Source organism: Kogia breviceps, chromosome 4 (genome assembly GCF_026419965.1).
Source record: "Kogia breviceps isolate mKogBre1 chromosome 4, mKogBre1 haplotype 1, whole genome shotgun sequence".
Taxonomy (NCBI): domain Eukaryota; kingdom Metazoa; phylum Chordata; class Mammalia; order Artiodactyla; family Physeteridae; genus Kogia; species Kogia breviceps.
Genome location: NC_081313.1, coordinates 127,460,635 through 127,532,723, shown reverse-complemented (window position 1 = coordinate 127,532,723; position 72,089 = coordinate 127,460,635).

The window sequence follows — 72,089 nt, the reverse complement described above, 5'->3', positions numbered from 1 at the left end:
CCTTGGTATGCATCCTGGACTTTATGGTATGAACATACAAAAGGAGATGGTCTTTGGCCAAATCGCTCCAGGGACCTGCTCAGTTACTGGGAGTCCCTGGTTGTTCCCTAAAGCTAGGAAAAGCAACCCTGGAGGGGAAATTGGTGCCTTTGAGGGAGAAGCCGAGCAGCCAACCAACCAGCTGATGCTGATAAGGTGTGACTAAGCCGAGAAGCCAACCAACCAGCTGATGCCGATAAGGCGTGACGAAGCAAATTCCCTGCTTTAGGGGTATATATACGGCTATGCTTTGTTATTAAACTTGCCTTGCAAGCGTCAGTTGCTTGTGCCCTTCTGATCCCATACCTTGGTGCGTTCAGTTCCCTACCCCCTCTCGTCGGTTGTTGCTACACTTTGAGGACCCGCCGCGGCTGGCGGCAAAGTCCCACTTAACCTAGAGGGTATGCACTTCTCCACAACCCCTTCAGCATGAATTGTTGGTAGTCTTGTTGCTGATGGTTCTTCTGACTGGTGTGAGCCGATACCTCTGTGGTTGGATTTGCATGCGTCTCATAAAGCCTTGAAATTGAGCTTTCAGGGATGCCCTTTTTTTCTTCAAACTGTGTGTGTAGCTTACCTCATCACATTCTTTTCTTGAACTATGTGCCGCCTTTTGAAATATTTTGGCCACTACCTCCCTCAAGACATTTTGAGGGCAGGTTTCATTGACAGCCCTCCAGGACTTGTGCACACGAAGTGACCATTCGCACGGGTTTTCAAGCTGCCGTTGCAGGTAACGGCCACAGGGCTGCAGCATTTCTGCGTTTCCCACTCTGGTAACTAGTGAAACAGGCCTTCCTGCCAGTGGTGTTCCTTGGTTATCAATGACGGTGGGATGTGTCTGGAGAAACCCCCCAAAGCTGATGTCTCCTTACTTATATCTGTTTTTAAAATGGAATTTCTACTTTTCACTGGAGTACTCTTCCATTGTGTCCATGGACCACTGCTCCTTTCTGCATTCCTCTGTGGCTGGGCATTTTCATTGCTTCCAAGTGTTGGCTATGGTAAACATTGCTGGATTGCAGGATTGCCAGCCCGTGTCTTTTTTGATTCTCATCCTCTCAGGTGATAGACCCAGCAGTGGCTATGCTTGATTGAACGGTCGCTCAATGTTGACCCTTTCCAGGCAACTCCACTGTGTTTTCCTTAGGGGCTCTTACCACGTCCCACTTAGAACCGAGGGTACGCATTTCTTCACCACCCCGTCAGCATTTCTTGTTTGCAGAAGTTTTGCTGCTGGCCATGCTGAGTCGTGTGACATGATAGGTTTTTGTAACGTGTATTTTCGTGTCTAATAATTCCTAAGGTTCAGCATTTTTCCACGCCTTTTTTTTATTCTGTTAAACAAAAACAGAAAAAAAAACCCCGTGAGTACAATAAACCTCTCGAAATTGTCTTCTTGGAAGGTTGCCCTCTTTGGACTTTTTTGGTCGATTTTCGACCCCAGGATTTTGTTTTGGAGGGCAGGTGTCATTTACAAGCCTGCAATGGGTGTGAATATTGAGTGACCATTAGCACTGACTTTAAAGCTGCTGCTGTGGGAAACGGCCACAAGGCGTCAGCATTGCTACATTCCCACATCTGGTTACTAGGGCAGCAGAGCGTTCTGGAAGTCCTGTTCCCAGGTTGTCAATTAGAATGGAATGTGCCAGGAAAAAACCCCAGAAGTGTATGTCACATTACTTCTTGTTCGCTCTTTTAATTTGATTAAATCGGGGTAATGATTAGAATACTGTTGGTCCTATATGTACAGAATCTGGTTCATTTGTACGTTTTATATATATATATATATATATTCTTGTACAGATCCTCTTCCCATGTAAATTATTGCAGAGTGTTCTGGTGACCTCCCTTGCTATATGGTCGGTCTGTTTGATATATATATTTAATACGTATTTGTACACATATGGTGACACTAATCTTAATTTATCCATTCCCCCCACCTTTCATTTTACATCAGCTTAGTTTGCTTTCTAAGTCTGTGAGTGTCTTTCTTTGTGGAAATATGTTCATTTGTGTCAGCTGTTAGATAACGCCTATAGGTGATGTCATACGGTATGCCTTTTGCTTTCCGACTTAACTGATGTTCTGTGATGATCTCTAGGCTCATCTCGGGTGCCTCAAAGAGCAGTGTTTCCTTGTTTTCCATGGCTAATAGTCCACTGTGTCCACGGACCAGCTCTTCTTATCCATTCATCTGTTGATGGACATTTGGGTTGCTTCGGTGTCTTGGCTACTGTGAAAACTCGTGGAGTGCAGCTCTTGCAGCCTGTCTTCTCAGGTGAGAGGCTCGGCTGTGGGTGTTCTGGATGGAAGGGTGGCTCAATTTTTAATTGAAAACGCAGCTCCTTTCTGTTCTCATTATTGGCTGTTACAACTAGACATGTCCTCCACAGACAGAGGGAACAGAGTTCTCTAAAACCCCTTCAGCATTTATTGTTTGTAGTCTTTTGGCTGACGGTAGTTAACTTGGGTGAGCTGAAAGCTTTTTGTAGGTTAGAGGAGTCTGATGATTCCTGATGTTGAGCTTTTCTCCATTTTCCTTTTTTTGATAAAGAGTGAGTAAAACTTACCTCTATCATACTATCTCTTTGACACATTTGCCTGCTTTGAATTTTTTTGGCCACGGCCGAGCTCAGGACATTTTTTTTTTTTTTGAGGGCAGGTGTCTTTTAGAGGCCTGAGTCCTTATGAATGTTAAGTGAACCATAGCTATGCGTTTGAAGCCGCTCTTGCGGGAAACGGCCACAAGGCGGCAGCATTTCTCCATTTCCAACTCTGGGTTTTCCTGCAACAGAGGCTTCCTGGAAATTGTGTTAGTAGGCTGCAAATGAGAGTGCAGTGTGTCAGGGCAAACCCCCAAGAGCTTATATCTCCTTACTTCTTGTGTGTTTTTTAAAATTTAATTGTTATCTAGTATCACAGCCAATTGGATAAAAATGTGGTGTGTGTTCTAGGTGTACTGCTTCTGGTTCATCATATGTATGTATCAATCTATTCATCTTTGGATCCTTTCCCGTGTAGGTTATTACAGAGTGTTGAGTCGACCTCTCCTGGTATTCCTTAGGTATTTTGTGATTATATATTTCATATGTATCAGTACATGTCTGTAAACCCCCATATCCAAATTCATACATTCCTTACACCTTTCCACTTGGTTAAGCATAGTTGGTTTTCTGCATCTATGCACGGCCTTCTCTTGGAAATGACTTCATGGGTATCAATGTTGAAGTAACAGCTATAAGTGATGTCATAGGATATTTCTATTTCGGTTTCTTTCGTACTTCCTTTTGGGTGGGTATCTCTAGATCCTTCTACGGTGGTGCCAGCGGCACTGTTGCATGCTCTTCCGTGGCTCATGTTCCATTGTGCACATGGGCCCCCTTCTTCTTGGTGCATTGTTCTGTTGATGGACATTTGGGTTTCTTCCAAGTCTTGGCGATGGTACATGTTGCTGCAGTGCAGGATGGCCAGCCTGTGTCTTTTTGATTTTGGTCTACTCGGGAGATAGGCCCATCAGTGGGCCTACCCGATTACAGGTTAGCTCAATTTTTACCTTTCAGTGCACCTCCACGGTGTTCTCACTACTAGCTGTTCCCAGGTTATGTCCCAGCGGCCGCTAGAGGGCACAGAGTTCTCTAAAACACCTTGAGCATTTATTCTTTGTAGACTCTGTGGCTGATGATCATTCTGACGACGGTGGGTGAACGTTTCTGTCGACTGGATTTGCATGGCTTTATTAATTCCTGATGTTGAGCATTTTTCCATGCCCTTTTATTTATCACAAGAGAAAGAAAGAAAGAGAAGACAAAATGTGCGCAAAATATGCCTCTTGAAATTGTCGTTTTGAAGTGTGCACATCTTTTGAGTTTTTTTCCTCGATTGACGACCCAAGAATCGTTTTTGAGGGCAGGTGTCATTTATAGGCCTGCAATGATTTTGAATATCAAGTGACCATTAGCACTGGGTTTAAAGCTGCTGTTTTGAGAAACGGCCACAAGGCGGCAGCAGGTCTCCTTTACCAAACCTGGTTACTCGGGCAACAGAGCCTCCGTGGAAGTCGTATTCTCGGTTGTCAATTAGAATGGACTGTGCCAGGAAAAAGCCCCTTATGTTTGTGCCTCATGACTGACTTGTTCGATTTTTAATTCAATGTTTATTGTTTCTCACAGCAAGTTTGATTACAATGTTTTGCTTGTTGTAGGTGTGAAAGATGTGGCTCTTTTACACATAAACACGTATCTAGTCTTCTTTGGATCCTTTTCCCATGTAGCTTATGACACAATGTTGAGTACTCTTCTCTTGGTATTCCGTAGGCCTTTGGTGATTTTGTATTTCATCTGTGTTTGTATCTCTCTCTCAAACCCAATTACCTAATGTACACAATTCTCACACCTGTCCATGGGTGAACCATAAATCTGTTTATTGCATCTGTGATTGCCTTTCTCTGTGGAAATATCTTCAGTGATATCAATTTTTAGGGAACACCTATAAGTGATATTGTAGGCTATGTATCTTTCGCTCTGTGACTTACTGCAAGGTGCGTGATGAACTCTAGCCTCACCGATGGTGCTGTTGATGGCATTGTTTCCTTTTGTTCCTTGGCTAATATTCCATCTGTTCAGGTCCCTGTCCTTCTTTGTCCACTCATCTGTTGATGGACTTTCTGCTTGCTTCCATGTCCTGGCTATTGTAATACTCCTGCAATGCAGATTTGCCTGCCTGTGTCTTTCCACTTCTGTCTTCTTTCTTAGGTTATAGGCCCACGAGTGGGCCTGCTGGATCATATCGTAACTCAGTGTTTACCTTGTAAAGGCACCTCCATTCTGTTCCCATTAGTGCCTCTTACCAGGTGAAGTCCTGTGGCGAGAATTGCCCTCTGAGCAAGGCGCCACTAAGACCCTCCTAAGCCTCAGGGCCCGACTGTACTCTCCTTGGTATGCATCCTGGACTTTATGGTATGAACATACAAAAGGAGATGGCCTTTGGCCAAATCGCTCCAGGGACCTGCTCAGTTACTGGGAGTCCCTGGTTGTTCCCTAAAGCTAGGAAAAGCAACCCTGGAGGGGAAATTGGTACCTTTGAGGGAGAAGCCGAGCAGCCAACCAAACAGCTGATGCTGATAAGGTGTGACTAAGCCGAGAAGCCAACCTACCAGCTGATGCCGATAAGGCGTGACGAAGCAAAGTCCCTGCTTTAGGGGTATATATACGGCTAGGCTTTGTTATTAAACTTGCCTTGCAAGCGTCAGTTGCTTGTGCCCTTCTGATCCCATACGTTGGTGCGTTCAGTTCCCTACCCCCTCTCGTCGGTTGTTGCTACACTTTGAGGACCCGCCGCGGCTGGCGGCAAAGTCCCACTTAACCTAGAGGGTATGTATGCACTTCTCCACAACCCCTTCAGCATGAATTGTTGGTAGTTTTGTTGCTGATGGTTCTTCTGACTGGTGTGAGCCCATAACTCTGTGGTTGGATTTGAATGCGTCTCATAAAGCCTTGAAATTGAGCTTTCAGGGATGTCCTTTTTTCTTCAAACTGTGTGTGTAGCTTACCTCATCACATTCTTTTCTTGAAGTATGTGCCGCCTTTTGAAATATTTTGGCCACTACCTCCCTCAAGACATTTTGAGGGCAGGTTTCATTGACAGCCCTCCAGGACTTGTGCACATGAAGTGACCATTAGCACGGGTTTTCAAGCTGCCGTTGCACGTAACGGCCAGAGGGCTGCAGCATTTCTGCGTTTCCCACTCTGGTAACTAGTGAAGCAGACCTTCCTGCCAGTGGTGTTCCTCGGTTATCAATGACGGTGGGATGTGTCTGGAGAAAACCCCCAAAGCTGATGTCTCCTTACTTATATCTGTTTTTAAAATGGAATTTCTACTTTTCACTGGAGTACTCTTCCATTGTGTCCATGGACCACTGCTCCTTTCTGCATTCCTCTGTGGCTGGGCATTTTCATTGCTTCCAAGTGTTGGCTATGGTAAACATTGCTGGATTGCAGGATTGCCAGCCCGTGTCTTTTTGATTCTCATCCTCTCAGGTGATAGACCCAGCAGTGGCTATGCTTGATTGAACGGTCGCTCAATGTTGACCCTTTCCAGGCAACTCCACTGTGTTTTCCTTAGGGGCTCTTACCACGTCCCACTTAGAACCGAGGGTACGCATTTCTTCACCACCCCGTCAGCATTTCTTGTTTGCAGAAGTTTTGCTGCTGGCCATGCTGAGTCGTGTGACATGATAGGTTTTTGTAACGTGTATTTTTGTGTCTAATAATTCCTAAGGTTCAGCATTTTTCCACGCCTTTTTTTATTCTGTTAAACAAAAACAGAAAAAAAAAAGCCGTGAGTACAATAAACCTCTCGAAATTGTCTTCTTGGAAGGTTGCCCTCTTTGGACTTTTTTGGTCGATTTTCGACCCCAGGATTTTGTTTTGGAGGGCAGGTGTCATTTACAAGCCTGCAATGGGTGTGAATATTGAGTGACCATTAGCACTGACTTTAAAGCTGCTGCTGTGGGAAACGGCCACAAGGCGTCAGCATTGCTACATTCCCACATCTGGTTACTAGGGCAGCAGAGCGTTCTGGAAGTCCTGTTCCCAGGTTGTCAATTAGAATGGAATGTGCCAGGAAAAAACCCCAGAAGTGTATGTCACATTACTTCTTGTTCGCTCTTTTAATTTGTTTAAATCGGGGTAATGATTAGAATACTGTTGGTCCTATATGTACAGAATCTGGTTCATTTGTACGTTTTATATATATATATATATATATATTCTTGTACAGATCCTCTTCCCATGTAAATTATTGCAGAGTGTTCTGGTGACCTCCCTTGCTATATGGTCGGTCTGTTTGATATATATATTTAATACGTATTTGTACACATATGGTGACACTAATCTTAATTTATCCATTCCCCCCACCTTTCATTTTACATCAGCTTAGTTTGCTTTCTAAGTCTGTGAGTGTCTTTCTTTGTGGAAATATGTTCATTTGTGTCAGCTGTTAGATAACGCCTATAGGTGATGTCATACGGTATGCCTTTTGCTTTCCGACTTAACTGATGTTCTGTGATGATCTCTAGGCTCATCTCGGGTGCCTCAAAGAGCAGTGTTTCCTTGTTTTCCATGGCTAATAGTCCACTGTGTCCACGGACCAGCTCTTCTTATCCATTCATCTGTTGATGGACATTTGGGTTGCTTCGGTGTCTTGGCTACTGTGAAAACTCGTGGAGTGCAGCTCTTGCAGCCTGTCTTCTCAGGTGAGAGGCTCGGCTGTGGGTGTTCTGGATGGAAGGGTGGCTCAATTTTTAATTGAAAACGCAGCTCCTTTCTGTTCTCATTATTGGCTGTTACAACTAGACATGTCCTCCACAGACAGAGGGAACAGAGTTCTCTAAAACCCCTTCAGCATTTATTGTTTGTAGTCTTTTGGCTGACGGTAGTTAACTTGGGTGAGCTGAAAGCTTTTTGTAGGTTAGAGGAGTCTGATGATTCCTGATGTTGAGCTTTTCTCCATTTTCCTTTTTTTGATAAAGAGTGAGTAAAACTTACCTCTATCATACTATCTCTTTGACACATTTGCCTGCTTTGAATTTTTTTGGCCACGGCCGAGCTCAGGACATTTTTTTTTTTTTGAGGGCAGGTGTCTTTTAGAGGCCTGAGTCCTTATGAATGTTAAGTGAACCATAGCTATGCGTTTGAAGCCGCTCTTGCGGGAAACGGCCACAAGGCGGCAGCATTTCTCCATTTCCAACTCTGGGTTTTCCTGCAACAGAGGCTTCCTGGAAATTGTGTTAGTAGGCTGCAAATGAGAGTGCAGTGTGTCAGGGCAAACCCCCAAGAGCTTATATCTCCTTACTTCTTGTGTGTTTTTTAAAATTTAATTGTTATCTAGTATCACAGCCAATTGGATAAAAATGTGGTGTGTGTTCTAGGTGTACTGCTTCTGGTTCATCATATGTATGTATCAATCTATTCATCTTTGGATCCTTTCCCGTGTAGGTTATTACAGAGTGTTGAGTCGACCTCTCCTGGTATTCCTTAGGTATTTTGTGATTATATATTTCATATGTATCAGTACATGTCTGTAAACCCCCATATCCAAATTCATACATTCCTTACACCTTTCCACTTGGTTAAGCATAGTTGGTTTTCTGCATCTATGCACGGCCTTCTCTTGGAAATGACTTCATGGGTATCAATGTTGAAGTAACAGCTATAAGTGATGTCATAGGATATTTCTATTTCGGTTTCTTTCGTACTTCCTTTTGGGTGGGTATCTCTAGATCCTTCTACGGTGGTGCCAGCGGCACTGTTGCATGCTCTTCCGTGGCTCATGTTCCATTGTGCACATGGGCCCCCTTCTTCTTGGTGCATTGTTCTGTTGATGGACATTTGGGTTTCTTCCAAGTCTTGGCGATGGTACATGTTGCTGCAGTGCAGGATGGCCAGCCTGTGTCTTTTTGATTTTGGTCTACTCGGGAGATAGGCCCATCAGTGGGCCTACCCGATTACAGGTTAGCTCAATTTTTACCTTTCAGTGCACCTCCACGGTGTTCTCACTACTAGCTGTTCCCAGGTTATGTCCCAGCGGCCGCTAGAGGGCACAGAGTTCTCTAAAACACCTTGAGCATTTATTCTTTGTAGACTCTGTGGCTGATGATCATTCTGACGACGGTGGGTGAACGTTTCTGTCGACTGGATTTGCATGGCTTTATTAATTCCTGATGTTGAGCATTTTTCCATGCCCTTTTATTTATCACAAGAGAAAGAAAGAAAGAGAAGACAAAATGTGCGCAAAATATGCCTCTTGAAATTGTCGTTTTGAAGTGTGCACATCTTTTGAGTTTTTTTCCTCGATTGACGACCCAAGAATCGTTTTTGAGGGCAGGTGTCATTTATAGGCCTGCAATGATTTTGAATATCAAGTGACCATTAGCACTGGGTTTAAAGCTGCTGTTTTGAGAAACGGCCACAAGGCGGCAGCAGGTCTCCTTTACCAAACCTGGTTACTCGGGCAACAGAGCCTCCGTGGAAGTCGTATTCTCGGTTGTCAATTAGAATGGACTGTGCCAGGAAAAAGCCCCTTATGTTTGTGCCTCACGACTGACTTGTTCGTTTTTTAATTCAATGTTTATTGTTTCTCACAGCAAGTTTGATTACAATGTTTTGCTTGTTGTAGGTGTGAAAGATGTGGCTCTTTTACACATAAACACGTATCTAGTCTTCTTTGGATCCTTTTCCCATGTAGCTTATGACACAATGTTGAGTACTCTTCTCTTGGTATTCCGTAGGCCTTTGGTGATTTTGTATTTCACCTGTGTTTGTATCTCTCTCTTAAACCCAATTTCCTAATGTACACAATTCTCACACCTGTCCATGGGTGAACCATAAATCTGTTTATTGCATCTGTGATTGCCTTTCTCTGTGGAAATATCTTCAGTGATATCAATTTTCAGGGAACACCTATAAGTGATATCGTAGGCTATGTATCTTTCGCTCTGTGACTTACTGCAAGGTGCGTGATGAACTCTAGCCTCACCGATGGTGCTGTTGATGGCATTGTTTCCTTTTGTTCCTTGGCTAATATTCCATCTGCTCAGGTCCCTGTTCTTCTTTGTCCACTCATCTGTTGATGGACTTTCTGCTTGCTTCCATGTCCTGGCTATTGTAATACTCCTGCAATGCAGATTTGCCTGCCTGTGTCTTTCCACTTCTGTCTTCGTTCTTAGGTTATAGGCCCAGGAGTGGGCCTGCTGGATCATATCGTAACTCAGTGTTTACCTTGTAAAGGCACCTCCATTCTGTTCCCATTAGTGCCTCTTACCAGGTGAAGTCCTGTGGCGAGCATTGCCCTCTGAGGAAGGCGCCACTAAGACCCTCCTAAGCCTCAGGGCCCGACTGTACTCTCCTTGGTATGCATCCTGGACTTTATGGTATGAACATACAAAAGGAGATGGTCTTTGGCCAAATCGCTCCAGGGACCTGCTCAGTTACTGGGAGTCCCTGGTTGTTCCCTAAAGCTAGGAAAAGCAACCCTGGAGGGGAAATTGGTGCCTTTGAGGGAGAAGCCGAGCAGCCAACCAACCAGCTGATGCTGATAAGGTGTGACTAAGCCGAGAATCCAACCAACCAGCTGATGCCGATAAGGCGTGACGAAGCAAATTCCCTGCTTTAGGGGTATATATACGGCTATGCTTTGTTATTAAACTTGCCTTGCAAGCGTCAGTTGCTTGTGCCCTTCTGATCCCATACCTTGGTGCGTTCAGTTCCCTACCCCCTCTCGTCGGTTGTTGCTACACTTTGAGGACCCGCCGCGGCTGGCGGCAAAGTCCCACTTAACCTAGAGGGTATGCACTTCTCCACAACCCCTTCAGCATGAATTGTTGGTAGTCTTGTTGCTGATGGTTCTTCTGACTGGTGTGAGCCGATACCTCTGTGGTTGGATTTGCATGCGTCTCATAAAGCCTTGAAATTGAGCTTTCAGGGATGCCCTTTTTTTCTTCAAACTGTGTGTGTAGCTTACCTCATCACATTCTTTTCTTGAACTATGTGCCGCCTTTTGAAATATTTTGGCCACTACCTCCCTCAAGACATTTTGAGGGCAGGTTTCATTGACAGCCCTCCAGGACTTGTGCACACGAAGTGACCATTCGCACGGGTTTTCAAGCTGCCGTTGCAGGTAACGGCCACAGGGCTGCAGCATTTCTGCGTTTCCCACTCTGGTAACTAGTGAAACAGGCCTTCCTGCCAGTGGTGTTCCTTGGTTATCAATGACGGTGGGATGTGTCTGGAGAAACCCCCCAAAGCTGATGTCTCCTTACTTATATCTGTTTTTAAAATGGAATTTCTACTTTTCACTGGAGTACTCTTCCATTGTGTCCATGGACCACTGCTCCTTTCTGCATTCCTCTGTGGCTGGGCATTTTCATTTCTTCCAAGTGTTGGCTATGGTAAACATTGCTGGATTGCAGGATTGCCAGCCCGTGTCTTTTTTGATTCTCATCCTCTCAGGTGATAGACCCAGCAGTGGCTATGCTTGATTGAACGGTCGCTCAATGTTGACCCTTTCCAGGCAACTCCACTGTGTTTTCCTTAGGGGCTCTTACCACGTCCCACTTAGAACCGAGGGTACGCATTTCTTCACCACCCCGTCAGCATTTCTTGTTTGCAGAAGTTTTGCTGCTGGCCATGCTGAGTCGTGTGACATGATAGGTTTTTGTAACGTGTATTTTCGTGTCTAATAATTCCTAAGGTTCAGCATTTTTCCACGCCTTTTTTTTATTCTGTTAAACAAAAACAGAAAAAAAAACCCCGTGAGTACAATAAACCTCTCGAAATTGTCTTCTTGGAAGGTTGCCCTCTTTGGACTTTTTTGGTCGATTTTCGACCCCAGGATTTTGTTTTGGAGGGCAGGTGTCATTTACAAGCCTGCAATGGGTGTGAATATTGAGTGACCATTAGCACTGACTTTAAAGCTGCTGCTGTGGGAAACGGCCACAAGGCGTCAGCATTGCTACATTCCCACATCTGGTTACTAGGGCAGCAGAGCGTTCTGGAAGTCCTGTTCCCAGGTTGTCAATTAGAATGGAATGTGCCAGGAAAAAACCCCAGAAGTGTATGTCACATTACTTCTTGTTCGCTCTTTTAATTTGATTAAATCGGGGTAATGATTAGAATACTGTTGGTCCTATATGTACAGAATCTGGTTCATTTGTACGTTTTATATATATATATATATATTCTTGTACAGATCCTCTTCCCATGTAAATTATTGCAGAGTGTTCTGGTGACCTCCCTTGCTATATGGTCGGTCTGTTTGATATATATATTTAATACGTATTTGTACACATATGGTGACACTAATCTTAATTTATCCATTCCCCCCACCTTTCATTTTACATCAGCTTAGTTTGCTTTCTAAGTCTGTGAGTGTCTTTCTTTGTGGAAATATGTTCATTTGTGTCAGCTGTTAGATAACGCCTATAGGTGATGTCATACGGTATGCCTTTTGCTTTCCGACTTAACTGATGTTCTGTGATGATCTCTAGGCTCATCTCGGGTGCCTCAAAGAGCAGTGTTTCCTTGTTTTCCATGGCTAATAGTCCACTGTGTCCACGGACCAGCTCTTCTTATCCATTCATCTGTTGATGGACATTTGGGTTGCTTCGGTGTCTTGGCTACTGTGAAAACTCGTGGAGTGCAGCTCTTGCAGCCTGTCTTCTCAGGTGAGAGGCTCAGCTGTGGGTGTTCTGGATGGAAGGGTGGCTCAATTTTTAATTGAAAACGCAGCTCCTTTCTGTTCTCATTATTGGCTGTTACAACTAGACATGTCCTCCACAGACAGAGGGAACAGAGTTCTCTAAAACCCCTTCAGCATTTATTGTTTGTAGTCTTTTGGCTGACGGTAGTTAACTTGGGTGAGCTGAAAGCTTTTTGTAGGTTAGAGGAGTCTGATGATTCCTGATGTTGAGCTTTTCTCCATTTTCCTTTTTTTGATAAAGAGTGAGTAAAACTTACCTCTATCATACTATCTCTTTGACACATTTGCCTGCTTTGAATTTTTTTGGCCACGGCCGAGCTCAGGACATTTTTTTTTTTTTTGAGGGCAGGTGTCTTTTAGAGGCCTGAGTCCTTATGAATGTTAAGTGAACCATAGCTATGCGTTTGAAGCCGCTCTTGCGGGAAACGGCCACAAGGCGGCAGCATTTCTCCATTTCCAACTCTGGGTTTTCCTGCAACAGAGGCTTCCTGGAAATTGTGTTAGTAGGCTGCAAATGAGAGTGCAGTGTGTCAGGGCAAACCCCCAAGAGCTTATATCTCCTTACTTCTTGTGTGTTTTTTAAAATTTAATTGTTATCTAGTATCACAGCCAATTGGATAAAAATGTGGTGTGTGTTCTAGGTGTACTGCTTCTGGTTCATCATATGTATGTATCAATCTATTCATCTTTGGATCCTTTCCCGTGTAGGTTATTACAGAGTGTTGAGTCGACCTCTCCTGGTATTCCTTAGGTATTTTGTGATTATATATTTCATATGTATCAGTACATGTCTGTAAACCCCCATATCCAAATTCATACATTCCTTACACCTTTCCACTTGGTTAAGCATAGTTGGTTTTCTGCATCTATGCACGGCCTTCTCTTGGAAATGACTTCATGGGTATCAATGTTGAAGTAACAGCTATAAGTGATGTCATAGGATATTTCTATTTCGGTTTCTTTCGTACTTCCTTTTGGGTGGGTATCTCTAGATCCTTCTACGGTGGTGCCAGCGGCACTGTTGCATGCTCTTCCGTGGCTCATGTTCCATTGTGCACATGGGCCCCCTTCTTCTTGGTGCATTGTTCTGTTGATGGACATTTGGGTTTCTTCCAAGTCTTGGCGATGGTACATGTTGCTGCAGTGCAGGATGGCCAGCCTGTGTCTTTTTGATTTTGGTCTACTCGGGAGATAGGCCCATCAGTGGGCCTACCCGATTACAGGTTAGCTCAATTTTTACCTTTCAGTGCACCTCCACGGTGTTCTCACTACTAGCTGTTCCCAGGTTATGTCCCAGCGGCCGCTAGAGGGCACAGAGTTCTCTAAAACACCTTGAGCATTTATTCTTTGTAGACTCTGTGGCTGATGATCATTCTGACGACGGTGGGTGAACGTTTCTGTCGACTGGATTTGCATGGCTTTATTAATTCCTGATGTTGAGCATTTTTCCATGCCCTTTTATTTATCACAAGAGAAAGAAAGAAAGAGAAGACAAAATGTGCGCAAAATATGCCTCTTGAAATTGTCGTTTTGAAGTGTGCACATCTTTTGAGTTTTTTTCCTCGATTGACGACCCAAGAATCGTTTTTGAGGGCAGGTGTCATTTATAGGCCTGCAATGATTTTGAATATCAAGTGACCATTAGCACTGGGTTTAAAGCTGCTGTTTTGAGAAACGGCCACAAGGCGGCAGCAGGTCTCCTTTACCAAACCTGGTTACTCGGGCAACAGAGCCTCCGTGGAAGTCGTATTCTCGGTTGTCAATTAGAATGGACTGTGCCAGGAAAAAGCCCCTTATGTTTGTGCCTCATGACTGACTTGTTCGTTTTTTAATTCAATGTTTATTGTTTCTCACAGCAAGTTTGATTACAATGTTTTGCTTGTTGTAGGTGTGAAAGATGTGGCTCTTTTACACATAAACACGTATCTAGTCTTCTTTGGATCCTTTTCCCATGTAGCTTATGACACAATGTTGAGTACTCTTCTCTTGGTATTCCGTAGGCCTTTGGTGATTTTGTATTTCATCTGTGTTTGTATCTCTCTCTCAAACCCAATTACCTAATGTACACAATTCTCACACCTGTCCATGGGTGAACCATAAATCTGTTTATTGCATCTGTGATTGCCTTTCTCTGTGGAAATATCTTCAGTGATATCAATTTTTAGGGAACACCTATAAGTGATATTGTAGGCTATGTATCTTTCGCTCTGTGACTTACTGCAAGGTGCGTGATGAACTCTAGCCTCACCGATGGTGCTGTTGATGGCATTGTTTCCTTTTGTTCCTTGGCTAATATTCCATCTGTTCAGGTCCCTGTCCTTCTTTGTCCACTCATCTGTTGATGGACTTTCTGCTTGCTTCCATGTCCTGGCTATTGTAATACTCCTGCAATGCAGATTTGCCTGCCTGTGTCTTTCCACTTCTGTCTTCTTTCTTAGGTTATAGGCCCACGAGTGGGCCTGCTGGATCATATCGTAACTCAGTGTTTACCTTGTAAAGGCACCTCCATTCTGTTCCCATTAGTGCCTCTTACCAGGTGAAGTCCTGTGGCGAGCATTGCCCTCTGAGCAAGGCGCCACTAAGACCCTCCTAAGCCTCAGGGCCCGACTGTACTCTCCTTGGTATGCATCCTGGACTTTATGGTATGAACATACAAAAGGAGATGGCCTTTGGCCAAATCGCTCCAGGGACCTGCTCAGTTACTGGGAGTCCCTGGTTGTTCCCTAAAGCTAGGAAAAGCAACCCTGGAGGGGAAATTGGTACCTTTGAGGGAGAAGCCGAGCAGCCAACCAAACAGCTGATGCTGATAAGGTGTGACTAAGCCGAGAAGCCAACCTACCAGCTGATGCCGATAAGGCGTGACGAAGCAAAGTCCCTGCTTTAGGGGTATATATACGGCTAGGCTTTGTTATTAAACTTGCCTTGCAAGCGTCAGTTGCTTGTGCCCTTCTGATCCCATACGTTGGTGCGTTCAGTTCCCTACCCCCTCTCGTCGGTTGTTGCTACACTTTGAGGACCCGCCGCGGCTGGCGGCAAAGTCCCACTTAACCTAGAGGGTATGTATGCACTTCTCCACAACCCCTTCAGCATGAATTGTTGGTAGTTTTGTTGCTGATGGTTCTTCTGACTGGTGTGAGCCCATAACTCTGTGGTTGGATTTGAATGCGTCTCATAAAGCCTTGAAATTGAGCTTTCAGGGATGTCCTTTTTTCTTCAAACTGTGTGTGTAGCTTACCTCATCACATTCTTTTCTTGAAGTATGTGCCACCTTTTGAAATATTTTGGCCACTACCTCCCTCAAGACATTTTGAGGGCAGGTTTCATTGACAGCCCTCCAGGACTTGTGCACATGAAGTGACCATTAGCACGGGTTTTCAAGCTGCCGTTGCACGTAACGGCCAGAGGGCTGCAGCATTTCTGCGTTTCCCACTCTGGTAACTAGTGAAGCAGACCTTCCTGCCAGTGGTGTTCCTCGGTTATCAATGACGGTGGGATGTGTCTGGAGAAAACCCCCAAAGCTGATGTCTCCTTACTTATATCTGTTTTTAAAATGGAATTTCTACTTTTCACTGGAGTACTCTTCCATTGTGTCCATGGACCACTGCTCCTTTCTGCATTCCTCTGTGGCTGGGCATTTTCATTGCTTCCAAGTGTTGGCTATGGTAAACATTGCTGGATTGCAGGATTGCCAGCCCGTGTCTTTTTGATTCTCATCCTCTCAGGTGATAGACCCAGCAGTGGCTATGCTTGATTGAACGGTCGCTCAATGTTGACCCTTTCCAGGCAACTCCACTGTGTTTTCCTTAGGGGCTCTTACCACGTCCCACTTAGAACCGAGGGTACGCATTTCTTCACCACCCCGTCAGCATTTCTTGTTTGCAGAAGTTTTGCTGCTGGCCATGCTGAGTCGTGTGACATGATAGGTTTTTGTAACGTGTATTTTTGTGTCTAATAATTCCTAAGGTTCAGCATTTTTCCACGCCTTTTTTTATTCTGTTAAACAAAAACAGAAAAAAAAAAGCCGTGAGTACAATAAACCTCTCGAAATTGTCTTCTTGGAAGGTTGCCCTCTTTGGACTTTTTTGGTCGATTTTCGACCCCAGGATTTTGTTTTGGAGGGCAGGTGTCATTTACAAGCCTGCAATGGGTGTGAATATTGAGTGACCATTAGCACTGACTTTAAAGCTGCTGCTGTGGGAAACGGCCACAAGGCGTCAGCATTGCTACATTCCCACATCTGGTTACTAGGGCAGCAGAGCGTTCTGGAAGTCCTGTTCCCAGGTTGTCAATTAGAATGGAATGTGCCAGGAAAAAACCCCAGAAGTGTATGTCACATTACTTCTTGTTCGCTCTTTTAATTTGTTTAAATCGGGGTAATGATTAGAATACTGTTGGTCCTATATGTACAGAATCTGGTTCATTTGTACGTTTTATATATATATATATATATATATTCTTGTACAGATCCTCTTCCCATGTAAATTATTGCAGAGTGTTCTGGTGACCTCCCTTGCTATATGGTCGGTCTGTTTGATATATATATTTAATACGTATTTGTACACATATGGTGACACTAATCTTAATTTATCCATTCCCCCCACCTTTCATTTTACATCAGCTTAGTTTGCTTTCTAAGTCTGTGAGTGTCTTTCTTTGTGGAAATATGTTCATTTGTGTCAGCTGTTAGATAACGCCTATAGGTGATGTCATACGGTATGCCTTTTGCTTTCCGACTTAACTGATGTTCTGTGATGATCTCTAGGCTCATCTCGGGTGCCTCAAAGAGCAGTGTTTCCTTGTTTTCCATGGCTAATAGTCCACTGTGTCCACGGACCAGCTCTTCTTATCCATTCATCTGTTGATGGACATTTGGGTTGCTTCGGTGTCTTGGCTACTGTGAAAACTCGTGGAGTGCAGCTCTTGCAGCCTGTCTTCTCAGGTGAGAGGCTCGGCTGTGGGTGTTCTGGATGGAAGGGTGGCTCAATTTTTAATTGAAAACGCAGCTCCTTTCTGTTCTCATTATTGGCTGTTACAACTAGACATGTCCTCCACAGACAGAGGGAACAGAGTTCTCTAAAACCCCTTCAGCATTTATTGTTTGTAGTCTTTTGGCTGACGGTAGTTAACTTGGGTGAGCTGAAAGCTTTTTGTAGGTTAGAGGAGTCTGATGATTCCTGATGTTGAGCTTTTCTCCATTTTCCTTTTTTTGATAAAGAGTGAGTAAAACTTACCTCTATCATACTATCTCTTTGACACATTTGCCTGCTTTGAATTTTTTTGGCCACGGCCGAGCTCAGGACATTTTTTTTTTTTTTTGAGGGCAGGTGTCTTTTAGAGGCCTGAGTCCTTATGAATGTTAAGTGAACCATAGCTATGCGTTTGAAGCCGCTCTTGCGGGAAACGGCCACAAGGCGGCAGCATTTCTCCATTTCCAACTCTGGGTTTTCCTGCAACAGAGGCTTCCTGGAAATTGTGTTAGTAGGCTGCAAATGAGAGTGCAGTGTGTCAGGGCAAACCCCCAAGAGCTTATATCTCCTTACTTCTTGTGTGTTTTTTAAAATTTAATTGTTATCTAGTATCACAGCCAATTGGATAAAAATGTGGTGTGTGTTCTAGGTGTACTGCATCTGGTTCATCATATGTATGTATCAATCTATTCATCTTTGGATCCTTTCCCGTGTAGGTTATTACAGAGTGTTGAGTCGACCTCTCCTGGTATTCCTTAGGTATTTTGTGATTATATATTTCATATGTATCAGTACATGTCTGTAAACCCCCATATCCAAATTCATACATTCCTTACACCTTTCCACTTGGTTAAGCATAGTTGGTTTTCTGCATCTATGCACGGCCTTCTCTTGGAAATGACTTCATGGGTATCAATGTTGAAGTAACAGCTATAAGTGATGTCATAGGATATTTCTATTTCGGTTTCTTTCGTACTTCCTTTTGGGTGGGTATCTCTAGATCCTTCTACGGTGGTGCCAGCGGCACTGTTGCATGCTCTTCCGTGGCTCATGTTCCATTGTGCACATGGGCCCCCTTCTTCTTGGTGCATTGTTCTGTTGATGGACATTTGGGTTTCTTCCAAGTCTTGGCGATGGTACATGTTGCTGCAGTGCAGGATGGCCAGCCTGTGTCTTTTTGATTTTGGTCTACTCGGGAGATAGGCCCATCAGTGGGCCTACCCGATTACAGGTTAGCTCAATTTTTACCTTTCAGTGCACCTCCACGGTGTTCTCACTACTAGCTGTTCCCAGGTTATGTCCCAGCGGCCGCTAGAGGGCACAGAGTTCTCTAAAACACCTTGAGCATTTATTCTTTGTAGACTCTGTGGCTGATGATCATTCTGACGACGGTGGGTGAACGTTTCTGTCGACTGGATTTGCATGGCTTTATTAATTCCTGATGTTGAGCATTTTTCCATGCCCTTTTATTTATCACAAGAGAAAGAAAGAAAGAGAAGACAAAATGTGCGCAAAATATGCCTCTTGAAATTGTCGTTTTGAAGTGTGCACATCTTTTGAGTTTTTTTCCTCGATTGACGACCCAAGAATCGTTTTTGAGGGCAGGTGTCATTTATAGGCCTGCAATGATTTTGAATATCAAGTGACCATTAGCACTGGGTTTAAAGCTGCTGTTTTGAGAAACGGCCACAAGGCGGCAGCAGGTCTCCTTTACCAAACCTGGTTACTCGGGCAACAGAGCCTCCGTGGAAGTCGTATTCTCGGTTGTCAATTAGAATGGACTGTGCCAGGAAAAAGCCCCTTATGTTTGTGCCTCACGACTGACTTGTTCGTTTTTTAATTCAATGTTTATTGTTTCTCACAGCAAGTTTGATTACAATGTTTTGCTTGTTGTAGGTGTGAAAGATGTGGCTCTTTTACACATAAACACGTATCTAGTCTTCTTTGGATCCTTTTCCCATGTAGCTTATGACACAATGTTGAGTACTCTTCTCTTGGTATTCCGTAGGCCTTTGGTGATTTTGTATTTCACCTGTGTTTGTATCTCTCTCTTAAACCCAATTTCCTAATGTACACAATTCTCACACCTGTCCATGGGTGAACCATAAATCTGTTTATTGCATCTGTGATTGCCTTTCTCTGTGGAAATATCTTCAGTGATATCAATTTTCAGGGAACACCTATAAGTGATATCGTAGGCTATGTATCTTTCGCTCTGTGACTTACTGCAAGGTGCGTGATGAACTCTAGCCTCACCGATGGTGCTGTTGATGGCATTGTTTCCTTTTGTTCCTTGGCTAATATTCCATCTGCTCAGGTCCCTGTTCTTCTTTGTCCACTCATCTGTTGATGGACTTTCTGCTTGCTTCCATGTCCTGGCTATTGTAATACTCCTGCAATGCAGATTTGCCTGCCTGTGTCTTTCCACTTCTGTCTTCTTTCTTAGGTTATAGGCCCAGGAGTGGGCCTGCTGGATCATATCGTAACTCAGTGTTTACCTTGTAAAGGCACCTCCATTCTGTTCCCATTAGTGCCTCTTACCAGGTGAAGTCCTGTGGCGAGCATTGCCCTCTGAGGAAGGCGCCACTAAGACCCTCCTAAGCCTCAGGGCCCGACTGTACTCTCCTTGGTATGCATCCTGGACTTTATGGTATGAACATACAAAAGGAGATGGTCTTTGGCCAAATCGCTCCAGGGACCTGCTCAGTTACTGGGAGTCCCTGGTTGTTCCCTAAAGCTAGGAAAAGCAACCCTGGAGGGGAAATTGGTGCCTTTGAGGGAGAAGCCGAGCAGCCAACCAACCAGCTGATGCTGATAAGGTGTGACTAAGCCGAGAATCCAACCAACCAGCTGATGCCGATAAGGCGTGACGAAGCAAATTCCCTGCTTTAGGGGTATATATACGGCTATGCTTTGTTATTAAACTTGCCTTGCAAGCGTCAGTTGCTTGTGCCCTTCTGATCCCATACCTTGGTGCGTTCAGTTCCCTACCCCCTCTCGTCGGTTGTTGCTACACTTTGAGGACCCGCCGCGGCTGGCGGCAAAGTCCCACTTAACCTAGAGGGTATGCACTTCTCCACAACCCCTTCAGCATGAATTGTTGGTAGTCTTGTTGCTGATGGTTCTTCTGACTGGTGTGAGCCGATACGTCTGTGGTTGGATTTGCATGCGTCTCATAAAGCCTTGAAATTGAGCTTTCAGGGATGCCCTTTTTTTCTTCAAACTGTGTGTGTAGCTTACCTCATCACATTCTTTTCTTGAACTATGTGCCGCCTTTTGAAATATTTTGGCCACTACCTCCCTCAAGACATTTTGAGGGCAGGTTTCATTGACAGCCCTCCAGGACTTGTGCACACGAAGTGACCATTCGCACGGGTTTTCAAGCTGCCGTTGCAGGTAACGGCCACAGGGCTGCAGCATTTCTGCGTTTCCCACTCTGGTAACTAGTGAAACAGGCCTTCCTGCCAGTGGTGTTCCTTGGTTATCAATGACGGTGGGATGTGTCTGGAGAAACCCCCCAAAGCTGATGTCTCCTTACTTATATCTGTTTTTAAAATGGAATTTCTACTTTTCACTGGAGTACTCTTCCATTGTGTCCATGGACCACTGCTCCTTTCTGCATTCCTCTGTGGCTGGGCATTTTCATTGCTTCCAAGTGTTGGCTATGGTAAACATTGCTGGATTGCAGGATTGCCAGCCCGTGTCTTTTTTGATTCTCATCCTCTCAGGTGATAGACCCAGCAGTGGCTATGCTTGATTGAACGGTCGCTCAATGTTGACCCTTTCCAGGCAACTCCACTGTGTTTTCCTTAGGGGCTCTTACCACGTCCCACTTAGAACCGAGGGTACGCATTTCTTCACCACCCCGTCAGCATTTCTTGTTTGCAGAAGTTTCGCTGCTGGCCATGCTGAGTCGTGTGACATGATAGGTTTTTGTAACGTGTATTTTCGTGTCTAATAATTCCTAAGGTTCAGCATTTTTCCACGCCTTTTTTTATTCTGTTAAACAAAAACAGAAAAAAAAAACCCCGTGAGTACAATAAACCTCTCGAAATTGTCTTCTTGGAAGGTTGCCCTCTTTGGACTTTTTTGGTCTATTTTCGACCCCAGGATTTTGTTTTGGAGGGCAGGTGTCATTTACAAGCCTGCAGTGGGTGTGAATATTGAGTGACCATTAGCACTGACTTTAAAGCTGCTGCTGTGGGAAACGGCCACAAGGCGTCAGCATTGCTACATTCCCACATCTGGTTACTAGGGCAGCAGAGCGTTCTAGAAGTCCTGTTCCCAGGTTGTCAATTAGAATGGAATGTGCCAGGAAAAAACCCCAGAAGTGTATGTCACATTACTTCTTGTTCGCTCTTTTAATTTGTTTAAATCGGGGTAATGATTAGAATACTGTTGGTCCTATATGTACAGAATCTGGTTCATTTGTACGTTTTATATATATATATATATATATATTCTTGTACAGATCCTCTTCCCATGTAAATTATTGCAGAGTGTTCTGGTGACCTCCCTTGCTATATGGTCGGTCTGTTTGATATATATATTTAATACGTATTTGTACACATATGGTGACACTAATCTTAATTTATCCATTCCCCCCACCTTTCATTTTACATCAGCTTAGTTTGCTTTCTAAGTCTGTGAGTGTCTTTCTTTGTGGAAATATGTTCATTTGTGTCAGCTGTTAGATAACGCCTATAGGTGATGTCATACGGTATGCCTTTTGCTTTCCGACTTAACTGATGTTCTGTGATGATCTCTAGGCTCATCTCGGGTGCCTCAAAGAGCAGTGTTTCCTTGTTTTCCATGGCTAATAGTCCACTGTGTCCACGGACCAGCTCTTCTTATCCATTCATCTGTTGATGGACATTTGGGTTGCTTCGGTGTCTTGGCTACTGTGAAAACTCGTGGAGTGCAGCTCTTGCAGCCTGTCTTCTCAGGTGAGAGGCTCAGCTGTGGGTGTTCTGGATGGAAGGGTGGCTCAATTTTTAATTGAAAACGCAGCTCCTTTCTGTTCTCATTATTGGCTGTTACAACTAGACATGTCCTCCACAGACAGAGGGAACAGAGTTCTCTAAAACCCCTTCAGCATTTATTGTTTGTAGTCTTTTGGCTGACGGTAGTTAACTTGGGTGAGCTGAAAGCTTTTTGTAGGTTAGAGGAGTCTGATGATTCCTGATGTTGAGCTTTTCTCCATTTTCCTTTTTTTGATAAAGAGTGAGTAAAACTTACCTCTATCATACTATCTCTTTGACACATTTGCCTGCTTTGAATTTTTTTGGCCACGGCCGAGCTCAGGACATTTTTTTTTTTTTGAGGGCAGGTGTCTTTTAGAGGCCTGAGTCCTTATGAATGTTAAGTGAACCATAGCTATGCGTTTGAAGCCGCTCTTGCGGGAAACGGCCACAAGGCGGCAGCATTTCTCCATTTCCAACTCTGGGTTTTCCTGCAACAGAGGCTTCCTGGAAATTGTGTTAGTAGGCTGCAAATGAGAGTGCAGTGTGTCAGGGCAAACCCCCAAGAGCTTATATCTCCTTACTTCTTGTGTGTTTTTTAAAATTTAATTGTTATCTAGTATCACAGCCAATTGGATAAAAATGTGGTGTGTGTTCTAGGTGTACTGCATCTGGTTCATCATATGTATGTATCAATCTATTCATCTTTGGATCCTTTCCCGTGTAGGTTATTACAGAGTGTTGAGTCGACCTCTCCTGGTATTCCTTAGGTATTTTGTGATTATATATTTCATATGTATCAGTACATGTCTGTAAACCCCCATATCCAAATTCATACATTCCTTACACCTTTCCACTTGGTTAAGCATAGTTGGTTTTCTGCATCTATGCACGGCCTTCTCTTGGAAATGACTTCATGGGTATCAATGTTGAAGTAACAGCTATAAGTGATGTCATAGGATATTTCTATTTCGGTTTCTTTCGTACTTCCTTTTGGGTGGGTATCTCTAGATCCTTCTACGGTGGTGCCAGCGGCACTGTTGCATGCTCTTCCGTGGCTCATGTTCCATTGTGCACATGGGCCCCCTTCTTCTTGGTGCATTGTTCTGTTGATGGACATTTGGGTTTCTTCCAAGTCTTGGCGATGGTACATGTTGCTGCAGTGCAGGATGGCCAGCCTGTGTCTTTTTGATTTTGGTCTACTCGGGAGATAGGCCCATCAGTGGGCCTACCCGATTACAGGTTAGCTCAATTTTTACCTTTCAGTGCACCTCCACGGTGTTCTCACTACTAGCTGTTCCCAGGTTATGTCCCAGCGGCCGCTAGAGGGCACAGAGTTCTCTAAAACACCTTGAGCATTTATTCTTTGTAGACTCTGTGGCTGATGATCATTCTGACGACGGTGGGTGAACGTTTCTGTCGACTGGATTTGCATGGCTTTATTAATTCCTGATGTTGAGCATTTTTCCATGCCCTTTTATTTATCACAAGAGAAAGAAAGAAAGAGAAGACAAAATGTGCGCAAAATATGCCTCTTGAAATTGTCGTTTTGAAGTGTGCACATCTTTTGAGTTTTTTTCCTCGATTGACGACCCAAGAATCGTTTTTGAGGGCAGGTGTCATTTATAGGCCTGCAATGATTTTGAATATCAAGTGACCATTAGCACTGGGTTTAAAGCTGCTGTTTTGAGAAACGGCCACAAGGCGGCAGCAGGTCTCCTTTACCAAACCTGGTTACTCGGGCAACAGAGCCTCCGTGGAAGTCGTATTCTCGGTTGTCAATTAGAATGGACTGTGCCAGGAAAAAGCCCCTTATGTTTGTGCCTCACGACTGACTTGTTCGTTTTTTAATTCAATGTTTATTGTTTCTCACAGCAAGTTTGATTACAATGTTTTGCTTGTTGTAGGTGTGAAAGATGTGGCTCTTTTACACATAAACACGTATCTAGTCTTCTTTGGATCCTTTTCCCATGTAGCTTATGACACAATGTTGAGTACTCTTCTCTTGGTATTCCGTAGGCCTTTGGTGATTTTGTATTTCACCTGTGTTTGTATCTCTCTCTTAAACCCAATTTCCTAATGTACACAATTCTCACACCTGTCCATGGGTGAACCATAAATCTGTTTATTGCATCTGTGATTGCCTTTCTCTGTGGAAATATCTTCAGTGATATCAATTTTCAGGGAACACCTATAAGTGATATCGTAGGCTATGTATCTTTCGCTCTGTGACTTACTGCAAGGTGCGTGATGAACTCTAGCCTCACCGATGGTGCTGTTGATGGCATTGTTTCCTTTTGTTCCTTGGCTAATATTCCATCTGCTCAGGTCCCTGTTCTTCTTTGTCCACTCATCTGTTGATGGACTTTCTGCTTGCTTCCATGTCCTGGCTATTGTAATACTCCTGCAATGCAGATTTGCCTGCCTGTGTCTTTCCACTTCTGTCTTCTTTCTTAGGTTATAGGCCCAGGAGTGGGCCTGCTGGATCATATCGTAACTCAGTGTTTACCTTGTAAAGGCACCTCCATTCTGTTCCCATTAGTGCCTCTTACCAGGTGAAGTCCTGTGGCGAGCATTGCCCTCTGAGGAAGGCGCCACTGAGACCCTCCTAAGCCTCAGGGCCCGACTGTACTCTCCTTGGTATGCATCCTGGACTTTATGGTATGAACATACAAAAGGAGATGGTCTTTGGCCAAATCGCTCCAGGGACCTGCTCAGTTACTGGGAGTCCCTGGTTGTTCCCTAAAGCTAGGAAAAGCAACCCTGGAGGGGAAATTGGTGCCTTTGAGGGAGAAGCCGAGCAGCCAACCAACCAGCTGATGCTGATAAGGTGTGACTAAGCCGAGAAGCCAACCAACCAGCTGATGCCGATAAGGCGTGACGAAGCAAATTCCCTGCTTTAGGGGTATATATACGGCTATGCTTTGTTATTAAACTTGCCTTGCAAGCGTCAGTTGCTTGTGCCCTTCTGATCCCATACCTTGGTGCGTTCAGTTCCCTACCCCCTCTCGTCGGTTGTTGCTACACTTTGAGGACCCGCCGCGGCTGGCGGCAAAGTCCCACTTAACCTAGAGGGTATGCACTTCTCCACAACCCCTTCAGCATGAATTGTTGGTAGTCTTGTTGCTGATGGTTCTTCTGACTGGTGTGAGCCGATACCTCTGTGGTTGGATTTGCATGCGTCTCATAAAGCCTTGAAATTGAGCTTTCAGGGATGCCCTTTTTTTCTTCAAACTGTGTGTGTAGCTTACCTCATCACATTCTTTTCTTGAACTATGTGCCGCCTTTTGAAATATTTTGGCCACTACCTCCCTCAAGACATTTTGAGGGCAGGTTTCGTTGACAGCCCTCCAGGACTTGTGCACACGAAGTGACCATTCGCACGGGTTTTCAAGCTGCCGTTGCACGTAACGGCCACAGGGCTGCAGCATTTCTGCGTTTCCCACTCTGGTAACTAGTGAAACAGGCCTTCCTGCCAGTGGTGTTCCTTGGTTATCAATGACGGTGGGATGTGTCTGGAGAAACCCCCCAAAGCTGATGTCTCCTTACTTATATCTGTTTTTAAAATGGAATTTCTACTTTTCACTGGAGTACTCTTCCATTGTGTCCATGGACCACTGCTCCTTTCTGCATTCCTCTGTGGCTGGGCATTTTCATTGCTTCCAAGTGTTGGCTATGGTAAACATTGCTGGATTGCAGGATTGCCAGCCCGTGTCTTTTTTGATTCTCATCCTCTCAGGTGATAGACCCAGCAGTGGCTATGCTTGATTGAACGGTCGCTCAATGTTGACCCTTTCCAGGCAACTCCACTGTGTTTTCCTTAGGGGCTCTTACCACGTCCCACTTAGAACCGAGGGTACGCATTTCTTCACCACCCCGTCAGCATTTCTTGTTTGCAGAAGTTTTGCTGCTGGCCATGCTGAGTCGTGTGACATGATAGGTTTTTGTAACGTGTATTTTCGTGTCTAATAATTCCTAAGGTTCAGCATTTTTCCACGCCTTTTTTTATTCTGTTAAACAAAAACAGAAAAAAAAACCCCGTGAGTACAATAAACCTCTCGAAATTGTCTTCTTGGAAGGTTGCCCTCTTTGGACTTTTTTGGTCGATTTTCGACCCCAGGATTTTGTTTTGGAGGGCAGGTGTCATTTACAAGCCTGCAATGGGTGTGAATATTGAGTGACCATTAGCACTGACTTTAAAGCTGCTGCTGTGGGAAACGGCCACAAGGCGTCAGCATTGCTACATTCCCACATCTGGTTACTAGGGCAGCAGAGCGTTCTGGAAGTCCTGTTCCCAGGTTGTCAATTAGAATGGAATGTGCCAGGAAAAAACCCCAGAAGTGTATGTCACATTACTTCTTGTTCGCTCTTTTAATTTGATTAAATCGGGGTAATGATTAGAATACTGTTGGTCCTATATGTACAGAATCTGGTTCATTTGTACGTTTTATATATATATATATATATATTCTTGTACAGATCCTCTTCCCATGTAAATTATTGCAGAGTGTTCTGGTGACCTCCCTTGCTATATGGTCGGTCTGTTTGATATATATATTTAATACGTATTTGTACACATATGGTGACACTAATCTTAATTTATCCATTCCCCCCACCTTTCATTTTACATCAGCTTAGTTTGCTTTCTAAGTCTGTGAGTGTCTTTCTTTGTGGAAATATGTTCATTTGTGTCAGCTGTTAGATAACGCCTATAGGTGATGTCATACGGTATGCCTTTTGCTTTCCGACTTAACTGATGTTCTGTGATGATCTCTAGGCTCATCTCGGGTGCCTCAAAGAGCAGTGTTTCCTTGTTTTCCATGGCTAATAGTCCACTGTGTCCACGGACCAGCTCTTCTTATCCATTCATCTGTTGATGGACATTTGGGTTGCTTCGGTGTCTTGGCTACTGTGAAAACTCGTGGAGTGCAGCTCTTGCAGCCTGTCTTCTCAGGTGAGAGGCTCAGCTGTGGGTGTTCTGGATGGAAGGGTGGCTCAATTTTTAATTGAAAACGCAGCTCCTTTCTGTTCTCATTATTGGCTGTTACAACTAGACATGTCCTCCACAGACAGAGGGAACAGAGTTCTCTAAAACCCCTTCAGCATTTATTGTTTGTAGTCTTTTGGCTGACGGTAGTTAACTTGGGTGAGCTGAAAGCTTTTTGTAGGTTAGAGGAGTCTGATGATTCCTGATGTTGAGCTTTTCTCCATTTTCCTTTTTTTGATAAAGAGTGAGTAAAACTTACCTCTATCATACTATCTCTTTGACCCATTTGCCTGCTTTGAATTTTTTTGGCCACGGCCGAGCTCAGGACATTTTTTTTTTTTTGAGGGCAGGTGTCTTTTAGAGGCCTGAGTCCTTATGAATGTTAAGTGAACCATAGCTATGCGTTTGAAGCCGCTCTTGCGGGAAACGGCCACAAGGCGGCAGCATTTCTCCATTTCCAACTCTGGGTTTTCCTGCAACAGAGGCTTCCTGGAAATTGTGTTAGTAGGCTGCAAATGAGAGTGCAGTGTGTCAGGGCAAACCCCCAAGAGCTTATATCTCCTTACTTCTTGTGTGTTTTTTAAAATTTAATTGTTATCTAGTATCACAGCCAATTGGATAAAAATGTGGTGTGTGTTCTAGGTGTACTGCATCTGGTTCATCATATGTATGTATCAATCTATTCATCTTTGGATCCTTTCCCGTGTAGGTTATTACAGAGTGTTGAGTCGACCTCTCCTGGTATTCCTTAGGTATTTTGTGATTATATATTTCATATGTATCAGTACATGTCTGTAAACCCCCATATCCAAATTCATACATTCCTTACACCTTTCCACTTGGTTAAGCATAGTTGGTTTTCTGCATCTATGCACGGCCTTCTCTTGGAAATGACTTCATGGGTATCAATGTTGAAGTAACAGCTATAAGTGATGTCATAGGATATTTCTATTTCGGTTTCTTTCGTACTTCCTTTTGGGTGGGTATCTCTAGATCCTTCTACGGTGGTGCCAGCGGCACTGTTGCATGCTCTTCCGTGGCTCATGTTCCATTGTGCACATGGGCCCCCTTCTTCTTGGTGCATTGTTCTGTTGATGGACATTTGGGTTTCTTCCAAGTCTTGGCGATGGTACATGTTGCTGCAGTGCAGGATGGCCAGCCTGTGTCTTTTTGATTTTGGTCTACTCGGGAGATAGGCCCATCAGTGGGCCTTCCCGATTACAGGTTAGCTCAATTTTTACCTTTCAGTGCACCTCCACGGTGTTCTCACTACTAGCTGTTCCCAGGTTATGTCCCAGCGGCCGCTAGAGGGCACAGAGTTCTCTAAAACACCTTGAGCATTTATTCTTTGTAGACTCTGTGGCTGATGATCATTCTGACGACGGTGGGTGAACGTTTCTGTCGACTGGATTTGCATGGCTTTATTAATTCCTGATGTTGAGCATTTTTCCATGCCCTTTTATTTATCACAAGAGAAAGAAAGAAAGAGAAGACAAAATGTGCGCAAAATATGCCTCTTGAAATTGTCGTTTTGAAGTGTGCACATCTTTTGAGTTTTTTTCCTCGATTGACGACCCAAGAATCGTTTTTGAGGGCAGGTGTCATTTATAGGCCTGCAATGATTTTGAATATCAAGTGACCATTAGCACTGGGTTTAAAGCTGCTGTTTTGAGAAACGGCCACAAGGCGGCAGCAGGTCTCCTTTACCAAACCTGGTTACTCGGGCAACAGAGCCTCCGTGGAAGTCGTATTCTCGGTTGTCAATTAGAATGGACTGTGCCAGGAAAAAGCCCCTTATGTTTGTGCCTCACGACTGACTTGTTCGTTTTTTAATTCAATGTTTATTGTTTCTCACAGCAAGTTTGATTACAATGTTTTGCTTGTTGTAGGTGTGAAAGATGTGGCTCTTTTACACATAAACACGTATCTAGTCTTCTTTGGATCCTTTTCCCATGTAGCTTATGACACAATGTTGAGTACTCTTCTCTTGGTATTCCGTAGGCCTTTGGTGATTTTGTATTTCACCTGTGTTTGTATCTCTCTCTTAAACCCAATTTCCTAATGTACACAATTCTCACACCTGTCCATGGGTGAACCATAAATCTGTTTATTGCATCTGTGATTGCCTTTCTCTGTGGAAATATCTTCAGTGATATCAATTTTCAGGGAACACCTATAAGTGATATCGTAGGCTATGTATCTTTCGCTCTGTGACTTACTGCAAGGTGCGTGATGAACTCTAGCCTCACCGATGGTGCTGTTGATGGCATTGTTTCCTTTTGTTCCTTGGCTAATATTCCATCTGCTCAGGTCCCTGTTCTTCTTTGTCCACTCATCTGTTGATGGACTTTCTGCTTGCTTCCATGTCCTGGCTATTGTAATACTCCTGCAATGCAGATTTGCCTGCCTGTGTCTTTCCACTTCTGTCTTCTTTCTTAGGTTATAGGCCCAGGAGTGGGCCTGCTGGATCATATCGTAACTCAGTGTTTACCTTGTAAAGGCACCTCCATTCTGTTCCCATTAGTGCCTCTTACCAGGTGAAGTCCTGTGGCGAGCATTGCCCTCTGAGGAAGGCGCCACTAAGACCCTCCTAAGCCTCAGGGCCCGACTGTACTCTCCTTGGTATGCATCCTGGACTTTATGGTATGAACATACAAAAGGAGATGGTCTTTGGCCAAATCGCTCCAGGGACCTGCTCAGTTACTGGGAGTCCCTGGTTGTTCCCTAAAGCTAGGAAAAGCAACCCTGGAGGGGAAATTGGTGCCTTTGAGGGAGAAGCCGAGCAGCCAACCAACCAGCTGATGCTGATAAGGTGTGACTAAGCCGAGAATCCAACCAACCAGCTGATGCCGATAAGGCGTGACGAAGCAAATTCCCTGCTTTAGGGGTATATATACGGCTATGCTTTGTTATTAAACTTGCCTTGCAAGCGTCAGTTGCTTGTGCCCTTCTGATCCCATACCTTGGTGCGTTCAGTTCCCTACCCCCTCTCGTCGGTTGTTGCTACACTTTGAGGACCCGCCGCGGCTGGCGGCAAAGTCCCACTTAACCTAGAGGGTATGCACTTCTCCACAACCCCTTCAGCATGAATTGTTGGTAGTCTTGTTGCTGATGGTTCTTCTGACTGGTGTGAGCCGATACCTCTGTGGTTGGATTTGCATGCGTCTCATAAAGCCTTGAAATTGAGCTTTCAGGGATGCCCTTTTTTTCTTCAAACTGTGTGTGTAGCTTACCTCATCACATTCTTTTCTTGAACTATGTGCCGCCTTTTGAAATATTTTGGCCACTACCTCCCTCAAGACATTTTGAGGGCAGGTTTCATTGACAGCCCTCCAGGACTTGTGCACACGAAGTGACCATTCGCACGGGTTTTCAAGCTGCCGTTGCACGTAACGGCCACAGGGCTGCAGCATTTCTGCGTTTCCCACTCTGGTAACTAGTGAAACAGGCCTTCCTGCCAGTGGTGTTCCTTGGTTATCAATGACGGTGGGATGTGTCTGGAGAAACCCCCCAAAGCTGATGTCTCCTTACTTATATCTGTTTTTAAAATGGAATTTCTACTTTTCACTGGAGTACTCTTCCATTGTGTCCATGGACCACTGCTCCTTTCTGCATTCCTCTGTGGCTGGGCATTTTCATTGCTTCCAAGTGTTGGCTATGGTAAACATTGCTGGATTGCAGGATTGCCAGCCCGTGTCTTTTTTGATTCTCATCCTCTCAGGTGATAGACCCAGCAGTGGCTATGCTTGATTGAACGGTCGCTCAATGTTGACCCTTTCCAGGCAACTCCACTGTGTTTTCCTTAGGGGCTCTTACCACGTCCCACTTAGAACCGAGGGTACGCATTTCTTCACCACCCCGTCAGCATTTCTTGTTTGCAGAAGTTTTGCTGCTGGCCATGCTGAGTCGTGTGACATGATAGGTTTTTGTAACGTGTATTTTCGTGTCTAATAATTCCTAAGGTTCAGCATTTTTCCACGCCTTTTTTTATTCTGTTAAACAAAAACAGAAAAAAAAACCCCGTGAGTACAATAAACCTCTCGAAATTGTCTTCTTGGAAGGTTGCCCTCTTTCGACTTTTTTGGTCGATTTTCGACCCCAGGATTTTGTTTTGGAGGGCAGGTGTCATTTACAAGCCTGCAATGGGTGTGAATATTGAGTGACCATTAGCACTGACTTTAAAGCTGCTGCTGTGGGAAACGGCCACAAGGCGTCAGCATTGCTACATTCCCACATCTGGTTACTAGGGCAGCAGAGTGTTCTGGAAGTCCTGTTCCCAGGTTGTCAATTAGAATGGAATGTGCCAGGAAAAAACCCCAGAAGTGTATGTCACATTACTTCTTGTTCGCTCTTTTAATTTGATTAAATCGGGGTAATGATTAGAATACTGTTGGTCCTATATGTACAGAATCTGGTTCATTTGTACGTTTTATATATATATATTCTTGTACAGATCCTCTTCCCATGTAAATTATTGCAGAGTGTTCTGGTGACCTCCCTTGCTATATGGTCGGTCTGTTTGATATATATATTTAATACGTATTTGTACACATATGGTGACACTAATCTTAATTTATCCATTCCCCCCACCTTTCATTTTACATCAGCTTAGTTTGCTTTCCAAGTCTGTGAGTGTCTTTCTTTGTGGAAATATGTTCATTTGTGTCAGCTGTTAGATAACGCCTATAGGTGATGTCATACGGTATGCCTTTTGCTTTCCGACTTAACTGATGTTCTGTGATGATCTCTAGGCTCATCTCGGGTGCCTCAAAGAGCAGTGTTTCCTTGTTTTCCATGGCTAATAGTCCACTGTGTCCACGGACCAGCTCTTCTTATCCATTCATCTGTTGATGGACATTTGGGTTGCTTCGGTGTCTTGGCTACTGTGAAAACTCGTGGAGTGCAGCTCTTGCAGCCTGTCTTCTCAGGTGAGAGGCTCAGCTGTGGGTGTTCTGGATGGAAGGGTGGCTCAATTTTTAATTGAAAACGCAGCTCCTTTCTGTTCTCATTATTGGCTGTTACAACTAGACATGTCCTCCACAGACAGAGGGAACAGAGTTCTCTAAAACCCCTTCAGCATTTATTGTTTGTAGTCTTTTGGCTGACGGTAGTTAACTTGGGTGAGCTGAAAGCTTTTTGTAGGTTAGAGGAGTCTGATGATTCCTGATGTTGAGCTTTTCTCCATTTTCCTTTTTTTGATAAAGAGTGAGTAAAACTTACCTCTATCATACTATCTCTTTGACACATTTGCCTGCTTTGAATTTTTTTGGCCACGGCCGAGCTCAGGACATTTTTTTTTTTTTTGAGGGCAGGTGTCTTTTAGAGGCCTGAGTCCTTATGAATGTTAAGTGAACCATAGCTATGCGTTTGAAGCCGCTCTTGCGGGAAACGGCCACAAGGCGGCAGCATTTCTCCATTTCCAACTCTGGGTTTTCCTGCAACAGAGGCTTCCTGGAAATTGTGTTAGTAGGCTGCAAATGAGAGTGCAGTGTGTCAGGGCAAACCCCCAAGAGCTTATATCTCCTTACTTCTTGTGTGTTTTTTAAAATTTAATTGTTATCTAGTATCACAGCCAATTGGATAAAAATGTGGTGTGTGTTCTAGGTGTACTGCATCTGGTTCATCATATGTATGTATCAATCTATTCATCTTTGGATCCTTTCCCGTGTAGGTTATTACAGAGTGTTGAGTCGACCTCTCCTGGTATTCCTTAGGTATTTTGTGATTATATATTTCATATGTATCAGTACATGTCTGTAAACCCCCATATCCAAATTCATACATTCCTTACACCTTTCCACTTGGTTAAGCATAGTTGGTTTTCTGCATCTATGCACGGCCTTCTCTTGGAAATGACTTCATGGGTATCAATGTTGAAGTAACAGCTATAAGTGATGTCATAGGATATTTCTATTTCGGTTTCTTTCGTACTTCCTTTTGGGTGGGTATCTCTAGATCCTTCTACGGTGGTGCCAGCGGCACTGTTGCATGCTCTTCCGTGGCTCATGTTCCATTGTGCACATGGGCCCCCTTCTTCTTGGTGCATTGTTCTGTTGATGGACATTTGGGTTTCTTCCAAGTCTTGGCGATGGTACATGTTGCTGCAGTGCAGGATGGCCAGCCTGTGTCTTTTTGATTTTGGTCTACTCGGGAGATAGGCCCATCAGTGGGCCTACCCGATTACAGGTTAGCTCAATTTTTACCTTTCAGTGCACCTCCACGGTGTTCTCACTACTAGCTGTTCCCAGGTTATGTCCCAGCGGCCGCTAGAGGGCACAGAGTTCTCTAAAACACCTTGAGCATTTATTCTTTGTAGACTCTGTGGCTGATGATCATTCTGACGACGGTGGGTGAACGTTTCTGTCGACTGGATTTGCATGGCTTTATTAATTCCTGATGTTGAGCATTTTTCCATGCCCTTTTATTTATCACAAGAGAAAGAAAGAAAGAGAAGACAAAATGTGCGCAAAATATGCCTCTTGAAATTGTCGTTTTGAAGTGTGCACATCTTTTGAGTTTTTTTCCTCGATTGACGACCCAAGAATCGTTTTTGAGGGCAGGTGTCATTTATAGGCCTGCAATGATTTTGAATATCAAGTGACCATTAGCACTGGGTTTAAAGCTGCTGTTTTGAGAAACGGCCACAAGGCGGCAGCAGGTCTCCTTTACCAAACCTGGTTACTCGGGCAACAGAGCCTCCGTGGAAGTCGTATTCTCGGTTGTCAATTAGAATGGACTGTGCCAGGAAAAAGCCCCTTATGTTTGTGCCTCACGACTGACTTGTTCGTTTTTTAATTCAATGTTTATTGTTTCTCACAGCAAGTTTGATTACAATGTTTTGCTTGTTGTAGGTGTGAAAGATGTGGCTCTTTTACACATAAACACGTATCTAGTCTTCTTTGGATCCTTTTCCCATGTAGCTTATGACACAATGTTGAGTACTCTTCTCTTGGTATTCCGTAGGCCTTTGGTGATTTTGTATTTCACCTGTGTTTGTATCTCTCTCTTAAACCCAATTTCCTAATGTACACAATTCTCACACCTGTCCATGGGTGAACCATAAATCTGTTTATTGCATCTGTGATTGCCTTTCTCTGTGGAAATATCTTCAGTGATATCAATTTTCAGGGAACACCTATAAGTGATATCGTAGGCTATGTATCTTTCGCTCTGTGACTTACTGCAAGGTGCGTGATGAACTCTAGCCTCACCGATGGTGCTGTTGATGGCATTGTTTCCTTTTGTTCCTTGGCTAATATTCCATCTGCTCAGGTCCCTGTTCTTCTTTGTCCACTCATCTGTTGATGGACTTTCTGCTTGCTTCCATGTCCTGGCTATTGTAATACTCCTGCAATGCAGATTTGCCTGCCTGTGTCTTTCCACTTCTGTCTTCTTTCTTAGGTTATAGGCCCAGGAGTGGGCCTGCTGGATCATATCGTAACTCAGTGTTTACCTTGTAAAGGCACCTCCATTCTGTTCCCATTAGTGCCTCTTACCAGGTGAAGTCCTGTGGCGAGCATTGCCCTCTGAGGAAGGCGCCACTAAGACCCTCCTAAGCCTCAGGGCCCGACTGTACTCTCCTTGGTATGCATCCTGGACTTTATGGTATGAACATACAAAAGGAGATGGTCTTTGGCCAAATCGCTCCAGGGACCTGCTCAGTTACTGGGAGTCCCTGGTTGTTCCCTAAAGCTAGGAAAAGCAACCCTGGAGGGGAAATTGGTGCCTTTGAGGGAGAAGCCGAGCAGCCAACCAACCAGCTGATGCTGATAAGGTGTGACTAAGCCGAGAATCCAACCAACCAGCTGATGCCGATAAGGCGTGACGAAGCAAATTCCCTGCTTTAGGGGTATATATACGGCTATGCTTTGTTATTAAACTTGCCTTGCAAGCGTCAGTTGCTTGTGCCCTTCTGATCCCATACCTTGGTGCGTTCAGTTCCCTACCCCCTCTCGTCGGTTGTTGCTACACTTTGAGGACCCGCCGCGGCTGGCGGCAAAGTCCCACTTAACCTAGAGGGTATGCACTTCTCCACAACCCCTTCAGCATGAATTGTTGGTAGTCTTGTTGCTGATGGTTCTTCTGACTGGTGTGAGCCGATACGTCTGTGGTTGGATTTGCATGCGTCTCATAAAGCCTTGAAATTGAGCTTTCAGGGATGCCCTTTTTTTCTTCAAACTGTGTGTGTAGCTTACCTCATCACATTCTTTTCTTGAACTATGTGCCGCCTTTTGAAATATTTTGGCCACTACCTCCCTCAAGACATTTTGAGGGCAGGTTTCATTGACAGCCCTCCAGGACTTGTGCACACGAAGTGACCATTCGCACGGGTTTTCAAGCTGCCGTTGCACGTAACGGCCACAGGGCTGCAGCATTTCTGCGTTTCCCACTCTGGTAACTAGTGAAACAGGCCTTCCTGCCAGTGGTGTTCCTTGGTTATCAATGACGGTGGGATGTGTCTGGAGAAACCCCCCAAAGCTGATGTCTCCTTACTTATATCTGTTTTTAAAATGGAATTTCTACTTTTCACTGGAGTACTCTTCCATTGTGTCCATGGACCACTGCTCCTTTCTGCATTCCTCTGTGGCTGGGCATTTTCATTGCTTCCAAGTGTTGGCTATGGTAAACATTGCTGGATTGCAGGATTGCCAGCCCGTGTCTTTTTTGATTCTCATCCTCTCAGGTGATAGACCCAGCAGTGGCTATGCTTGATTGAACGGTCGCTCAATGTTGACCCTTTCCAGGCAACTCCACTGTGTTTTCCTTAGGGGCTCTTACCACGTCCCACTTAGAACCGAGGGTACGCATTTCTTCACCACCCCGTCAGCATTTCTTGTTTGCAGAAGTTTTGCTGCTGGCCATGCTGAGTCGTGTGACATGATAGGTTTTTGTAACGTGTATTTTCGTGTCTAATAATTCCTAAGGTTCAGCATTTTTCCACGCCTTTTTTTATTCTGTTAAACAAAAACAGAAAAAAAAACCCCGTGAGTACAATAAACCTCTCGAAATTGTCTTCTTGGAAGGTTGCCCTCTTTCGACTTTTTTGGTCGATTTTCGACCCCAGGATTTTGTTTTGGAGGGCAGGTGTCATTTACAAGCCTGCAATGGGTGTGAATATTGAGTGACCATTAGCACTGACTTTAAAGCTGCTGCTGTGGGAAACGGCCACAAGGCGTCAGCATTGCTACATTCCCACATCTGGTTACTAGGGCAGCAGAGTGTTCTGGAAGTCCTGTTCCCAGGTTGTCAATTAGAATGGAATGTGCCAGGAAAAAACCCCAGAAGTGTATGTCACATTACTTCTTGTTCGCTCTTTTAATTTGATTAAATCGGGGTAATGATTAGAATACTGTTGGTCCTATATGTACAGAATCTGGTTCATTTGTACGTTTTATATATATATATTCTTGTACAGATCCTCTTCCCATGTAAATTATTGCAGAGTGTTCTGGTGACCTCCCTTGCTATATGGTCGGTCTGTTTGATATATATATTTAATACGTATTTGTACACATATGGTGACACTAATCTTAATTTATCCATTCCCCCCACCTTTCATTTTACATCAGCTTAGTTTGCTTTCCAAGTCTGTGAGTGTCTTTCTTTGTGGAAATATGTTCATTTGTGTCAGCTGTTAGATAACGCCTATAGGTGATGTCATACGGTATGCCTTTTGCTTTCCGACTTAACTGATGTTCTGTGATGATCTCTAGGCTCATCTCGGGTGCCTCAAAGAGCAGTGTTTCCTTGTTTTCCATGGCTAATAGTCCACTGTGTCCACGGACCAGCTCTTCTTATCCATTCATCTGTTGATGGACATTTGGGTTGCTTCGGTGTCTTGGCTACTGTGAAAACTCGTGGAGTGCAGCTCTTGCAGCCTGTCTTCTCAGGTGAGAGGCTCAGCTGTGGGTGTTCTGGATGGAAGGGTGGCTCAATTTTTAATTGAAAACGCAGCTCCTTTCTGTTCTCATTATTGGCTGTTACAACTAGACATGTCCTCCACAGACAGAGGGAACAGAGTTCTCTAAAACCCCTTCAGCATTTATTGTTTGTAGTCTTTTGGCTGACGGTAGTTAACTTGGGTGAGCTGAAAGCTTTTTGTAGGTTAGAGGAGTCTGATGATTCCTGATGTTGAGCTTTTCTCCATTTTCCTTTTTTTGATAAAGAGTGAGTAAAACTTACCTCTATCATACTATCTCTTTGACACATTTGCCTGCTTTGAATTTTTTTGGCCACGGCCGAGCTCAGGACATTTTTTTTTTTTTTGAGGGCAGGTGTCTTTTAGAGGCCTGAGTCCTTATGAATGTTAAGTGAACCATAGCTATGCGTTTGAAGCCGCTCTTGCGGGAAACGGCCACAAGGCGGCAGCATTTCTCCATTTCCAACTCTGGGTTTTCCTGCAACAGAGGCTTCCTGGAAATTGTGTTAGTAGGCTGCAAATGAGAGTGCAGTGTGTCAGGGCAAACCCCCAAGAGCTTATATCTCCTTACTTCTTGTGTGTTTTTTAAAATTTAATTGTTATCTAGTATCACAGCCAATTGGATAAAAATGTGGTGTGTGTTCTAGGTGTACTGCATCTGGTTCATCATATGTATGTATCAATCTATTCATCTTTGGATCCTTTCCCGTGTAGGTTATTACAGAGTGTTGAGTCGACCTCTCCTGGTATTCCTTAGGTATTTTGTGATTATATATTTCATATGTATCAGTACATGTCTGTAAACCCCCATATCCAAATTCATACATTCCTTACACCTTTCCACTTGGTTAAGCATAGTTGGTTTTCTGCATCTATGCACGGCCTTCTCTTGGAAATGACTTCATGGGTATCAATGTTGAAGTAACAGCTATAAGTGATGTCATAGGATATTTCTATTTCGGTTTCTTTCGTACTTCCTTTTGGGTGGGTATCTCTAGATCCTTCTACGGTGGTGCCAGCGGCACTGTTGCATGCTCTTCCGTGGCTCATGTTCCATTGTGCACATGGGCCCCCTTCTTCTTGGTGCATTGTTCTGTTGATGGACATTTGGGTTTCTTCCAAGTCTTGGCGATGGTACATGTTGCTGCAGTGCAGGATGGCCAGCCTGTGTCTTTTTGATTTTGGTCTACTCGGGAGATAGGCCCATCAGTGGGCCTACCCGATTACAGGTTAGCTCAATTTTTACCTTTCAGTGCACCTCCACGGTGTTCTCACTACTAGCTGTTCCCAGGTTATGTCCCAGCGGCCGCTAGAGGGCACAGAGTTCTCTAAAACACCTTGAGCATTTATTCTTTGTAGACTCTGTGGCTGATGATCATTCTGACGACGGTGGGTGAACGTTTCTGTCGACTGGATTTGCATGGCTTTATTAATTCCTGATGTTGAGCATTTTTCCATGCCCTTTTATTTATCACAAGAGAAAGAAAGAAAGAGAAGACAAAATGTGCGCAAAATATGCCTCTTGAAATTGTCGTTTTGAAGTGTGCACATCTTTTGAGTTTTTTTCCTCGATTGACGACCCAAGAATCGTTTTTGAGGGCAGGTGTCATTTATAGGCCTGCAATGATTTTGAATATCAAGTGACCATTAGCACTGGGTTTAAAGCTGCTGTTTTGAGAAACGGCCACAAGGCGGCAGCAGGTCTCCTTTACCAAACCTGGTTACTCGGGCAACAGAGCCTCCGTGGAAGTCGTATTCTCGGTTGTCAATTAGAATGGACTGTGCCAGGAAAAAGCCCCTTATGTTTGTGCCTCACGACTGACTTGTTCGTTTTTTAATTCAATGTTTATTGTTTCTCACAGCAAGTTTGATTACAATGTTTTGCTTGTTGTAGGTGTGAAAGATGTGGCTCTTTTACACATAAACACGTATCTAGTCTTCTTTGGATCCTTTTCCCATGTAGCTTATGACACAATGTTGAGTACTCTTCTCTTGGTATTCCGTAGGCCTTTGGTGATTTTGTATTTCACCTGTGTTTGTATCTCTCTCTTAAACCCAATTTCCTAATGTACACAATTCTCACACCTGTCCATGGGTGAACCATAAATCTGTTTATTGCATCTGTGATTGCCTTTCTCTGTGGAAATATCTTCAGTGATATCAATTTTCAGGGAACACCTATAAGTGATATCGTAGGCTATGTATCTTTCGCTCTGTGACTTACTGCAAGGTGCGTGATGAACTCTAGCCTCACCGATGGTGCTGTTGATGGCATTGTTTCCTTTTGTTCCTTGGCTAATATTCCATCTGCTCAGGTCCCTGTTCTTCTTTGTCCACTCATCTGTTGATGGACTTTCTGCTTGCTTCCATGTCCTGGCTATTGTAATACTCCTGCAATGCAGATTTGCCTGCCTGTGTCTTTCCACTTCTGTCTTCGTTCTTAGGTTATAGGCCCAGGAGTGGGCCTGCTGGATCATATCGTAACTCAGTGTTTACCTTGTAAAGGCACCTCCATTCTGTTCCCATTAGTGCCTCTTACCAGGTGAAGTCCTGTGGCGAGCATTGCCCTCTGAGGAAGGCGCCACTAAGACCCTCCTAAGCCTCAGGGCCCGACTGTACTCTCCTTGGTATGCATCCTGGACTTTATGGTATGAACATACAAAAGGAGATGGTCTTTGGCCAAATCGCTCCGGGGACCTGCTCAGTTACTGGGAGTCCCTGGTTGTTCCCTAAAGCTAGGAAAAGCAACCCTGGAGGGGAAATTGGTGCCTTTGAGGGAGAAGCCGAGCAGCCAACCAACCAGCTGATGCTGATAAGGTGTGACTAAGCCGAGAATCCAACCAACCAGCTGATGCCGATAAGGCGTGACGAAGCAAATTCCCTGCTTTAGGGGTATATATACGGCTATGCTTTGTTATTAAACTTGCCTTGCAAGCGTCAGTTGCTTGTGCCCTTCTGATCCCATACCTTGGTGCGTTCAGTTCCCTACCCCCTCTCGTCGGTTGTTGCTACACTTTGAGGACCCGCCGCGGCTGGCGGCAAAGTCCCACTTAACCTAGAGGGTATGCACTTCTCCACAACCCCTTCAGCATGAATTGTTGGTAGTCTTGTTGCTGATGGTTCTTCTGACTGGTGTGAGCCGATACCTCTGTGGTTGGATTTGCATGCGTCTCATAAAGCCTTGAAATTGAGCTTTCAGGGATGCCCTTTTTTTCTTCAAACTGTGTGTGTAGCTTACCTCATCACATTCTTTTCTTGAACTATGTGCCGCCTTTTGAAATATTTTGGCCACTACCTCCCTCAAGACATTTTGAGGGCAGGTTTCATTGACAGCCCTCCAGGACTTGTGCACACGAAGTGACCATTCGCACGGGTTTTCAAGCTGCCGTTGCAGGTAACGGCCACAGGGCTGCAGCATTTCTGCGTTTCCCACTCTGGTAACTAGTGAAACAGGCCTTCCTGCCAGTGGTGTTCCTTGGTTATCAATGACGGTGGGATGTGTCTGGAGAAACCCCCCAAAGCTGATGTCTCCTTACTTATATCTGTTTTTAAAATGGAATTTCTACTTTTCACTGGAGTACTCTTCCATTGTGTCCATGGACCACTGCTCCTTTCTGCATTCCTCTGTGGCTGGGCATTTTCATTTCTTCCAAGTGTTGGCTATGGTAAACATTGCTGGATTGCAGGATTGCCAGCCCGTGTCTTTTTTGATTCTCATCCTCTCAGGTGATAGACCCAGCAGTGGCTATGCTTGATTGAACGGTCGCTCAATGTTGACCCTTTCCAGGCAACTCCACTGTGTTTTCCTTAGGGGCTCTTACCACGTCCCACTTAGAACCGAGGGTACGCATTTCTTCACCACCCCGTCAGCATTTCTTGTTTGCAGAAGTTTTGCTGCTGGCCATGCTGAGTCGTGTGACATGATAGGTTTTTGTAACGTGTATTTTCGTGTCTAATAATTCCTAAGGTTCAGCATTTTTCCACGCCTTTTTTTTATTCTGTTAAACAAAAACAGAAAAAAAAACCCCGTGAGTACAATAAACCTCTCGAAATTGTCTTCTTGGAAGGTTGCCCTCTTTGGACTTTTTTGGTCGATTTTCGACCCCAGGATTTTGTTTTGGAGGGCAGGTGTCATTTACAAGCCTGCAATGGGTGTGAATATTGAGTGACCATTAGCACTGACTTTAAAGCTGCTGCTGTGGGAAACGGCCACAAGGCGTCAGCATTGCTACATTCCCACATCTGGTTACTAGGGCAGCAGAGCGTTCTGGAAGTCCTGTTCCCAGGTTGTCAATTAGAATGGAATGTGCCAGGAAAAAACCCCAGAAGTGTATGTCACATTACTTCTTGTTCGCTCTTTTAATTTGTTTAAATCGGGGTAATGATTAGAATACTGTTGGTCCTATATGTACAGAATCTGGTTCATTTGTACGTTTTATATATATATATATATATATATATTCTTGTACAGATCCTCTTCCCATGTAAATTATTGCAGAGTGTTCTGGTGACCTCCCTTGCTATATGGTCGGTCTGTTTGATATATATATTTAATACGTATTTGTACACATATGGTGACACTAATCTTAATTTATCCATTCCCCCCACCTTTCATTTTACATCAGCTTAGTTTGCTTTCTAAGTCTGTGAGTGTCTTTCTTTGTGGAAATATGTTCATTTGTGTCAGCTGTTAGATAACGCCTATAGGTGATGTCATACGGTATGCCTTTTGCTTTCCGACTTAACTGATGTTCTGTGATGATCTCTAGGCTCATCTCGGGTGCCTCAAAGAGCAGTGTTTCCTTGTTTTCCATGGCTAATAGTCCACTGTGTCCACGGACCAGCTCTTCTTATCCATTCATCTGTTGATGGACATTTGGGTTGCTTCGGTGTCTTGGCTACTGTGAAAACTCGTGGAGTGCAGCTCTTGCAGCCTGTCTTCTCAGGTGAGAGGCTCGGCTGTGGGTGTTCTGGATGGAAGGGTGGCTCAATTTTTAATTGAAAACGCAGCTCCTTTCTGTTCTCATTATTGGCTGTTACAACTAGACATGTCCTCCACAGACAGAGGGAACAGAGTTCTCTAAAACCCCTTCAGCATTTATTGTTTGTAGTCTTTTGGCTGACGGTAGTTAACTTGGGTGAGCTGAAAGCTTTTTGTAGGTTAGAGGAGTCTGATGATTCCTGATGTTGAGCTTTTCTCCATTTTCCTTTTTTTGATAAAGAGTGAGTAAAACTTACCTCTATCATACTATCTCTTTGACCCATTTGCCTGCTTTGAATTTTTTTGGCCACGGCCGAGCTCAGGACATTTTTTTTTTTTTGAGGGCAGGTGTCTTTTAGAGGCCTGAGTCCTTATGAATGTTAAGTGAACCATAGCTATGCGTTTGAAGCCGCTCTTGCGGGAAACGGCCACAAGGCGGCAGCATTTCTCCATTTCCAACTCTGGGTTTTCCTGCAACAGAGGCTTCCTGGAAATTGTGTTAGTAGGCTGCAAATGAGAGTGCAGTGTGTCAGGGCAAACCCCCAAGAGCTTATATCTCCTTACTTCTTGTGTGTTTTTTAAAATTTAATTGTTATCTAGTATCACAGCCAATTGGATAAAAATGTGGTGTGTGTTCTAGGTGTACTGCATCTGGTTCATCATATGTATGTATCAATCTATTCATCTTTGGATCCTTTCCCGTGTAGGTTATTACAGAGTGTTGAGTCGACCTCTCCTGGTATTCCTTAGGTATTTTGTGATTATATATTTCATATGTATCAGTACATGTCTGTAAACCCCCATATCCAAATTCATACATTCCTTACACCTTTCCACTTGGTTAAGCATAGTTGGTTTTCTGCATCTATGCACGGCCTTCTCTTGGAAATGACTTCATGGGTATCAATGTTGAAGTAACAGCTATAAGTGATGTCATAGGATATTTCTATTTCGGTTTCTTTCGTACTTCCTTTTGGGTGGGTATCTCTAGATCCTTCTACGGTGGTGCCAGCGGCACTGTTGCATGCTCTTCCGTGGCTCATGTTCCATTGTGCACATGGGCCCCCTTCTTCTTGGTGCATTGTTCTGTTGATGGACATTTGGGTTTCTTCCAAGTCTTGGCGATGGTACATGTTGCTGCAGTGCAGGATGGCCAGCCTGTGTCTTTTTGATTTTGGTCTACTCGGGAGATAGGCCCATCAGTGGGCCTACCCGATTACAGGTTAGCTCAATTTTTACCTTTCAGTGCACCTCCACGGTGTTCTCACTACTAGCTGTTCCCAGGTTATGTCCCAGCGGCCGCTAGAGGGCACAGAGTTCTCTAAAACACCTTGAGCATTTATTCTTTGTAGACTCTGTGGCTGATGATCATTCTGACGACGGTGGGTGAACGTTTCTGTCGACTGGATTTGCATGGCTTTATTAATTCCTGATGTTGAGCATTTTTCCATGCCCTTTTATTTATCACAAGAGAAAGAAAGAAAGAGAAGACAAAATGTGCGCAAAATATGCCTCTTGAAATTGTCGTTTTGAAGTGTGCACATCTTTTGAGTTTTTTTCCTCGATTGACGACCCAAGAATCGTTTTTGAGGGCAGGTGTCATTTATAGGCCTGCAATGATTTTGAATATCAAGTGACCATTAGCACTGGGTTTAAAGCTGCTGTTTTGAGAAACGGCCACAAGGCGGCAGCAGGTCTCCTTTACCAAACCTGGTTACTCGGGCAACAGAGCCTCCGTGGAAGTCGTATTCTCGGTTGTCAATTAGAATGGACTGTGCCAGGAAAAAGCCCCTTATGTTTGTGCCTCACGACTGACTTGTTCGTTTTTTAATTCAATGTTTATTGTTTCTCACAGCAAGTTTGATTACAATGTTTTGCTTGTTGTAGGTGTGAAAGATGTGGCTCTTTTACACATAAACACGTATCTAGTCTTCTTTGGATCCTTTTCCCATGTAGCTTATGACACAATGTTGAGTACTCTTCTCTTGGTATTCCGTAGGCCTTTGGTGATTTTGTATTTCACCTGTGTTTGTATCTCTCTCTTAAACCCAATTTCCTAATGTACACAATTCTCACACCTGTCCATGGGTGAACCATAAATCTGTTTATTGCATCTGTGATTGCCTTTCTCTGTGGAAATATCTTCAGTGATATCAATTTTCAGGGAACACCTATAAGTGATATCGTAGGCTATGTATCTTTCGCTCTGTGACTTACTGCAAGGTGCGTGATGAACTCTAGCCTCACCGATGGTGCTGTTGATGGCATTGTTTCCTTTTGTTCCTTGGCTAATATTCCATCTGCTCAGGTCCCTGTTCTTCTTTGTCCACTCATCTGTTGATGGACTTTCTGCTTGCTTCCATGTCCTGGCTATTGTAATACTCCTGCAATGCAGATTTGCCTGCCTGTGTCTTTCCACTTCTGTCTTCGTTCTTAGGTTATAGGCCCAGGAGTGGGCCTGCTGGATCATATCGTAACTCAGTGTTTACCTTGTAAAGGCACCTCCATTCTGTTCCCATTAGTGCCTCTTACCAGGTGAAGTCCTGTGGCGAGCATTGCCCTCTGAGGAAGGCGCCACTAAGACCCTCCTAAGCCTCAGGGCCCGACTGTACTCTCCTTGGTATGCATCCTGGACTTTATGGTATGAACATACAAAAGGAGATGGTCTTTGGCCAAATCGCTCCAGGGACCTGCTCAGTTACTGGGAGTCCCTGGTTGTTCCCTAAAGCTAGGAAAAGCAACCCTGGAGGGGAAATTGGTGCCTTTGAGGGAGAAGCCGAGCAGCCAACCAACCAGCTGATGCTGATAAGGTGTGACTAAGCCGAGAATCCAACCAACCAGCTGATGCCGATAAGGCGTGACGAAGCAAATTCCCTGCTTTAGGGGTATATATACGGCTATGCTTTGTTATTAAACTTGCCTTGCAAGCGTCAGTTGCTTGTGCCCTTCTGATCCCATACCTTGGTGCGTTCAGTTCCCTACCCCCTCTCGTCGGTTGTTGCTACACTTTGAGGACCCGCCGCGGCTGGCGGCAAAGTCCCACTTAACCTAGAGGGTATGCACTTCTCCACAACCCCTTCAGCATGAATTGTTGGTAGTCTTGTTGCTGATGGTTCTTCTGACTGGTGTGAGCCGATACGTCTGTGGTTGGATTTGCATGCGTCTCATAAAGCCTTGAAATTGAGCTTTCAGGGATGCCCTTTTTTTCTTCAAACTGTGTGTGTAGCTTACCTCATCACATTCTTTTCTTGAACTATGTGCCGCCTTTTGAAATATTTTGGCCACTACCTCCCTCAAGACATTTTGAGGGCAGGTTTCATTGACAGCCCTCCAGGACTTGTGCACACGAAGTGACCATTCGCACGGGTTTTCAAGCTGCCGTTGCAGGTAACGGCCACAGGGCTGCAGCATTTCTGCGTTTCCCACTCTGGTAACTAGTGAAACAGGCCTTCCTGCCAGTGGTGTTCCTTGGTTATCAATGACGGTGGGATGTGTCTGGAGAAACCCCCCAAAGCTGATGTCTCCTTACTTATATCTGTTTTTAAAATGGAATTTCTACTTTTCACTGGAGTACTCTTCCATTGTGTCCATGGACCACTGCTCCTTTCTGCATTCCTCTGTGGCTGGGCATTTTCATTTCTTCCAAGTGTTGGCTATGGTAAACATTGCTGGATTGCAGGATTGCCAGCCCGTGTCTTTTTTGATTCTCATCCTCTCAGGTGATAGACCCAGCAGTGGCTATGCTTGATTGAACGGTCGCTCAATGTTGACCCTTTCCAGGCAACTCCACTGTGTTTTCCTTAGGGGCTCTTACCACGTCCCACTTAGAACCGAGGGTACGCATTTCTTCACCACCCCGTCAGCATTTCTTGTTTGCAGAAGTTTTGCTGCTGGCCATGCTGAGTCGTGTGACATGATAGGTTTTTGTAACGTGTATTTTCGTGTCTAATAATTCCTAAGGTTCAGCATTTTTCCACGCCTTTTTTTTATTCTGTTAAACAAAAACAGAAAAAAAAACCCCGTGAGTACAATAAACCTCTCGAAATTGTCTTCTTGGAAGGTTGCCCTCTTTGGACTTTTTTGGTCGATTTTCGACCCCAGGATTTTGTTTTGGAGGGCAGGTGTCATTTACAAGCCTGCAATGGGTGTGAATATTGAGTGACCATTAGCACTGACTTTAAAGCTGCTGCTGTGGGAAACGGCCACAAGGCGTCAGCATTGCTACATTCCCACATCTGGTTACTAGGGCAGCAGAGCGTTCTGGAAGTCCTGTTCCCAGGTTGTCAATTAGAATGGAATGTGCCAGGAAAAAACCCCAGAAGTGTATGTCACATTACTTCTTGTTCGCTCTTTTAATTTGATTAAATCGGGGTAATGATTAGAATACTGTTGGTCCTATATGTACAGAATCTGGTTCATTTGTACGTTTTATATATATATATATATATTCTTGTACAGATCCTCTTCCCATGTAAATTATTGCAGAGTGTTCTGGTGACCTCCCTTGCTATATGGTCGGTCTGTTTGATATATATATTTAATACGTATTTGTACACATATGGTGACACTAATCTTAATTTATCCATTCCCCCCACCTTTCATTTTACATCAGCTTAGTTTGCTTTCTAAGTCTGTGAGTGTCTTTCTTTGTGGAAATATGTTCATTTGTGTCAGCTGTTAGATAACGCCTATAGGTGATGTCATACGGTATGCCTTTTGCTTTCCGACTTAACTGATGTTCTGTGATGATCTCTAGGCTCATCTCGGGTGCCTCAAAGAGCAGTGTTTCCTTGTTTTCCATGGCTAATAGTCCACTGTGTCCACGGACCAGCTCTTCTTATCCATTCATCTGTTGATGGACATTTGGGTTGCTTCGGTGTCTTGGCTACTGTGAAAACTCGTGGAGTGCAGCTCTTGCAGCCTGTCTTCTCAGGTGAGAGGCTCAGCTGTGGGTGTTCTGGATGGAAGGGTGGCTCAATTTTTAATTGAAAACGCAGCTCCTTTCTGTTCTCATTATTGGCTGTTACAACTAGACATGTCCTCCACAGACAGAGGGAACAGAGTTCTCTAAAACCCCTTCAGCATTTATTGTTTGTAGTCTTTTGGCTGACGGTAGTTAACTTGGGTGAGCTGAAAGCTTTTTGTAGGTTAGAGGAGTCTGATGATTCCTGATGTTGAGCTTTTCTCCATTTTCCTTTTTTTGATAAAGAGTGAGTAAAACTTACCTCTATCATACTATCTCTTTGACCCATTTGCCTGCTTTGAATTTTTTTGGCCACGGCCGAGCTCAGGACATTTTTTTTTTTTTTGAGGGCAGGTGTCTTTTAGAGGCCTGAGTCCTTATGAATGTTAAGTGAACCATAGCTATGCGTTTGAAGCCGCTCTTGCGGGAAACGGCCACAAGGCGGCAGCATTTCTCCATTTCCAACTCTGGGTTTTCCTGCAACAGAGGCTTCCTGGAAATTGTGTTAGTAGGCTGCAAATGAGAGTGCAGTGTGTCAGGGCAAACCCCCAAGAGCTTATATCTCCTTACTTCTTGTGTGTTTTTTAAAATTTAATTGTTATCTAGTATCACAGCCAATTGGATAAAAATGTGGTGTGTGTTCTAGGTGTACTGCTTCTGGTTCATCATATGTATGTATCAATCTATTCATCTTTGGATCCTTTCCCGTGTAGGTTATTACAGAGTGTTGAGTCGACCTCTCCTGGTATTCCTTAGGTATTTTGTGATTATATATTTCATATGTATCAGTACATGTCTGTAAACCCCCATATCCAAATTCATACATTCCTTACACCTTTCCACTTGGTTAAGCATAGTTGGTTTTCTGCATCTATGCACGGCCTTCTCTTGGAAATGACTTCATGGGTATCAATGTTGAAGTAACAGCTATAAGTGATGTCATAGGATATTTCTATTTCGGTTTCTTTCGTACTTCCTTTTGGGTGGGTATCTCTAGATCCTTCTACGGTGGTGCCAGCGGCACTGTTGCATGCTCTTCCGTGGCTCATGTTCCATTGTGCACATGGGCCCCCTTCTTCTTGGTGCATTGTTCTGTTGATGGACATTTGGGTTTCTTCCAAGTCTTGGCGATGGTACATGTTGCTGCAGTGCAGGATGGCCAGCCTGTGTCTTTTTGATTTTGGTCTACTCGGGAGATAGGCCCATCAGTGGGCCTACCCGATTACAGGTTAGCTCAATTTTTACCTTTCAGTGCACCTCCACGGTGTTCTCACTACTAGCTGTTCCCAGGTTATGTCCCAGCGGCCGCTAGAGGGCACAGAGTTCTCTAAAACACCTTGAGCATTTATTCTTTGTAGACTCTGTGGCTGATGATCATTCTGACGACGGTGGGTGAACGTTTCTGTCGACTGGATTTGCATGGCTTTATTAATTCCTGATGTTGAGCATTTTTCCATGCCCTTTTATTTATCACAAGAGAAAGAAAGAAAGAGAAGACAAAATGTGCGCAAAATATGCCTCTTGAAATTGTCGTTTTGAAGTGTGCACATCTTTTGAGTTTTTTTCCTCGATTGACGACCCAAGAATCGTTTTTGAGGGCAGGTGTCATTTATAGGCCTGCAATGATTTTGAATATCAAGTGACCATTAGCACTGGGTTTAAAGCTGCTGTTTTGAGAAACGGCCACAAGGCGGCAGCAGGTCTCCTTTACCAAACCTGGTTACTCGGGCAACAGAGCCTCCGTGGAAGTCGTATTCTCGGTTGTCAATTAGAATGGACTGTGCCAGGAAAAAGCCCCTTATGTTTGTGCCTCACGACTGACTTGTTCGTTTTTTAATTCAATGTTTATTGTTTCTCACAGCAAGTTTGATTACAATGTTTTGCTTGTTGTAGGTGTGAAAGATGTGGCTCTTTTACACATAAACACGTATCTAGTCTTCTTTGGATCCTTTTCCCATGTAGCTTATGACACAATGTTGAGTACTCTTCTCTTGGTATTCCGTAGGCCTTTGGTGATTTTGTATTTCATCTGTGTTTGTATCTCTCTCTCAAACCCAATTACCTAATGTACACAATTCTCACACCTGTCCATGGGTGAACCATAAATCTGTTTATTGCATCTGTGATTGCCTTTCTCTGTGGAAATATCTTCAGTGATATCAATTTTTAGGGAACACCTATAAGTGATATCGTAGGCTATGTATCTTTCGCTCTGTGACTTACTGCAAGGTGCGTGATGAACTCTAGCCTCACCGATGGTGCTGTTGATGGCATTGTTTCCTTTTGTTCCTTGGCTAATATTCCATCTGTTCAGGTCCCTGTCCTTCTTTGTCCACTCATCTGTTGATGGACTTTCTGCTTGCTTCCATGTCCTGGCTATTGTAATACTCCTGCAATGCAGATTTGCCTGCCTGTGTCTTTCCACTTCTGTCTTCTTTCTTAGGTTATAGGCCCACGAGTGGGCCTGCTGGATCATATCGTAACTCAGTGTTTACCTTGTAAAGGCACCTCCATTCTGTTCCCATTAGTGCCTCTTACCAGGTGAAGTCCTGTGGCGAGCATTGCCCTCTGAGCAAGGCGCCACTAAGACCCTCCTAAGCCTCAGGGCCCGACTGTACTCTCCTTGGTATGCATCCTGGACTTTATGGTATGAACATACAAAAGGAGATGGCCTTTGGCCAAATCGCTCCAGGGACCTGCTCAGTTACTGGGAGTCCCTGGTTGTTCCCTAAAGCTAGGAAAAGCAACCCTGGAGGGGAAATTGGTACCTTTGAGGGAGAAGCCGAGCAGCCAACCAAACAGCTGATGCTGATAAGGTGTGACTAAGCCGAGAAGCCAACCTACCAGCTGATGCCGATAAGGCGTGACGAAGCAAAGTCCCTGCTTTAGGGGTATATATACGGCTAGGCTTTGTTATTAAACTTGCCTTGCAAGCGTCAGTTGCTTGTGCCCTTCTGATCCCATACGTTGGTGCGTTCAGTTCCCTACCCCCTCTCGTCGGTTGTTGCTACACTTTGAGGACCCGCCGCGGCTGGCGGCAAAGTCCCACTTAACCTAGAGGGTATGTATGCACTTCTCCACAACCCCTTCAGCATGAATTGTTGGTAGTTTTGTTGCTGATGGTTCTTCTGACTGGTGTGAGCCCATAACTCTGTGGTTGGATTTGAATGCGTCTCATAAAGCCTTGAAATTGAGCTTTCAGGGATGTCCTTTTTTCTTCAAACTGTGTGTGTAGCTTACCTCATCACATTCTTTTCTTGAAGTATGTGCCACCTTTTGAAATATTTTGGCCACTACCTCCCTCAAGACATTTTGAGGGCAGGTTTCATTGACAGCCCTCCAGGACTTGTGCACATGAAGTGACCATTAGCACGGGTTTTCAAGCTGCCGTTGCACGTAACGGCCAGAGGGCTGCAGCATTTCTGCGTTTCCCACTCTGGTAACTAGTGAAGCAGACCTTCCTGCCAGTGGTGTTCCTCGGTTATCAATGACGGTGGGATGTGTCTGGAGAAAACCCCCAAAGCTGATGTCTCCTTACTTATATCTGTTTTTAAAATGGAATTTCTACTTTTCACTGGAGTACTCTTCCATTGTGTCCATGGACCACTGCTCCTTTCTGCATTCCTCTGTGGCTGGGCATTTTCATTGCTTCCAAGTGTTGGCTATGGTAAACATTGCTGGATTGCAGGATTGCCAGCCCGTGTCTTTTTGATTCTCATCCTCTCAGGTGATAGACCCAGCAGTGGCTATGCTTGATTGAACGGTCGCTCAATGTTGACCCTTTCCAGGCAACTCCACTGTGTTTTCCTTAGGGGCTCTTACCACGTCCCACTTAGAACCGAGGGTACGCATTTCTTCACCACCCCGTCAGCATTTCTTGTTTGCAGAAGTTTTGCTGCTGGCCATGCTGAGTCGTGTGACATGATAGGTTTTTGTAACGTGTATTTTCGTGTCTAATAATTCCTAAGGTTCAGCATTTTTCCACGCCTTTTTTTATTCTGTTAAACAAAAACAGAAAAAAAAAAGCCGTGAGTACAATAAACCTCTCGAAATTGTCTTCTTGGAAGGTTGCCCTCTTTGGACTTTTTTGGTCGATTTTCGACCCCAGGATTTTGTTTTGGAGGGCAGGTGTCATTTACAAGCCTGCAATGGGTGTGAATATTGAGTGACCATTAGCACTGACTTTAAAGCTGCTGCTGTGGGAAACGGCCACAAGGCGTCAGCATTGCTACATTCCCACATCTGGTTACTAGGGCAGCAGAGCGTTCTGGAAGTCCTGTTCCCAGGTTGTCAATTAGAATGGAATGTGCCAGGAAAAAACCCCAGAAGTGTATGTCACATTACTTCTTGTTCGCTCTTTTAATTTGTTTAAATCGGGGTAATGATTAGAATACTGTTGGTCCTATATGTACAGAATCTGGTTCATTTGTACGTTTTATATATATATATATATATATATTCTTGTACAGATCCTCTTCCCATGTAAATTATTGCAGAGTGTTCTGGTGACCTCCCTTGCTATATGGTCGGTCTGTTTGATATATATATTTAATACGTATTTGTACACATATGGTGACACTAATCTTAATTTATCCATTCCCCCCACCTTTCATTTTACATCAGCTTAGTTTGCTTTCTAAGTCTGTGAGTGTCTTTCTTTGTGGAAATATGTTCATTTGTGTCAGCTGTTAGATAACGCCTATAGGTGATGTCATACGGTATGCCTTTTGCTTTCCGACTTAACTGATGTTCTGTGATGATCTCTAGGCTCATCTCGGGTGCCTCAAAGAGCAGTGTTTCCTTGTTTTCCATGGCTAATAGTCCACTGTGTCCACGGACCAGCTCTTCTTATCCATTCATCTGTTGATGGACATTTGGGTTGCTTCGGTGTCTTGGCTACTGTGAAAACTCGTGGAGTGCAGCTCTTGCAGCCTGTCTTCTCAGGTGAGAGGCTCGGCTGTGGGTGTTCTGGATGGAAGGGTGGCTCAATTTTTAATTGAAAACGCAGCTCCTTTCTGTTCTCATTATTGGCTGTTACAACTAGACATGTCCTCCACAGACAGAGGGAACAGAGTTCTCTAAAACCCCTTCAGCATTTATTGTTTGTAGTCTTTTGGCTGACGGTAGTTAACTTGGGTGAGCTGAAAGCTTTTTGTAGGTTAGAGGAGTCTGATGATTCCTGATGTTGAGCTTTTCTCCATTTTCCTTTTTTTGATAAAGAGTGAGTAAAACTTACCTCTATCATACTATCTCTTTGACACATTTGCCTGCTTTGAATTTTTTTGGCCACGGCCGAGCTCAGGACATTTTTTTTTTTTTTGAGGGCAGGTGTCTTTTAGAGGCCTGAGTCCTTATGAATGTTAAGTGAACCATAGCTATGCGTTTGAAGCCGCTCTTGCGGGAAACGGCCACAAGGCGGCAGCATTTCTCCATTTCCAACTCTGGGTTTTCCTGCAACAGAGGCTTCCTGGAAATTGTGTTAGTAGGCTGCAAATGAGAGTGCAGTGTGTCAGGGCAAACCCCCAAGAGCTTATATCTCCTTACTTCTTGTGTGTTTTTTAAAATTTAATTGTTATCTAGTATCACAGCCAATTGGATAAAAATGTGGTGTGTGTTCTAGGTGTACTGCATCTGGTTCATCATATGTATGTATCAATCTATTCATCTTTGGATCCTTTCCCGTGTAGGTTATTACAGAGTGTTGAGTCGACCTCTCCTGGTATTCCTTAGGTATTTTGTGATTATATATTTCATATGTATCAGTACATGTCTGTAAACCCCCATATCCAAATTCATACATTCCTTACACCTTTCCACTTGGTTAAGCATAGTTGGTTTTCTGCATCTATGCACGGCCTTCTCTTGGAAATGACTTCATGGGTATCAATGTTGAAGTAACAGCTATAAGTGATGTCATAGGATATTTCTATTTCGGTTTCTTTCGTACTTCCTTTTGGGTGGGTATCTCTAGATCCTTCTACGGTGGTGCCAGCGGCACTGTTGCATGCTCTTCCGTGGCTCATGTTCCATTGTGCACATGGGCCCCCTTCTTCTTGGTGCATTGTTCTGTTGATGGACATTTGGGTTTCTTCCAAGTCTTGGCGATGGTACATGTTGCTGCAGTGCAGGATGGCCAGCCTGTGTCTTTTTGATTTTGGTCTACTCGGGAGATAGGCCCATCATTGGGCCTACCCGATTACAGGTTAGCTCAATTTTTACCTTTCAGTGCACCTCCACGGTGTTCTCACTACTAGCTGTTCCCAGGTTATGTCCCAGCGGCCGCTAGAGGGCACAGAGTTCTCTAAAACACCTTGAGCATTTATTCTTTGTAGACTCTGTGGCTGATGATCATTCTGACGACGGTGGGTGAACGTTTCTGTCGACTGGATTTGCATGGCTTTATTAATTCCTGATGTTGAGCATTTTTCCATGCCCTTTTATTTATCACAAGAGAAAGAAAGAAAGAGAAGACAAAATGTGCGCAAAATATGCCTCTTGAAATTGTCGTTTTGAAGTGTGCACATCTTTTGAGTTTTTTTCCTCGATTGACGACCCAAGAATCGTTTTTGAGGGCAGGTGTCATTTATAGGCCTGCAATGATTTTGAATATCAAGTGACCATTAGCACTGGGTTTAAAGCTGCTGTTTTGAGAAACGGCCACAAGGCGGCAGCAGGTCTCCTTTACCAAACCTGGTTACTCGGGCAACAGAGCCTCCGTGGAAGTCGTATTCTCGGTTGTCAATTAGAATGGACTGTGCCAGGAAAAAGCCCCTTATGTTTGTGCCTCACGACTGACTTGTTCGTTTTTTAATTCAATGTTTATTGTTTCTCACAGCAAGTTTGATTACAATGTTTTGCTTGTTGTAGGTGTGAAAGATGTGGCTCTTTTACACATAAACACGTATCTAGTCTTCTTTGGATCCTTTTCCCATGTAGCTTATGACACAATGTTGAGTACTCTTCTCTTGGTATTCCGTAGGCCTTTGGTGATTTTGTATTTCACCTGTGTTTGTATCTCTCTCTTAAACCCAATTTCCTAATGTACACAATTCTCACACCTGTCCATGGGTGAACCATAAATCTGTTTATTGCATCTGTGATTGCCTTTCTCTGTGGAAATATCTTCAGTGATATCAATTTTCAGGGAACACCTATAAGTGATATCGTAGGCTATGTATCTTTCGCTCTGTGACTTACTGCAAGGTGCGTGATGAACTCTAGCCTCACCGATGGTGCTGTTGATGGCATTGTTTCCTTTTGTTCCTTGGCTAATATTCCATCTGCTCAGGTCCCTGTTCTTCTTTGTCCACTCATCTGTTGATGGACTTTCTGCTTGCTTCCATGTCCTGGCTATTGTAATACTCCTGCAATGCAGATTTGCCTGCCTGTGTCTTTCCACTTCTGTCTTCTTTCTTAGGTTATAGGCCCAGGAGTGGGCCTGCTGGATCATATCGTAACTCAGTGTTTACCTTGTAAAGGCACCTCCATTCTGTTCCCATTAGTGCCTCTTACCAGGTGAAGTCCTGTGGCGAGCATTGCCCTCTGAGGAAGGCGCCACTAAGACCCTCCTAAGCCTCAGGGCCCGACTGTACTCTCCTTGGTATGCATCCTGGACTTTATGGTATGAACATACAAAAGGAGATGGTCTTTGGCCAAATCGCTCCAGGGACCTGCTCAGTTACTGGGAGTCCCTGGTTGTTCCCTAAAGCTAGGAAAAGCAACCCTGGAGGGGAAATTGGTGCCTTTGAGGGAGAAGCCGAGCAGCCAACCAACCAGCTGATGCTGATAAGGTGTGACTAAGCCGAGAATCCAACCAACCAGCTGATGCCGATAAGGCGTGACGAAGCAAATTCCCTGCTTTAGGGGTATATATACGGCTATGCTTTGTTATTAAACTTGCCTTGCAAGCGTCAGTTGCTTGTGCCCTTCTGATCCCATACCTTGGTGCGTTCAGTTCCCTACCCCCTCTCGTCGGTTGTTGCTACACTTTGAGGACCCGCCGCGGCTGGCGGCAAAGTCCCACTTAACCTAGAGGGTATGCACTTCTCCACAACCCCTTCAGCATGAATTGTTGGTAGTCTTGTTGCTGATGGTTCTTCTGACTGGTGTGAGCCGATACGTCTGTGGTTGGATTTGCATGCGTCTCATAAAGCCTTGAAATTGAGCTTTCAGGGATGCCCTTTTTTTCTTCAAACTGTGTGTGTAGCTTACCTCATCACATTCTTTTCTTGAACTATGTGCCGCCTTTTGAAATATTTTGGCCACTACCTCCCTCAAGACATTTTGAGGGCAGGTTTCATTGACAGCCCTCCAGGACTTGTGCACACGAAGTGACCATTCGCACGGGTTTTCAAGCTGCCGTTGCAGGTAACGGCCACAGGGCTGCAGCATTTCTGCGTTTCCCACTCTGGTAACTAGTGAAACAGGCCTTCCTGCCAGTGGTGTTCCTTGGTTATCAATGACGGTGGGATGTGTCTGGAGAAACCCCCCAAAGCTGATGTCTCCTTACTTATATCTGTTTTTAAAATGGAATTTCTACTTTTCACTGGAGTACTCTTCCATTGTGTCCATGGACCACTGCTCCTTTCTGCATTCCTCTGTGGCTGGGCATTTTCATTGCTTCCAAGTGTTGGCTATGGTAAACATTGCTGGATTGCAGGATTGCCAGCCCGTGTCTTTTTTGATTCTCATCCTCTCAGGTGATAGACCCAGCAGTGGCTATGCTTGATTGAACGGTCGCTCAATGTTGACCCTTTCCAGGCAACTCCACTGTGTTTTCCTTAGGGGCTCTTACCACGTCCCACTTAGAACCGAGGGTACGCATTTCTTCACCACCCCGTCAGCATTTCTTGTTTGCAGAAGTTTCGCTGCTGGCCATGCTGAGTCGTGTGACATGATAGGTTTTTGTAACGTGTATTTTCGTGTCTAATAATTCCTAAGGTTCAGCATTTTTCCACGCCTTTTTTTATTCTGTTAAACAAAAACAGAAAAAAAAAACCCCGTGAGTACAATAAACCTCTCGAAATTGTCTTCTTGGAAGGTTGCCCTCTTTGGACTTTTTTGGTCTATTTTCGACCCCAGGATTTTGTTTTGGAGGGCAGGTGTCATTTACAAGCCTGCAATGGGTGTGACTATTGAGTGACCATTAGCACTGACTTTAAAGCTGCTGCTGTGGGAAACGGCCACAAGGCGTCAGCATTGCTACATTCCCACATCTGGTTACTAGGGCAGCAGAGCGTTCTAGAAGTCCTGTTCCCAGGTTGTCAATTAGAATGGAATGTGCCAGGAAAAAACCCCAGAAGTGTATGTCACATTACTTCTTGTTCGCTCTTTTAATTTGTTTAAATCGGGGTAATGATTAGAATACTGTTGGTCCTATATGTACAGAATCTGGTTCATTTGTACGTTTTATATATATATATATATATATATTCTTGTACAGATCCTCTTCCCATGTAAATTATTGCAGAGTGTTCTGGTGACCTCCCTTGCTATATGGTCGGTCTGTTTGATATATATATTTAATACGTATTTGTACACATATGGTGACACTAATCTTAATTTATCCATTCCCCCCACCTTTCATTTTACATCAGCTTAGTTTGCTTTCTAAGTCTGTGAGTGTCTTTCTTTGTGGAAATATGTTCATTTGTGTCAGCTGTTAGATAACGCCTATAGGTGATGTCATACGGTATGCCTTTTGCTTTCCGACTTAACTGATGTTCTGTGATGATCTCTAGGCTCATCTCGGGTGCCTCAAAGAGCAGTGTTTCCTTGTTTTCCATGGCTAATAGTCCACTGTGTCCACGGACCAGCTCTTCTTATCCATTCATCTGTTGATGGACATTTGGGTTGCTTCGGTGTCTTGGCTACTGTGAAAACTCGTGGAGTGCAGCTCTTGCAGCCTGTCTTCTCAGGTGAGAGGCTCAGCTGTGGGTGTTCTGGATGGAAGGGTGGCTCAATTTTTAATTGAAAACGCAGCTCCTTTCTGTTCTCATTATTGGCTGTTACAACTAGACATGTCCTCCACAGACAGAGGGAACAGAGTTCTCTAAAACCCCTTCAGCATTTATTGTTTGTAGTCTTTTGGCTGACGGTAGTTAACTTGGGTGAGCTGAAAGCTTTTTGTAGGTTAGAGGAGTCTGATGATTCCTGATGTTGAGCTTTTCTCCATTTTCCTTTTTTTGATAAAGAGTGAGTAAAACTTACCTCTATCATACTATCTCTTTGACCCATTTGCCTGCTTTGAATTTTTTTGGCCACGGCCGAGCTCAGGACATTTTTTTTTTTTTTGAGGGCAGGTGTCTTTTAGAGGCCTGAGTCCTTATGAATGTTAAGTGAACCATAGCTATGCGTTTGAAGCCGCTCTTGCGGGAAACGGCCACAAGGCGGCAGCATTTCTCCATTTCCAACTCTGGGTTTTCCTGCAACAGAGGCTTCCTGGAAATTGTGTTAGTAGGCTGCAAATGAGAGTGCAGTGTGTCAGGGCAAACCCCCAAGAGCTTATATCTCCTTACTTCTTGTGTGTTTTTTAAAATTTAATTGTTATCTAGTATCACAGCCAATTGGATAAAAATGTGGTGTGTGTTCTAGGTGTACTGCATCTGGTTCATCATATGTATGTATCAATCTATTCATCTTTGGATCCTTTCCCGTGTAGGTTATTACAGAGTGTTGGGTCGACCTCTCCTGGTATTCCTTAGGTATTTTGTGATTATATATTTCATATGTATCAGTACATGTCTGTAAACCCCCATATCCAAATTCATACATTCCTTACACCTTTCCACTTGGTTAAGCATAGTTGGTTTTCTGCATCTATGCACGGCCTTCTCTTGGAAATGACTTCATGGGTATCAATGTTGAAGTAACAGCTATAAGTGATGTCATAGGATATTTCTATTTCGGTTTCTTTCGTACTTCCTTTTGGGTGGGTATCTCTAGATCCTTCTACGGTGGTGCCAGCGGCACTGTTGCATGCTCTTCCGTGGCTCATGTTCCATTGTGCACATGGGCCCCCTTCTTCTTGGTGCATTGTTCTGTTGATGGACATTTGGGTTTCTTCCAAGTCTTGGCGATGGTACATGTTGCTGCAGTGCAGGATGGCCAGCCTGTGTCTTTTTGATTTTGGTCTACTCGGGAGATAGGCCCATCAGTGGGCCTACCCGATTACAGGTTAGCTCAATTTTTACCTTTCAGTGCACCTCCACGGTGTTCTCACTACTAGCTGTTCCCAGGTTATGTCCCAGCGGCCGCTAGAGGGCACAGAGTTCTCTAAAACACCTTGAGCATTTATTCTTTGTAGACTCTGTGGCTGATGATCATTCTGACGACGGTGGGTGAACGTTTCTGTCGACTGGATTTGCATGGCTTTATTAATTCCTGATGTTGAGCATTTTTCCATGCCCTTTTATTTATCACAAGAGAAAGAAAGAAAGAGAAGACAAAATGTGCGCAAAATATGCCTCTTGAAATTGTCGTTTTGAAGTGTGCACATCTTTTGAGTTTTTTTCCTCGATTGACGACCCAAGAATCGTTTTTGAGGGCAGGTGTCATTTATAGGCCTGCAATGATTTTGAATATCAAGTGACCATTAGCACTGGGTTTAAAGCTGCTGTTTTGAGAAACGGCCACAAGGCGGCAGCAGGTCTCCTTTACCAAACCTGGTTACTCGGGCAACAGAGCCTCCGTGGAAGTCGTATTCTCGGTTGTCAATTAGAATGGACTGTGCCAGGAAAAAGCCCCTTATGTTTGTGCCTCACGACTGACTTGTTCGTTTTTTAATTCAATGTTTATTGTTTCTCACAGCAAGTTTGATTACAATGTTTTGCTTGTTGTAGGTGTGAAAGATGTGGCTCTTTTACACATAAACACGTATCTAGTCTTCTTTGGATCCTTTTCCCATGTAGCTTATGACACAATGTTGAGTACTCTTCTCTTGGTATTCCGTAGGCCTTTGGTGATTTTGTATTTCACCTGTGTTTGTATCTCTCTCTTAAACCCAATTTCCTAATGTACACAATTCTCACACCTGTCCATGGGTGAACCATAAATCTGTTTATTGCATCTGTGATTGCCTTTCTCTGTGGAAATATCTTCAGTGATATCAATTTTCAGGGAACACCTATAAGTGATATCGTAGGCTATGTATCTTTCGCTCTGTGACTTACTGCAAGGTGCGTGATGAACTCTAGCCTCACCGATGGTGCTGTTGATGGCATTGTTTCCTTTTGTTCCTTGGCTAATATTCCATCTGCTCAGGTCCCTGTTCTTCTTTGTCCACTCATCTGTTGATGGACTTTCTGCTTGCTTCCATGTCCTGGCTATTGTAATACTCCTGCAATGCAGATTTGCCTGCCTGTGTCTTTCCACTTCTGTCTTCTTTCTTAGGTTATAGGCCCAGGAGTGGGCCTGCTGGATCATATCGTAACTCAGTGTTTACCTTGTAAAGGCACCTCCATTCTGTTCCCATTAGTGCCTCTTACCAGGTGAAGTCCTGTGGCGAGCATTGCCCTCTGAGGAAGGCGCCACTAAGACCCTCCTAAGCCTCAGGGCCCGACTGTACTCTCCTTGGTATGCATCCTGGACTTTATGGTATGAACATACAAAAGGAGATGGTCTTTGGCCAAATCGCTCCAGGGACCTGCTCAGTTACTGGGAGTCCCTGGTTGTTCCCTAAAGCTAGGAAAAGCAACCCTGGAGGGGAAATTGGTGCCTTTGAGGGAGAAGCCGAGCAGCCAACCAACCAGCTGATGCTGATAAGGTGTGACTAAGCCGAGAATCCAACCAACCAGCTGATGCCGATAAGGCGTGACGAAGCAAATTCCCTGCTTTAGGGGTATATATACGGCTATGCTTTGTTATTAAACTTGCCTTGCAAGCGTCAGTTGCTTGTGCCCTTCTGATCCCATACCTTGGTGCGTTCAGTTCCCTACCCCCTCTCGTCGGTTGTTGCTACACTTTGAGGACCCGCCGCGGCTGGCGGCAAAGTCCCACTTAACCTAGAGGGTATGCACTTCTCCACAACCCCTTCAGCATGAATTGTTGGTAGTCTTGTTGCTGATGGTTCTTCTGACTGGTGTGAGCCGATACCTCTGTGGTTGGATTTGCATGCGTCTCATAAAGCCTTGAAATTGAGCTTTCAGGGATGCCCTTTTTTTCTTCAAACTGTGTGTGTAGCTTACCTCATCACATTCTTTTCTTGAACTATGTGCCGCCTTTTGAAATATTTTGGCCACTACCTCCCTCAAGACATTTTGAGGGCAGGTTTCATTGACAGCCCTCCAGGACTTGTGCACACGAAGTGACCATTCGCACGGGTTTTCAAGCTGCCGTTGCACGTAACGGCCACAGGGCTGCAGCATTTCTGCGTTTCCCACTCTGGTAACTAGTGAAACAGGCCTTCCTGCCAGTGGTGTTCCTTGGTTATCAATGACGGTGGGATGTGTCTGGAGAAACCCCCCAAAGCTGATGTCTCCTTACTTATATCTGTTTTTAAAATGGAATTTCTACTTTTCACTGGAGTACTCTTCCATTGTGTCCATGGACCACTGCTCCTTTCTGCATTCCTCTGTGGCTGGGCATTTTCATTGCTTCCAAGTGTTGGCTATGGTAAACATTGCTGGATTGCAGGATTGCCAGCCCGTGTCTTTTTTGATTCTCATCCTCTCAGGTGATAGACCCAGCAGTGGCTATGCTTGATTGAACGGTCGCTCAATGTTGACCCTTTCCAGGCAACTCCACTGTGTTTTCCTTAGGGGCTCTTACCACGTCCCACTTAGAACCGAGGGTACGCATTTCTTCACCACCCCGTCAGCATTTCTTGTTTGCAGAAGTTTTGCTGCTGGCCATGCTGAGTCGTGTGACATGATAGGTTTTTGTAACGTGTATTTTCGTGTCTAATAATTCCTAAGGTTCAGCATTTTTCCACGCCTTTTTTTATTCTGTTAAACAAAAACAGAAAAAAAAACCCCGTGAGTACAATAAACCTCTCGAAATTGTCTTCTTGGAAGGTTGCCCTCTTTCGACTTTTTTGGTCGATTTTCGACCCCAGGATTTTGTTTTGGAGGGCAGGTGTCATTTACAAGCCTGCAATGGGTGTGAATATTGAGTGACCATTAGCACTGACTTTAAAGCTGCTGCTGTGGGAAACGGCCACAAGGCGTCAGCATTGCTACATTCCCACATCTGGTTACTAGGGCAGCAGAGTGTTCTGGAAGTCCTGTTCCCAGGTTGTCAATTAGAATGGAATGTGCCAGGAAAAAACCCCAGAAGTGTATGTCACATTACTTCTTGTTCGCTCTTTTAATTTGATTAAATCGGGGTAATGATTAGAATACTGTTGGTCCTATATGTACAGAATCTGGTTCATTTGTACGTTTTATATATATATATATATATATATATTCTTGTACAGATCCTCTTCCCATGTAAATTATTGCAGAGTGTTCTGGTGACCTCCCTTGCTATATGGTCGGTCTGTTTGATATATATATTTAATACGTATTTGTACACATATGGTGACACTAATCTTAATTTATCCATTCCCCCCACCTTTCATTTTACATCAGCTTAGTTTGCTTTCCAAGTCTGTGAGTGTCTTTCTTTGTGGAAATATGTTCATTTGTGTCAGCTGTTAGATAACGCCTATAGGTGATGTCATACGGTATGCCTTTTGCTTTCCGACTTAACTGATGTTCTGTGATGATCTCTAGGCTCATCTCGGGTGCCTCAAAGAGCAGTGTTTCCTTGTTTTCCATGGCTAATAGTCCACTGTGTCCACGGACCAGCTCTTCTTATCCATTCTTCTGTTGATGGACATTTGGGTTGCTTCGGTGTCTTGGCTACTGTGAAAACTCGTGGAGTGCAGCTCTTGCAGCCTGTCTTCTCAGGTGAGAGGCTCAGCTGTGGGTGTTCTGGATGGAAGGGTGGCTCAATTTTTAATTGAAAACGCAGCTCCTTTCTGTTCTCATTATTGGCTGTTACAACTAGACATGTCCTCCACAGACAGAGGGAACAGAGTTCTCTAAAACCCCTTCAGCATTTATTGTTTGTAGTCTTTTGGCTGACGGTAGTTAACTTGGGTGAGCTGAAAGCTTTTTGTAGGTTAGAGGAGTCTGATGATTCCTGATGTTGAGCTTTTCTCCATTTTCCTTTTTTTGATAAAGAGTGAGTAAAACTTACCTCTATCATACTATCTCTTTGACCCATTTGCCTGCTTTGAATTTTTTTGGCCACGGCCGAGCTCAGGACATTTTTTTTTTTTTTGAGGGCAGGTGTCTTTTAGAGGCCTGAGTCCTTATGAATGTTAAGTGAACCATAGCTATGCGTTTGAAGCCGCTCTTGCGGGAAACGGCCACAAGGCGGCAGCATTTCTCCATTTCCAACTCTGGGTTTTCCTGCAACAGAGGCTTCCTGGAAATTGTGTTAGTAGGCTGCAAATGAGAGTGCAGTGTGTCAGGGCAAACCCCCAAGAGCTTATATCTCCTTACTTCTTGTGTGTTTTTTAAAATTTAATTGTTATCTAGTATCACAGCCAATTGGATAAAAATGTGGTGTGTGTTCTAGGTGTACTGCATCTGGTTCATCATATGTATGTATCAATCTATTCATCTTTGGATCCTTTCCCGTGTAGGTTATTACAGAGTGTTGGGTCGACCTCTCCTGGTATTCCTTAGGTATTTTGTGATTATATATTTCATATGTATCAGTACATGTCTGTAAACCCCCATATCCAAATTCATACATTCCTTACACCTTTCCACTTGGTTAAGCATAGTTGGTTTTCTGCATCTATGCACGGCCTTCTCTTGGAAATGACTTCATGGGTATCAATGTTGAAGTAACAGCTATAAGTGATGTCATAGGATATTTCTATTTCGGTTTCTTTCGTACTTCCTTTTGGGTGGGTATCTCTAGATCCTTCTACGGTGGTGCCAGCGGCACTGTTGCATGCTCTTCCGTGGCTCATGTTCCATTGTGCACATGGGCCCCCTTCTTCTTGGTGCATTGTTCTGTTGATGGACATTTGGGTTTCTTCCAAGTCTTGGCGATGGTACATGTTGCTGCAGTGCAGGATGGCCAGCCTGTGTCTTTTTGATTTTGGTCTACTCGGGAGATAGGCCCATCAGTGGGCCTACCCGATTACAGGTTAGCTCAATTTTTACCTTTCAGTGCACCTCCACGGTGTTCTCACTACTAGCTGTTCCCAGGTTATGTCCCAGCGGCCGCTAGAGGGCACAGAGTTCTCTAAAACACCTTGAGCATTTATTCTTTGTAGACTCTGTGGCTGATGATCATTCTGACGACGGTGGGTGAACGTTTCTGTCGACTGGATTTGCATGGCTTTATTAATTCCTGATGTTGAGCATTTTTCCATGCCCTTTTATTTATCACAAGAGAAAGAAAGAAAGAGAAGACAAAATGTGCGCAAAATATGCCTCTTGAAATTGTCGTTTTGAAGTGTGCACATCTTTTGAGTTTTTTTCCTCGATTGACGACCCAAGAATCGTTTTTGAGGGCAGGTGTCATTTATAGGCCTGCAATGATTTTGAATATCAAGTGACCATTAGCACTGGGTTTAAAGCTGCTGTTTTGAGAAACGGCCACAAGGCGGCAGCAGGTCTCCTTTACCAAACCTGGTTACTCGGGCAACAGAGCCTCCGTGGAAGTCGTATTCTCGGTTGTCAATTAGAATGGACTGTGCCAGGAAAAAGCCCCTTATGTTTGTGCCTCACGACTGACTTGTTCGTTTTTTAATTCAATGTTTATTGTTTCTCACAGCAAGTTTGATTACAATGTTTTGCTTGTTGTAGGTGTGAAAGATGTGGCTCTTTTACACATAAACACGTATCTAGTCTTCTTTGGATCCTTTTCCCATGTAGCTTATGACACAATGTTGAGTACTCTTCTCTTGGTATTCCGTAGGCCTTTGGTGATTTTGTATTTCACCTGTGTTTGTATCTCTCTCTTAAACCCAATTTCCTAATGTACACAATTCTCACACCTGTCCATGGGTGAACCATAAATCTGTTTATTGCATCTGTGATTGCCTTTCTCTGTGGAAATATCTTCAGTGATATCAATTTTCAGGGAACACCTATAAGTGATATCGTAGGCTATGTATCTTTCGCTCTGTGACTTACTGCAAGGTGCGTGATGAACTCTAGCCTCACCGATGGTGCTGTTGATGGCATTGTTTCCTTTTGTTCCTTGGCTAATATTCCATCTGCTCAGGTCCCTGTTCTTCTTTGTCCACTCATCTGTTGATGGACTTTCTGCTTGCTTCCATGTCCTGGCTATTGTAATACTCCTGCAATGCAGATTTGCCTGCCTGTGTCTTTCCACTTCTGTCTTCTTTCTTAGGTTATAGGCCCAGGAGTGGGCCTGCTGGATCATATCGTAACTCAGTGTTTACCTTGTAAAGGCACCTCCATTCTGTTCCCATTAGTGCCTCTTACCAGGTGAAGTCCTGTGGCGAGCATTGCCCTCTGAGGAAGGCGCCACTAAGACCCTCCTAAGCCTCAGGGCCCGACTGTACTCTCCTTGGTATGCATCCTGGACTTTATGGTATGAACATACAAAAGGAGATGGTCTTTGGCCAAATCGCTCCAGGGACCTGCTCAGTTACTGGGAGTCCCTGGTTGTTCCCTAAAGCTAGGAAAAGCAACCCTGGAGGGGAAATTGGTGCCTTTGAGGGAGAAGCCGAGCAGCCAACCAACCAGCTGATGCTGATAAGGTGTGACTAAGCCGAGAATCCAACCAACCAGCTGATGCCGATAAGGCGTGACGAAGCAAATTCCCTGCTTTAGGGGTATATATACGGCTATGCTTTGTTATTAAACTTGCCTTGCAAGCGTCAGTTGCTTGTGCCCTTCTGATCCCATACCTTGGTGCGTTCAGTTCCCTACCCCCTCTCGTCGGTTGTTGCTACACTTTGAGGACCCGCCGCGGCTGGCGGCAAAGTCCCACTTAACCTAGAGGGTATGCACTTCTCCACAACCCCTTCAGCATGAATTGTTGGTAGTCTTGTTGCTGATGGTTCTTCTGACTGGTGTGAGCCGATACCTCTGTGGTTGGATTTGCATGCGTCTCATAAAGCCTTGAAATTGAGCTTTCAGGGATGCCCTTTTTTTCTTCAAACTGTGTGTGTAGCTTACCTCATCACATTCTTTTCTTGAACTATGTGCCGCCTTTTGAAATATTTTGGCCACTACCTCCCTCAAGACATTTTGAGGGCAGGTTTCATTGACAGCCCTCCAGGACTTGTGCACACGAAGTGACCATTCGCACGGGTTTTCAAGCTGCCGTTGCACGTAACGGCCACAGGGCTGCAGCATTTCTGCGTTTCCCACTCTGGTAACTAGTGAAACAGGCCTTCCTGCCAGTGGTGTTCCTTGGTTATCAATGACGGTGGGATGTGTCTGGAGAAACCCCCCAAAGCTGATGTCTCCTTACTTATATCTGTTTTTAAAATGGAATTTCTACTTTTCACTGGAGTACTCTTCCATTGTGTCCATGGACCACTGCTCCTTTCTGCATTCCTCTGTGGCTGGGCATTTTCATTGCTTCCAAGTGTTGGCTATGGTAAACATTGCTGGATTGCAGGATTGCCAGCCCGTGTCTTTTTTGATTCTCATCCTCTCAGGTGATAGACCCAGCAGTGGCTATGCTTGATTGAACGGTCGCTCAATGTTGACCCTTTCCAGGCAACTCCACTGTGTTTTCCTTAGGGGCTCTTACCACGTCCCACTTAGAACCGAGGGTACGCATTTCTTCACCACCCCGTCAGCATTTCTTGTTTGCAGAAGTTTTGCTGCTGGCCATGCTGAGTCGTGTGACATGATAGGTTTTTGTAACGTGTATTTTCGTGTCTAATAATTCCTAAGGTTCAGCATTTTTCCACGCCTTTTTTTATTCTGTTAAACAAAAACAGAAAAAAAAACCCCGTGAGTACAATAAACCTCTCGAAATTGTCTTCTTGGAAGGTTGCCCTCTTTCGACTTTTTTGGTCGATTTTCGACCCCAGGATTTTGTTTTGGAGGGCAGGTGTCATTTACAAGCCTGCAATGGGTGTGAATATTGAGTGACCATTAGCACTGACTTTAAAGCTGCTGCTGTGGGAAACGGCCACAAGGCGTCAGCATTGCTACATTCCCACATCTGGTTACTAGGGCAGCAGAGTGTTCTGGAAGTCCTGTTCCCAGGTTGTCAATTAGAATGGAATGTGCCAGGAAAAAACCCCAGAAGTGTATGTCACATTACTTCTTGTTCGCTCTTTTAATTTGATTAAATCGGGGTAATGATTAGAATACTGTTGGTCCTATATGTACAGAATCTGGTTCATTTGTACGTTTTATATATATATATATATATATATATTCTTGTACAGATCCTCTTCCCATGTAAATTATTGCAGAGTGTTCTGGTGACCTCCCTTGCTATATGGTCGGTCTGTTTGATATATATATTTAATACGTATTTGTACACATATGGTGACACTAATCTTAATTTATCCATTCCCCCCACCTTTCATTTTACATCAGCTTAGTTTGCTTTCCAAGTCTGTGAGTGTCTTTCTTTGTGGAAATATGTTCATTTGTGTCAGCTGTTAGATAACGCCTATAGGTGATGTCATACGGTATGCCTTTTGCTTTCCGACTTAACTGATGTTCTGTGATGATCTCTAGGCTCATCTCGGGTGCCTCAAAGAGCAGTGTTTCCTTGTTTTCCATGGCTAATAGTCCACTGTGTCCACGGACCAGCTCTTCTTATCCATTCTTCTGTTGATGGACATTTGGGTTGCTTCGGTGTCTTGGCTACTGTGAAAACTCGTGGAGTGCAGCTCTTGCAGCCTGTCTTCTCAGGTGAGAGGCTCAGCTGTGGGTGTTCTGGATGGAAGGGTGGCTCAATTTTTAATTGAAAACGCAGCTCCTTTCTGTTCTCATTATTGGCTGTTACAACTAGACATGTCCTCCACAGACAGAGGGAACAGAGTTCTCTAAAACCCCTTCAGCATTTATTGTTTGTAGTCTTTTGGCTGACGGTAGTTAACTTGGGTGAGCTGAAAGCTTTTTGTAGGTTAGAGGAGTCTGATGATTCCTGATGTTGAGCTTTTCTCCATTTTCCTTTTTTTGATAAAGAGTGAGTAAAACTTACCTCTATCATACTATCTCTTTGACACATTTGCCTGCTTTGAATTTTTTTGGCCACGGCCGAGCTCAGGACATTTTTTTTTTTTTGAGGGCAGGTGTCTTTTAGAGGCCTGAGTCCTTATGAATGTTAAGTGACCCATAGCTATGCGTTTGAAGCCGCTCTTGCGGGAAACGGCCACAAGGCGGCAGCATTTCTCCATTTCCAACTCTGGGTTTTCCTGCAACAGAGGCTTCCTGGAAATTGTGTTAGTAGGCTGCAAATGAGAGTGCAGTGTGTCAGGGCAAACCCCCAAGAGCTTATATCTCCTTACTTCTTGTGTGTTTTTTAAAATTTAATTGTTATCTAGTATCACAGCCAATTGGATAAAAATGTGGTGTGTGTTCTAGGTGTACTGCATCTGGTTCATCATATGTATGTATCAATCTATTCATCTTTGGATCCTTTCCCGTGTAGGTTATTACAGAGTGTTGAGTCGACCTCTCCTGGTATTCCTTAGGTATTTTGTGATTATATATTTCATATGTATCAGTACATGTCTGTAAACCCCCATATCCAAATTCATACATTCCTTACACCTTTCCACTTGGTTAAGCATAGTAGGTTTTCTGCATCTATGCACGGCCTTCTCTTGGAAATGACTTCATGGGTATCAATGTTGAAGTAACAGCTATAAGTGATGTCATAGGATATTTCTATTTCGGTTTCTTTCGTACTTCCTTTTGGGTGGGTATCTCTAGATCCTTCTACGGTGGTGCCAGCGGCACTGTTGCATGCTCTTCCGTGGCTCATGTTCCATTGTGCACATGGGCCCCCTTCTTCTTGGTGCATTGTTCTGTTGATGGACATTTGGGTTTCTTCCAAGTCTTGGCGATGGTACATGTTGCTGCAGTGCAGGATGGCCAGCCTGTGTCTTTTTGATTTTGGTCTACTCGGGAGATAGGCCCATCAGTGGGCCTACCCGATTACAGGTTAGCTCAATTTTTACCTTTCAGTGCACCTCCACGGTGTTCTCACTACTAGCTGTTCCCAGGTTATGTCCCAGCGGCCGCTAGAGGGCACAGAGTTCTCTAAAACACCTTGAGCATTTATTCTTTGTAGACTCTGTGGCTGATGATCATTCTGACGACGGTGGGTGAACGTTTCTGTCGACTGGATTTGCATGGCTTTATTAATTCCTGATGTTGAGCATTTTTCCATGCCCTTTTATTTATCACAAGAGAAAGAAAGAAAGAGAAGACAAAATGTGCGCAAAATATGCCTCTTGAAATTGTCGTTTTGAAGTGTGCACATCTTTTGAGTTTTTTTCCTCGATTGACGACCCAAGAATCGTTTTTGAGGGCAGGTGTCATTTATAGGCCTGCAATGATTTTGAATATCAAGTGACCATTAGCACTGGGTTTAAAGCTGCTGTTTTGAGAAACGGCCACAAGGCGGCAGCAGGTCTCCTTTACCAAACCTGGTTACTCGGGCAACAGAGCCTCCGTGGAAGTCGTATTCTCGGTTGTCAATTAGAATGGACTGTGCCAGGAAAAAGCCCCTTATGTTTGTGCCTCACGACTGACTTGTTCGTTTTTTAATTCAATGTTTATTGTTTCTCACAGCAAGTTTGATTACAATGTTTTGCTTGTTGTAGGTGTGAAAGATGTGGCTCTTTTACACATAAACACGTATCTAGTCTTCTTTGGATCCTTTTCCCATGTAGCTTATGACACAATGTTGAGTACTCTTCTCTTGGTATTCCGTAGGCCTTTGGTGATTTTGTATTTCACCTGTGTTTGTATCTCTCTCTTAAACCCAATTTCCTAATGTACACAATTCTCACACCTGTCCATGGGTGAACCATAAATCTGTTTATTGCATCTGTGATTGCCTTTCTCTGTGGAAATATCTTCAGTGATATCAATTTTCAGGGAACACCTATAAGTGATATCGTAGGCTATGTATCTTTCGCTCTGTGACTTACTGCAAGGTGCGTGATGAACTCTAGCCTCACCGATGGTGCTGTTGATGGCATTGTTTCCTTTTGTTCCTTGGCTAATATTCCATCTGCTCAGGTCCCTGTTCTTCTTTGTCCACTCATCTGTTGATGGACTTTCTGCTTGCTTCCATGTCCTGGCTATTGTAATACTCCTGCAATGCAGATTTGCCTGCCTGTGTCTTTCCACTTCTGTCTTCTTTCTTAGGTTATAGGCCCAGGAGTGGGCCTGCTGGATCATATCGTAACTCAGTGTTTACCTTGTAAAGGCACCTCCATTCTGTTCCCATTAGTGCCTCTTACCAGGTGAAGTCCTGTGGCGAGCATTGCCCTCTGAGGAAGGCGCCACTAAGACCCTCCTAAGCCTCAGGGCCCGACTGTACTCTCCTTGGTATGCATCCTGGACTTTATGGTATGAACATACAAAAGGAGATGGTCTTTGGCCAAATCGCTCCAGGGACCTGCTCAGTTACTGGGAGTCCCTGGTTGTTCCCTAAAGCTAGGAAAAGCAACCCTGGAGGGGAAATTGGTGCCTTTGAGGGAGAAGCCGAGCAGCCAACCAACCAGCTGATGCTGATAAGGTGTGACTAAGCCGAGAATCCAACCAACCAGCTGATGCCGATAAGGCGTGACGAAGCAAATTCCCTGCTTTAGGGGTATATATACGGCTATGCTTTGTTATTAAACTTGCCTTGCAAGCGTCAGTTGCTTGTGCCCTTCTGATCCCATACCTTGGTGCGTTCAGTTCCCTACCCCCTCTCGTCGGTTGTTGCTACACTTTGAGGACCCGCCGCGGCTGGCGGCAAAGTCCCACTTAACCTAGAGGGTATGCACTTCTCCACAACCCCTTCAGCATGAATTGTTGGTAGTCTTGTTGCTGATGGTTCTTCTGACTGGTGTGAGCCGATACCTCTGTGGTTGGATTTGCATGCGTCTCATAAAGCCTTGAAATTGAGCTTTCAGGGATGCCCTTTTTTTCTTCAAACTGTGTGTGTAGCTTACCTCATCACATTCTTTTCTTGAACTATGTGCCGCCTTTTGAAATATTTTGGCCACTACCTCCCTCAAGACATTTTGAGGGCAGGTTTCATTGACAGCCCTCCAGGACTTGTGCACACGAAGTGACCATTCGCACGGGTTTTCAAGCTGCCGTTGCAGGTAACGGCCACAGGGCTGCAGCATTTCTGCGTTTCCCACTCTGGTAACTAGTGAAACAGGCCTTCCTGCCAGTGGTGTTCCTTGGTTATCAATGACGGTGGGATGTGTCTGGAGAAACCCCCCAAAGCTGATGTCTCCTTACTTATATCTGTTTTTAAAATGGAATTTCTACTTTTCACTGGAGTACTCTTCCATTGTGTCCATGGACCACTGCTCCTTTCTGCATTCCTCTGTGGCTGGGCATTTTCATTGCTTCCAAGTGTTGGCTATGGTAAACATTGCTGGATTGCAGGATTGCCAGCCCGTGTCTTTTTTGATTCTCATCCTCTCAGGTGATAGACCCAGCAGTGGCTATGCTTGATTGAACGGTCGCTCAATGTTGACCCTTTCCAGGCAACTCCACTGTGTTTTCCTTAGGGGCTCTTACCACGTCCCACTTAGAACCGAGGGTACGCATTTCTTCACCACCCCGTCAGCATTTCTTGTTTGCAGAAGTTTCGCTGCTGGCCATGCTGAGTCGTGTGACATGATAGGTTTTTGTAACGTGTATTTTCGTGTCTAATAATTCCTAAGGTTCAGCATTTTTCCACGCCTTTTTTTATTCTGTTAAACAAAAACAGAAAAAAAAAACCCCGTGAGTACAATAAACCTCTCGAAATTGTCTTCTTGGAAGGTTGCCCTCTTTGGATTTTTTTGGTCTATTTTCGACCCCAGGATTTTGTTTTGGAGGGCAGGTGTCATTTACAAGCCTGCAATGGGTGTGAATATTGAGTGACCATTAGCACTGACTTTAAAGCTGCTGCTGTGGGAAACGGCCACAAGGCGTCAGCATTGCTACATTCCCACATCTGGTTACTAGGGCAGCAGAGCGTTCTAGAAGTCCTGTTCCCAGGTTGTCAATTAGAATGGAATGTGCCAGGAAAAAACCCCAGAAGTGTATGTCACATTACTTCTTGTTCGCTCTTTTAATTTGTTTAAATCGGGGTAATGATTAGAATACTGTTGGTCCTATATGTACAGAATCTGGTTCATTTGTACGTTTTATATATATATATATATATATATTCTTGTACAGATCCTCTTCCCATGTAAATTATTGCAGAGTGTTCTGGTGACCTCCCTTGCTATATGGTCGGTCTGTTTGATATATATATTTAATACGTATTTGTACACATATGGTGACACTAATCTTAATTTATCCATTCCCCCCACCTTTCATTTTACATCAGCTTAGTTTGCTTTCTAAGTCTGTGAGTGTCTTTCTTTGTGGAAATATGTTCATTTGTGTCAGCTGTTAGATAACGCCTATAGGTGATGTCATACGGTATGCCTTTTGCTTTCCGACTTAACTGATGTTCTGTGATGATCTCTAGGCTCATCTCGGGTGCCTCAAAGAGCAGTGTTTCCTTGTTTTCCATGGCTAATAGTCCACTGTGTCCACGGACCAGCTCTTCTTATCCATTCATCTGTTGATGGACATTTGGGTTGCTTCGGTGTCTTGGCTACTGTGAAAACTCGTGGAGTGCAGCTCTTGCAGCCTGTCTTCTCAGGTGAGAGGCTCAGCTGTGGGTGTTCTGGATGGAAGGGTGGCTCAATTTTTAATTGAAAACGCAGCTCCTTTCTGTTCTCATTATTGGCTGTTACAACTAGACATGTCCTCCACAGACAGAGGGAACAGAGTTCTCTAAAACCCCTTCAGCATTTATTGTTTGTAGTCTTTTGGCTGA